Below are 56,333 nucleotides of genomic sequence, written 5' to 3' on the forward strand. Positions count from 1 at the left end.
CAAAGAAGGTAGCCAATACATAAAATGAAAGGTACCAGACTCCTATGGTAGAAGCTGGGCCTAGACATAATTGAAGTTTTTATTCAATACACATAATGCTCACTACAGCCCTACTCTCTCTTCCACCCTATACAGAGCTCTTGGTAGGGATCCCATAGCTGGAGCCATAGGTCTTCTCCCCATCCCAATGGACAAACAAAAGAGATACTTTATGCCATAAAAAAACAAAAGAACTAAAGTATAATCAGAGTAGTTCCTTGGGCCAAGAATAACCTGTATTTTGCTTTTCTATGAGACAGCGTGGTAGTAAAACCTGCTGCTCCTGCAAGAATACCCCTTAGAGATTTTGCATCCTGGGAAATCATCCAGTCCGAGGATGAAAGTAGACCAGTACAGACTCAGGACAGGAAGGGGTGGCTAAGAAAAAAAGGGAAATCAGTGGCATGCAAAACCATCTCATTAGAAAGATCAAACTGAGGAGTTAATTGCTGATTACCTGAAAACAAGAAATCCAAACAAGAAAATAATGTTCATTAAGAAAGACCACGATGTATCTATAAAACTTTTATTAAAATTGGAATTAGAAACTATACCAAAAACTTTAAAAATACATTAAGACATTGTTCTTTTTTCTTACAGAAAAGAGGGTGAAAATAAGACCCATGGCAAAGAGCCATCCCTGATGTTTGTTCCTTTCAAACATTCATGAACATTTAAATAAAATTACAAATATTTAAATAACCCTAAGGTATTACCCACAGGCTAAAACTTGCCAGTAATTCTTTAGCCCTGCTATTTCAATATCAATTCCACAAACATGGAAAATTATGGTAACTGCAGGCTGTAACAGTTTCTAATATTCACATTACCAACTATTTGTTATGTTGTCATAAGAATGTGCTCATGCTATAGGCAAATTCAGAGGTGATTTCACCATTTTCAAATTATCATCAAGAGTGTGAAAGAGGAAGATGACACACATGTGGGGTGGTATGGAAATCCAAAGCCCCACATTTTGGGAGTCTGTGACCACTCCCATCCGCCACTAAAGCTACGAGTTGGTGTTGGCATGAATCTGCTTTGTTTAGTCCCAGCAGGCTCTGGCTCGTGTCACATAAGGCACCAACATCCTTTTCAAGGTAGTAACCATCTAGAATCAACTCAATTGTAACCTGAATTCGTAAGCTTAAGTCACCAAAAGACATCACTGGGTCATAATTATATAGGTTCCCCTAAAAAAATTAAAAAAAAATCAATTTCTGCTATGTAGAAACAGAAACAAAAGGTTTAGGTGCCTTTGCCTTGTGCAATGGATATTTCATGTTTATTAATTGGTTTCAGTTAATATGTAATATGAAGGCATGATAAATGTGTCAAACTGTTCTCTTGTTTCAGATACAATTCTTGGCATTTCAATATAGGTTATTATCTCATATGTCAGACTTGGGTCCAGAGAATACTAGAAGGACATTTAATTTCCTTTCCTCCTACTTCCTTTCACTACTCAATTCAAAGAAAAGTTATGAGTACACAGCTAGGAACCATTTTTACGTAGGCATCCATCTGAGCCCATCTTGTTTTTTTTTCTAAAACAACAAAAAGACTAAGGACAATTACATAATGTATTCCCAAGCCTTTTATGGATATCAGGGCCTGGGGGGACTATCTGGCCTATTTGGGTTCTTTCATTCACCAAAATTCTATTTTACATGCCAAGGGTTAAAGGGAACACCATCAGTCAAGAGATGGCTGGGCCCTAGAATGGAATCTATTAGCATAAAATGGAACAGTGGGACCCAAAGGGCTATCAGCAAAATTCCCTTTGTAACAGACGTAAAAATCATGAATTTGAGGGGAAAAATAAACTAGTTTTGGTGGGATGCAGTGGCTAACAGGAATTACTTATTAGAAGGTAATGAAGTTGCTAAATTTTCCTTGTTTTTGATCCCTGTGTTCTATTGGTCTCTTGAAGCAATCTGAGTGGGAAAGGAAAGTGAAAGAAATGTTTTATGCCAGCTGCCTCTTGTATTTCCATTAATGGGAGTCACTACATTAATGCTCTACATAATTTGGTCAGACTGATGAGAGGCAATAGATTTCCAATGCTGATGAGATCCAGAGCCCTGGAGCCCATTTATGGCTTGACATTCACCCAGCAAGATGCTGACGTGGCAGCAAACATGGCTCCAATGTCCAGCTTACCTCATAGTTATCCCTTCAATCCTTCTTGACGAGATTGGTCTGAGAGATGAGACTGTACTGAAATCACAAGAGCTATAACTGCCAGAGAAAAATTAAATGGGGTCTTCAAGTAGTGACTGAGCCAGTAAACTAAGTGGCCAAGAGGGAAACAAGAGCAGCTCCTAAAGAAGGTTGAAGTCAAGCAATCTCCGGGTACACAGAGGATCTGAAGCATCTGGGCAGAGCCACAGGCAGGCAGGGCAAGGACACACAGCACACCAGAGCAGCACCGTCCTTCACTGTCTGAGAGCAGCTCTCAGGCTGCAGAACCAATTGCCATCTCCACTGCCTACAGCTCAGGTTTCCAACTACCAAATAGGGAGTAAAAAACAGTTTGATTTTACTCACCTCAAATCTAAACACGGTGGAAAAAAAACTGGTCTAGAGATGGAAACTATATTTCATGGGGGTTTATTAAACAGAGAAAGAGGAGAATCTTTCACAATTTCACAGTGCTTTCTCATTGAAATAAAGACATGATCAGGAAAAGTCACCCTTATAGGCAAGCTATCACCTCCCTAAGTAGGGGAGGCACCAAAATCTCCAGAGAATCCTGAGACCACTTGCACAAGCTGAATTATTTTTTAAAATAAACTTATGCTTAAATATGCTAGGTCTGTTTCTATAAATAAGGTAAAAAAAATAGTATATTTCAGAAGTTTTAATAGTTCTTTGTAGAGAGAGAACATTTTACCATGTACATAATTCACAAGGGTATAAAGGTTTCCCAATGTAAAGTTCCTTTTACCCTTCAACTGTAACCCATAGCATCTGCCCAAATACTGCTCATTTTTCACTTTCTACTATATGTCTCTTTCCTGCCAAATGAGGTAGTTGTCACTTTAGGACAGTTTCAGGCTCTGGAAAACACTGGTAGAAATAATCAACTGCTCAACTGGAGGGCAGTCTCAGAGCTGACCCTTTGGAAGTCTGCAATGGAGCTAGGCCTTTCAAAATTACCACACTAAATGGCTGGTCTAAAGGAGTCATTACGGCTTTTTAAAAAATCATCTGCCTTTTTCCATGATCATGGTGAGCCAGTAAGTCTGGTGCTGTGCTCTTGCCATGACCATCTATCTTCCTGGCTAAGGTAATTACAGATTTTTCCAGGGTATGAGGGTGAAGACCACAAAGAAAAAGAACCAAGTAAATGACAGACACTTGAGAATTTGCTTCCTCACAGATGACACTGCTGGTTTATAAGGGGTACTTAGCAATGGCAAAAGAATCTGAAACTAATGCTACTGCAATAACAGGCAGCATACATCTCAGGTCAGAAACGCAATCATAAATAAGTGTAAGTTCATGGAAACTTGACAGCTGAATGAGCACCCAGAGGCATGAAGATAACCTGGAGCCTATTTCCTGGCAATGCAAATTGTGGCTGCTGCATAACTACAAATTGTGTATCAAGAAACTACATAGTTTCAAGGCTTAAAAATTACCCAGATTTGGGGGAGTATGGGTGGTGAGAAAAGGCTGAAAGGAATGGACAGAACATGTAGACAAAGGAAGGGAAAGGAAAAGGAGACAGTTTCTTGATTTCATAGAAACTGAAAGATACACGACCCAATGACAGGAAAAATGGAGAACTTGTAAAAAGCATCCAAATCCCGTAAACAAGATGACTTCTCCTAGCTAGCAGGAATAATGCTAATCTGAACATACATAGTTCACAGGTAAGGGAACTGACCCTTCCTGAAAGGGCAAAGGCAGGGCAAGGAAGAATGGGAAGAGAAGAATACGAATGTTTAAGATGGAATTGAAAGCTGAATATAATGAAAAGCCCAATACACCTCACCTGCAGAAGAGCCTACAGGCATGTTCCTAAAGGCAAATAGGACTTTCTATCATATGTATGAGAACTAAATTAAAGCTTAAAACAGCAGCTCCTGGGGCTTTAATGGATAATCCATATTAATAAATATGTAGGGGCCTCGGGGGTGTGTCACTCTGGAGCACTTGCTGGTTCTAGAACATGAGTTTGTTACGTTTTTTAAAAGACACCCATTTAAAAAATAAAACAATAAAAATCTATTTTCCTCCCAAAACAGTTAAATCAATAATTATTCTAAAGTCACTGAAATAAAAGCTGGAGTGAAGGAGGCTCAGATTTGTGGATTTCTCTCTGGAAGTTGCATCCTATAGTCTAAAAGCATTCCTGCACTTAACAACAAGTCTTACTTTGGAGAGCCAACCAGTGACAGAAATGCCATGATTGAATCAACTTTCAAAAAGGAGCTAGAATGCCATGCTAGCTGTGGCCATCCAATTTCTCTGGGAACAAAAAAGTGGGCTGTTAGCTTAACCAGTGGGAAGTGAACTACCCAGCATTCACTACTTTATCCACTCTCCTTCCTCAGGGATCCCATAGAGACCTCCCATTTCCAAAGGGAGGCCTTTTTAGGCCTCTTATTTCAGTGGGAGAATTTCTACCCTATCTATCTCATTCTGTTTCAAAGGATTGAAAGCAATTGCACAACACATGCAACATGGACCAAGGCATCAAGCCAGTCCACATAAAGATAACTGACCACTACCTAGGTTAGAAAGTTGTTTTGTGTGATAGCAGGACACCGAGAATATGAGTCCTCCTCCTCAGAGGATGCTTCCTCATAGATTTCATCCTGGGCAATAATGCTCCCTAATCCATACTCCTGCTCATGGACAGAAACTTCATTTGGCGTGAGGTGGGAAGAGCCTTCCACAAAGTCAGCAAATCTGGAAAAGAGAAGATAATAGTCTTTAGAAATATGTCTTCTGTCCTGTCTGGTCTTCTTTCAAAATAAGAACAAATTAAAGCCCTCGATATGCTCACAACTCAAATTATATTGAGCCTAGCCAACATCCTTGTCCTTACTCTGGCAGGTAAGTAGACTAAAGCATGAAGTTAAGGAGAAAAGGAAAGCTGGGATCATAGGCCAATACCCCTGCAACTCCATCCTGCTTAATAAGCACTTGCCTATCCTTTCTAATTATGAAAGTGCCAAGGTTCCTTTAGTCATCTGTAATCCTGATAAGAGAAGATTAAGGGGCATTACACAGTTATTCAGGTTTATGGCCCTATAAACTTTATGCCATCATGATTCCAAATTGAAGCTTCACGTACTCATTGGTACATTTGCCTCCAACTAAAAAGTGGGTGGGGGGAACCCTACCAACTCAGAGAGCAATGCAAAACTTTCAGAAGGGAAACTTAATATGGTACTAGAGTCTTCCCATCTTAATGCTACAATCAAAGCTAGAGTAGATAGTTCCCTGAGGAAACAGGTTACTGCTTAATGTGTGATTATATATCCACTTTTCTCTTGACTACTTGAAGATTAACAGGAAAACAAAGGTCACAAGTGCACGATTCTCTAGAAGTATGATCTCTGGTAGAACTCAAGGTCACAATTACCCTGATAGATGCTTGGTATATCTGGCCGAGTTTACCTTTTTGGAGACTGGATTCGAGAAACAGTCTTCCAAGCAGAGCAGTCTGGACTGTTACAAAATTCTCGGAGCTCCTCTAAAGCCTTTCGGGTTTCTACCTCTCCTTGTATCCGATATTCTTCTTCTGTCAGGAGACGAGGGGGGACAGGCTTTTCTGCTGCCTTACACACCTTTCTGTGCTCACCAAAATAACATTATGAATCATTAATCAGTAATCTACATCCATCCTTACTTCTAGCTCCCTTCAGTGGGCCAAGCATACAGCAGACAGCCTGAACATTAAGAGTCATCACTCCTAAAAATTCCATAGACATCTTTAGTTATAATGAACTCCTGATATATTAGACTATGAGTGACAATTCATAGGCGACAGAGCGAGACTCCATCTCAAAAAAAAGTGATATAATTTGCACCACCTTGTGGTAACAGGAACACATGACATTTTACTAGACCTTTTTATTTTATATAAAATGACTAGAATAAAAATATAAAAATGCCTATAGAAAGTAAAAAATTATTTATAGTCAATATTATTCACTAATGTGAACAAACTCACTTTATTTTCCAATAAATGATAAAATACTTACTTATTTTCTAGTAGATGGGAAAATAACAAGAAAATCATGGTATAAGATTGTGGTCCTAGCCGGGCACAGTGGCTCACGCCTATAATCCCAGCACTTTGGGAGGCCAAGACAGGCAGATCACCTGAGGTCAGGAGTTGGAGATCAACCTGACCAACATGGAGAAACCCCGTCTCTACTAAAAACACAAAATTAGCCGGGCATGGTGGTGCATACTTTTAATCCCAGCTATTCAGGAGGCTGAGGCAGGACAATCGCTTGAACCGGGGAGGCAGAGGTTGCAGTGAGCCGAGATCATGCCATTGCACTCCAGCCTGGGCAACAAGAGCAAAACTCCATCTCAAAAAAAAAAAAAAAAAAAAGGCCGGGCAAGGTGGCTCACACCTGTAATCCCAGCACCTTGGGAGGCTAAGGCGGGCAGATCACAAGGTCGAGATTGAGACCATCCTGGCCAACATAGTAAAACGCCATCTCTACTATAAAAATGCGAAAATTAGCTGGGCATGGTGGCATGTGCCTGTAACCCCAGCTACTCAGGAGGCTGAGGCAGGAGAATCGCTTAAACCCGGGAGGCAGAGGTTGCAGTGAGCCGAGATCGCGCCACTGCACTCCAGCCTGGTGACAGCAAGACTCCATCTCAAAAAAAAAAAAAAAAAGACTGTGGTCCAATAACTTGGTTTCCCAAACTGAAAGCATCACCTTGACTATCTATAATAGACAACTTCAGGACCTAGTAACATTCCATATTTATTATGCAAGGTGACAAAACATGCTACGAATTACATCTTAAAATAAGACTAAGACCTCCAGAGCAATCTGAAAGCCACTGAGAAATAGTCTGAAATGGGCTGGGTGAGGTGGCTCATGCCTATAATCCTAGCACTTTGGGAGGCTAAGGTGGGCAAATCACCTGAGATCAGGAGTTTGAGACCACTCTGGCCAACATGGTGAAACCACATCTCTATTAAAAATACAAAAATTAGCGAGGCATGGTGGTGCCCACCCGTCGTCCCAACTACTCGGGAGGCTGAGGCAGAAGAATCACTCGAACCTGGCAGGTGGAGGCTGCAGTGAGCCGAGATCACGCCACTGTGCTCCAGCCTGGGTGACAGAGCAAGACTCTGTCTCAAAAAAAAAAAAAAAAAAAAAAAAATTCTGAACCCAGGAGACCTCAATGAGCATACAGTAAAAAAGTGATACAATTTGTGGCGGGGCACGGTGGCTCACGTCTGTAATCCCAGCACTTTGTAATCCGAGCACTTTGGGAGCTCCTCAGCACTTTAGGAACTCCTGACATTTGAGATCAGGAGTTCGAGACCAGCCTGGTCAACAGGGGGAACCCTACTAAAAATATAAAAATTAGCTGGGTGTGGTGGCGCATGCCTGTAATCCCAGCTACTCAGGAGGCTGAGGCAGGAGAATCGTTTGAACCTGGGAGGTGGAGGTTACAGTGAGCCGAGATCACGCCACTGCACTCCAGCCTGGGCGACAGAGCGAGACTCCATCTCAAAAAAAAAGTGATATAATTTGCACCACCTTGTGGTAACAGGAACACATGACATTTTGCTAGACATTTTATATAAAATGACTAGAATAAAAATATAAAAATTCCTATAGAAAGTAAAAAAAAAATAGACTCGGGAAGGAACAAAAGTGGAAGTACAATACAATGACTTTTCATTAACAAAGAAGCTCCCAAGTCAACACCTCTGTATCCTCTTGCTACAACTGCATCCCACACTGTACCTGTCAATATTAAGTTACATTGCCTTTCAGTCACCTGTAGGTGATGTACAGCCACTGAATAGGGTATTCCAAGTTCTTAGTACAAAGAGCAATGATGATAATGGCAAGGGCAATATGTGGTATCTGGATGCCAGAATACATGAAACACAGGCCCATCAGCTGCAAGGTCCAGGTCAGCAGGTTGATACTTCGTTCATTCTCCAAGGGCCCATACTTGTAACATACTGCAAAACTCATGAATCCAACTGTGAGGATATAACCTATGAGAAGAGTTATCAGAAGACATTCTTTTTCATCTATACTTCGTAAAAATAATTTGTGTGGGAAGCAGTAGTTAATTTACTATATAGCACCAATTGAACCAGGAAATCAGATTTTTACTTAATTTTTCACACTTTTTTCTTAGAATACATTTCTCTAAGTTTCTATCCTTTCTGCTGTCCCAAATTTATTTGGTTCAAACAGAACATTAAAGCTACATGTTGAACAACCCTGAAATAGACTATTTTAAAAAACCAATATATGGAAATCCAGATTAATCACCCCTCAAAGGATAAATCAAAGGTTACTATCTATATGACCAAGGATTTTTACTTTGTAAATAAAATCTACAGAAGTTCATTCAGAAATGAAGGAGAAAAAAATTAACTGCAGAGTCCTTTACTTAAGGTCCCCAAGTATATTTAAAATATGATTCCATTAATAAAGTCAACTTATAGCTTTTCAGAAAGATGTTTATTGTGTAAAGAAAGGTATATTTATAAATACCACTAAATGAACATCTTCTCCTTAACAGCACCATTCTAATTTAAGAGAAAGTGATAATTGTAGAGGGGTTAGAAATAAGTGAAAAACTATGATTTTTAAAAGTTTAAAAAAATGACATGAACTATTAAATCCCATAAGCAGGCAAAATCTTTTCATGATCAAATTAACTGAAACAGCCTATAAACGTACAAAAGGAAAGCAAAACCGACAACACTTACTTAAAAGATACTGCCAGTAACACCTCCAGATCTCTTGTAAATTTTTAAAAACTAGTTGAATGAGGTACAGAGAAAAAGACCAGCCTCCCACCAGGATGACGTAAATGGGACTTTTCTAAGACAGAGAGTAGAAGTGAAAGCAAAGTTACAACAGGTTTTCCATACATAAAAGAAGCAAAATGGAACTATGATTTTTTTTTAAAAAAATTCAACCTACTCAAAATGCACAAAAAACACTTCTCTTAAAAAGGCGTCCTTTATACTTAAAATGGTACAGTCTGCAACGAACACTGGGAAGATGAGATGCTAAATAACTTAAAAGCCTGGCTATATAATTAAAAAACAGGAAGCAGACTTAAATCCCCCTCTGAGCACAGGATTTTATATAAAAAGAAAGAATTTGTAATCAGGCTCCAAGTTTCGTCGTGGAAAGTACCTTTCTGAATCAAGGAGAGTAGGATATTGACTCATCAGCCATTGATACACATTTTCAGTTTTCTAAGATTACCCAGGAAAACAGTCCTTCAGCTATCCAAATTCATTCTAGCTGCACATGAAGATTCTGATACTTACCTTAGGCATAAACTTAGATAGTATAAAAATGATGATTAGTAGAGAGGCCACAATTCCCACACTCATCCCAGTAGAGTAGTAGAAAATTTGACTTCTGCAGAAAAAAAATGTATTTCATGACCATATATATATATTTCATACATAGCACTGTTGAAACTAGGACAACTAACCCAGCCGAAAGATTTTAAAAGGTACGAGATTAGAGCAGTACAAGCATACATCAGAGACATTTCAAATTTGGTTCCAGACCACTGCAATAAACCAAATATTGCAATCGCAATAAGTAAGTCACACAAATTTGTTGGTTTCCCAGTGCATATAAAAATTGTTTACACTATATTATAGTGTATTAAGTGTACAACAGCATTATGTCTTAAAAATATATATTCCTTAATTAAAAATACTTTGCTAAAACCTGCTAAAGATCATCTACGCCTTCAGTGAGTCATTTTTTTTGCTGGTGGAGGGTCTCACTTCCATGTTGATGGCTGTTGACTGATGAAGGCGGTGGTTTCTGAAGGCTGGAGTGGCTGTGGCAATTTCTTAAAATACAATGAAGTTTGCTGCATTGACTCATCCTTTCAATGAAGATTTCTCTAAAGCATGCAATACTGTCTGATAGCATTTTACCACAACTTCTTTCAAAATTGGAGTCAATCCTCCAACAGCATTAACCCTTAACAAGAGGATCACCCCTCCTTTGAAGCTAGGCACTGACTTCTCTCTCGCTATCAAACTCCTCAATGGCATCTTCTTCTAGTATAAGGCTATTTTGCTACATTGAGGAGCTCTTTAATTGTAGCCACTTTCAACAATGACGTTAGCTAGATCTTCTGAATAACTTGCTACAGCTTCTATATCAGTGCTTGGTTCATCTTTTTTTTTTTTTTTTTTTGAGACAAGGTCTCACTCTGTTGCCCAAGCTGGGGTGCAATGGCGTGATCATGGCTCACTGCAGCCTTGATCTACTGGGCCCAGGTGATTCTACCACCTCAGCCTCCCGAGTAGCTGGTACCATGACTGGCTTTTTTGTATTTTTTGTAAAGGCAGGGTTTCACCATGTTGCTCAGGCTGGTCTCAAACTCCCTGGGCTCAAGTGATCTGCCCGCTTCGGCCTCCCAAAGTGCTGGGACTACAGGCCTGAGCCACCACGCCCAGCCTACCTTGCACTTTTATGTAATAAGACAGCTTCTTTCCTTAAATCTCATGAACCAAGAACCTTCACTAGCTGTAAACTTTTCTTCTGAGGCTTCCTCACCTCTCACCCTTCACAGAATTGAAGACAGTGTCTTGCTCTGGATCAGGCTTTAGCTTTAAAAAAGTTGTATCTGGCCGGGCGTGGTGGCTCAAGCCTGTAATCCCAGCACTTTGGGAGGCCAAGACAGGCGGATCACAAGGTCCAGAGATCGAGACCATCCTGGTTAACACGGTGAAAACCTGTCTCTACTAAAAATACAAAAAAATTAGCCGGGTGTGGTGGCGGGCGCCTGTATTCCCAGCTACTGGGGAGGCTGAGGCAGGAGAATGGCATGAACCCAGGAGGCAGAGCTTGCAGTGAGCCGAGATCGCGCCACTGCACTCCAGCCTGGGCAACAGAGCGAGACTCTGTCTCAAGCAAACAAGCAAACAAACAAAAAAAAGTTGTATCTGGCTTAATCTTCTCAACAGCCAACTAAAACTCTCTCCATATCAGCAATAAGGCTTTCACTTTCTTATCACTTGTGTGTTCCCTGGAGTAGCACTTTTAATTTCCTTCAAGAACTTTCCCTTTGCATTCACAACTTGGCTAACTGCTCAGGACAAGAGGTCTAGCTTTCGGTCTATCTTGGCTTTTGCTGTTCTCACTAAGCATAATCAGAGAGATGTATGACTCTTCCTTTCACCTGAAGACTCACAATCTACTCTAGGGTTATTAATTGGCCTAGTTTCAATATTGCTGTTTCTCAGGGAATAGGGAGGCCCAAGAAGAAGGGAGACGGGCATAACCAATTGGTTGAGTTGTTAGAACACCCATGACATTTATCGATGAAGTTCACTGTCTAATATGGTTTGGCTGTGTCCCCACCCAAATCTCATCTTGAATTGTAGCTCTCATCATTCCCATGTGTTGTAGGAGGGAACTGGTAGGAGATAATTGAATCATGGGGGCAGTTTCCCTCATACTGTTCTCATGGTAGTCAATAAGTCTCATGAGATCTGATGGTTTTATAAGGGGTTTCCACTTTCACTTGGCTCTCATTCTCTCTTGCCTGCCGCCATGTAAGATGTGCCTTTTGCATTCTGCCATGATTGTGAGGCCTCCCCAGCCACCAGGAACTGAGTCCATTAAACTTCTTTTTCTTTATAAATTACCCAGTCTCGGGTATCTTTATCAACAGTATGAAAATGAACTAATAGGCTGGGCGCAGTGGCTCACGCCTATAATCCCAGCACTTTGGGAGGCTGAGGCAGGCGGATCATGAGGTCAGGAGATCAAGACCATCCTGGCTAACATGGTGAAACCCGTCTCTACTAAAAATACAAAAAATTAGCTGCACGTGGTGGCAGGTGCCTGTAGTCCCAGCTACTCAGGAGGCCGAGGCAAGAGAATGGCATGAACCCGGGAGGTGGAGCTTGCAGTGAGCCGAGATCGTGCCACTACACTCCAGCCTGGGCGACAAAGCGAGACTCTGTCTCAAAAAAAAAAAAAAGAAAATGAACGAATATACTGTCTTACATGGACATGTGGTGCCCCAAAATAATTGCAACAGCAGCATCAAAGATCACTGATTATGGATCACCATAACAGTTATAATCGTATGAAAAAGTTTGAAATATTATAAGAATTACTAAAATGTGACACAGAGACCCCAAATGAGCACATGCTATTGGGAAAATGGTGTGATAGACTTGCTTGACCCAGGGTTGCCACGAACCTTCAATTTGGAAAGAAATGCACTATCTGTGAACCACAAAAAAGTGAAGTACAATAAAGTGACGTGTGCCTACATTTGCCCAAAACTTGAGGTCAGAGAACTGTAGAGACTGATGCTATGTAGTTACTGCCAGATTATGAAGATTAGGATTAAAGGGCTTCCCTCATATATTTCCCAATAATCAGCCTTTACATAGTGTCCTATTCACATCCCCATCATCTCTCCCAACCTGAAAATTATTATTATTTTTGAGACAGGGCCTCACTCTGTCACCCAGGCTGGAGTGCAGTGGTGTAATCACGGATCACTGCAGCCTCAACCTCCTGGGCTCAAGTGATCCTCCTACCTCAGACTCCCAAGTAGCTGGGACTACTGGCACACACAACTATGCCTGGCTAATTTTTGTATTTTTTTGTAGAGGCAGGGTCTCACTATGTTGCCTAGGCTGGTCTCAAACTCTTGGGCTCAAGTCATCCTCCCCCTTCAGCCTCCCAAAGTGCTAGGATTACAGGTGTGAGCCACCACAACCAGCCCCCTATTCCAGATTTTTTCTACCAGTTATTCCTCCCTGTTTCTCTCAGCATCCCCAAAATAAGGAACAACTTCCAGCAACCCCACTCCAGCCCAACTTCAAACTCCAATTGTTAATCTTTCATTCACTACTCCACAAATACTTTTTACTTGTATACAAACTTAATGTTGATTTTACCTTCATTCAATGTTTATTTAGTTACCTATATATTTTCTTCATATTTGTACATGTCAGTCTCACCTGTCTTAACTAGTAGGTTCCTAAAGGAAGAAATGAATAAACACTTTATTTTATTTTTTTTTTAAACAGGGTCTCCCTCTGTGGCCCAGGCTGGAGTGCAGTGGTGTGATCTTGGCTCACTGCAACCTCCATCTCCAGGCTCAAGCGGTTCTCGTGCCTTAGCCTCTCGAGTAACTGGGATCACAGGCACATACCACCACGCCCAGCTAATTTTTGTATAGACAGGGTTTTGCCATGTTGCCCAGGCTGAGCTGTTGATATTTGTTTCTTTTTTTTTGAGACAGAGTCTCGCTCTGTTGCCCAGGCTGGAGCACAGTGGCACGATCTCGGCTCACTGCAAGCTCCACCTCCTGGGTTCACGCCATTCTCCTGCCTCAGCCTCATGAGTAGCTGGGACTACAGGCGCCCGCCACCATGCCCGGCTAATTTTTTTTGCATTTTCAGTAGAGATGGGGTTTCACCGTGTTAGCCAGGATGGTCTTGATCTCCTGACCTCATGATCCGCCAGCCTTGGCCTTCCAAGGTGCTGGGATTACAGACGTGAGCCACCGCGCCCAGCCGCTATTTGTCTCTTTATGTCTGAACAAGATGAAACTTATCAACCCATAGACCTGTAAAGATGACACCTTAACACATTACTTCTAGCAATAGAAAGGGTGATGATGTTCCATTTCATTGTATTGGCTAACTCCTATCAACCTAATGATGGGCCAACTTAATGTGGGAATTTCATTATTGTCAATATTGTTCAAATAAGAAAAAACAAAAATCATAATACACATTAAATATATTTTTTTAAATATCCAAGCAGGCAATGGCCAAGCCATAAAGGTCCTGGAAATGGGAATAGCAGTACTTAATAGTTATTATAAAACCCAAGCAGGATAGGTATGAGCGGTGTCATTCTGCACACTAGCCTTGGAACCTACCTGCTCAGCAAGTCTCCACAAAAAAATAGCATAAGTCCAAGAAGGAAAACAAGAAAGAGTTTGGGATCAAATCCTGAAATAAATAAAGATTTTTGCTTAATAAGGGAACAAAACTGCTTAAGGCATTATAGAATAAAAGACAACGTTGGCACTATTGGTCAGCTACAGTAAAAATAAATGCAAACAGCCCACCTAAAAAGCATTTAAATTTCACCTAAAGCCTGGGCACCCTTCCAATGTATAATTAGGTCTCTGTCTAACCTGTATTTGCCTGAAGATCTTATTTTTATTTTGGCTACCTATGCTAAGGTTAAAAGAAACTCAAGCTTCGTTTTGGACAAAGCTAGACACAGTACCATCAGCAATTCATGCAATCACCCACAAGGGGTCTCTATCACTCTGGCTTTCAAGCTTTAAGTCACTCACAGTCATGGAACTCAGCAGAACTGTGGGTCGTGCCCAGAACTGTGGGTCAGGGCCTTGTGTTATTCTCTAACTGGATGCTTTTCTTGCCCAACAATACCACCTACTTCCCTTTGCTACAGAGCACTGTGCTGGAAAAGCCTACACGCAAATACATCTCACTCAGGACCAGGGGGCCCTAGCAAAGGCCCCTCAGTGGCATACCAGATACTCCCACAGCTTTCACATTCAAGAGCTCTACGGGAGGCCCACAAACAGAACAGGAGCAGAAGGAATCAGTAATTGTAGAAGGAACGTCAAAAAACAAGCCAACCCTACATAACCAAAGAACCCTAGGACAAATGGAAGGGCACAACCTATTTCATACTAAACCTAGAAACATTTCTACTACTTACAACATCCCAGGACCCTGTGTAGTAACCAAGGGGAAACAAAGTCAGAGAGAATTCAACAGGATCCATCTCCCCTGAAACTTTCTCAGTCATCTTCAGAAAAGAGAAAACTTCTCCCAGTTCCACTGAATAAGTTTTAAACTGCGGTGATCTTCATCTTTATTTATGGTTCCACGAATAATCTTTTTATTTGTGAATGATTAATATTCAATTTTACCTTTCTTCAATTTTTATTAACCATTCACGTCTTTACATGTAGGCATGTACACATCAGACAGTTACCTTTGTCTAGAAGTGTCCAGAAGGTAGAACACGTCTATCTGATTTACTCTGAGAGTATTTGGCATACATGCTCAGGGCCATTAGCAGCACATTGTAATTAGGAATAAAGGTCTTCACAGTTCCAGGTAAGGAGGTACTCAGAATTTCCTGAGGTGGAGTTTCAATTCTAGGCCTGTCTGATAGGGGTGAAGTCTCCATGAACTGTTTGGAGCAGTGGTATACTCAGGGTCATAATCAGAACCCAACTGGAGCTGTCTTAGGCTGACTTCTCAGTCTCACTAACTATACCCTTCAGAACTCTGTCCTTATCACTACAGAATCCATCAGAAAAACAGAGGTGAGACTTACTCCGGATCACAATGACACTGTACTTGGTGTCCTTCTCTATAATCTCAACTTTGAGGCAGGTTTTTGTGCTGTATAGACCCACGTTAACATAGGTGTCATTCAATTTCTCTTTCAAAAAGGAGGAAAAAAAGTTCCAGATACTAAACTGCTCTAGCTCCTTCAGTTTCTGCTCATTCTCCACCTGGGTGACTCGAACCAATTTGGAACTATTTACTCGGATCTGTAACACAAATAAAATCAGGATGAGAAAAAAGGAAGTAGGAATTTTAATTTTTCACAAATACAGTTTTTTTAAAAACCCTCAGAGTAAACAACCAAATCAGTAATGGTGCCAGTTTTCCACAAAGTTTATCAGAAATATAGAAATACGTGGCTAAAACATAATTGGGCAAATAACACTGCACATGTTACAGAGAGACAGCTGTTAGAATACCTTCTTGTTAACACGATCTGAATCTACTATTAGGGCAGAACATAGAGGGAAAAGACTTCCAAACTGAAAGAGTTACCAATACAGCTATTTATTAGAGATCACACAAAGCAAAGGTCTATAATATTAAGAAAATTGCCAGGCATAAACTGCCCCAGAAAACTAAAAATGTTTTCCATAATGACAGGCTGAGTTCAATCCATTGTCACAAGCCACTGATTATGAGTAAATGTTGGTTATAATGTGCCCCAGATGGAGTATCACTTTTTTATCAGATAATTTTTTTTTTTTTTTTTTTGAGATGGGAGTCTCGCTCTGTCGCCCAAGCTGGAGTGCAGTGACATGACCTCAGCTCACTGCAACCACCACCTCCTGGGTTCAAGCGATTCTTCTGCCTCAGCCTCCTGAGTAGCTGGGACTACAGGGTGCGCCCCACCATGCCCAGTTAATTTTTGTATTTTTAGTAGAGACGGGGTTTCACCATATTGGCCAGGCTGGTCTCGAACTCCTGACCTCAAGTGATTCGCCCGCCTCAGCCTCCCAAAATGCTGAGATTACAGGCATGAGCCACTGCGCCCGGCTTATCAGACATTTTTTTTAAAGAATTTTTTTAAAAAATCCACAAGTTGGCTGGGCACGGCCCCCAGCTACTCAGGAGGCAGAGGTTGCAGGGAGCCGAGGTTGTGCCACTGCACTCCAGCCTGGGTGACTGAGCGAGACTCCGTCTCAAAAAAAAAAAAAAAAATCCACAAGTCCACCCTTATGTTTTTGATGTGAACAACAAATGTCCTTATCAGTAACTATGCTTATAACAACTACGACATTTCTGAAAGGACCTATTTTGTTCAATCACTGTTACACTGTTACAGCCAGACATTCCTGTTTGCCAGGCGACTTAACAGTGTTATGAAATAAATGAGACCAAAGTAATTCTTCAGCTCGGGCGTTTATGAAATATCCCATATAGAATCAGAATAGGAACAGTGGGGCAAAAGAGTTTACATCCCGACAGGCACATAACAGTTTCCAGCCCAAAGAAGGCATAAGGCCTTCAAAAAGAAAGAGGAGGGCTGGGTGCGATAGCTCATGCCTATAAACCCAACACCTTGGGAGGCCGAGGTGGGCAGATCACCTGAGGGCAGGAGTTTCAGACCAGCCTTGCCAACATGATGAAACCCCATCTCTACAAAAAATACAAAAAAATTGGCCAGGTGTGGTGGTGTATGCCTGTAATTCCAGCTGCTTGGGAGGCTGAGGCAGAAGAATCGCTTGAACCCGGGAGGCGGAGATTGCAGTGAGCCAAGATGGTGCCACTGCACTCCAGCCTGGGCAACAGAGGGAGACTCTAACTCAAAAAATAAAAAATAAAAATAAAAAAGGAAAGAGGGGTGTGTGGGTGTGCACACACACATACTGCAAAATGAAGGACAAGAAAACAAAGCAGTTTCTTTGGGAAAAGGAGGGAGGAGGAAAGAAGTTTACCTTAGAATACCGTAATCTACTTGAGGGAGTAGAGAGGAATACAAAGTAGGCATAAATGCTTATTGATGAAAACACAACTCAGGATAATCTCAACTCTAACAAGATTGTTAACAACATTTTTTTTAAGTATGTGAAGGGGAGGAAAGTGTCAAAATACTCACTAATCACCAACGGACAGAAATTTACAGAAGCTGCCCCTGCCAGAGGATTCCAAGTTATTACCTGTATCCGTGTCCATATATCATGCCATTTTGGGATAAGCACATTCGTGTAACAGAATTGTTGGCTGGCACGCTTTTCACAAACTTGGGATTCCTGAAGCATGACCACATTTACATCAATTTCAGCTTTATGCAAAGAAAGGAAACAAGAATTAAACATAACAAGCTAATAACTATAACTCATTTCATGAAAAAGATTACACTAACCACTTTCCTAAACTTTGGGTTAAAACATTAGCCAGACTGAGAAATAAGAAAAAAAACTGAGAAGAAAGAAGAACTAAGGCAGAATCTTATTTCTGTTGTTTAATTATTTAAATATTACACAGTCATTCAGTCAGACAAGTAATAATAAAAACTACTATTAAGTATCTTTTTTTTTTTTTTTTTTGAGACAGAGTCTCGCTCTTTCGCCCAGACCGGACTGCAGTGGCGCTATCTCGGCTCACTGCAAGCTCCGCCTCCCAGGTTCACGCCATTCTCCTGCCTCAGCCTCCCGAGTAGCTGGGAGTACAGGCGCCCGCCACCGCGCCTGGCTAATTTTTTTTTTGTATTAAGTATCTATTAAGACAGTATGCTGCCAGGCGTGGTGGCTCATGCCTGTAATCCCAGCACTTTGGGAGGCCAAGGTAGGCAGATGACCTGAGGTCAGAAGTTTGAGATCAGCCTGACCAATATGGAGAAACCCCCCCGTCTCTACTAAAATACAAAAACATTAGCCAGGTATGGTGGCACATGCCTGTAATCCCAGCTACTCGGGAGGGTGAGACAGGAGAACCGCTTGAACTTGGGAGGCGGAGGTTGTGGTGAGCCGAGATCGCGCCATTGCACACCAGCCTGGGCAAAAAGAGCAAAACTCTGTCTCAAAAAAATAAAAAATAAATACATAAATAAAAAAGACAGTATGCTGTCTCATTTAATGCTCCCAACAATGCTATGAGGTAAGCACTCTCATAATCCCTATTTTATAAATGAGGAACTGATGTTTAAGAAAGATTAAGTAATTTGCTCCAAAATCACACAAGTAGTAAATAGCCTATCTGAGATTCACCCCCAGGTCTGACTACGATCTTAAACACTAGATATACTTCCTGTCCTATAAAGGAATAAAGTAAGCTAAAATACTCCATCTGTTGATTTTCTCTGTCCCTTTCCTGAGTAGAACAGAATTGGCAGGTTTTTTATTTTTATTTTTTATTTTTTTTTGAGACAGGGTGTGGCTCTGCTGCTCAGGCTGGAGTACAGTAATGTGATCATAGCTCATTGCAGCCTCAAACTCTTGGGCTCAAACAATCCTCCCACTTCAGCCTCCCAAGTAGCCAGGACTACAGGTACACACCACCACATCCAGCCAGTTTTTTTTTTTAGAGAGACAAGGTCTTACTATGTTGCCCAGGCTGGTCTTGAACTCCTGGCCTAAAGCAGTCCTCCCACATTGGCCTCCCAAAGCACCCACGGTGACCTCCCAAAGCAGTGGGATTACAGATCTGCCACCACGCCCAGCCAGCATTTTTTTTTTTTTTCAGACAGGGTGTCACTCTGTCACCCAGGCTGGAATACAGTGGTGCGATCTTGGCTCATTGCAACCTCTGCCTCCCAGGTTCCAGTGATTCTCCCACGTCAGCCTCCTGAGTAGCAGGCATTACAGGCATGAAGCACCTCAATTGGCTAACTTTTTTTTTTTTTTTTTTGTATTTTTGTAGTAGAGATGGGGTTTCACCATGTTGGCCAGACTGATCTAGAACTCCTGGCCTCAACTGATCCATCCACCTCAGCCTCCCAAAGTGCTGGGATTACAGGCGTAAGCCACCACGCCCAGCCAGCAATATTTTTAATATATAGTACTTTAGGAGGATACTAAAAGATTTCAAGGTTGTTTCCTTCCAGCTGTTTTGTGTCACTTCAAGTTTTAACAGCAGGCAATGATTACATGTAGTCCCTCTGATTTACCAAAACAGAAGATTCTCCTCTCAATTTGTATTTAATATCAGCTAATTCGAGGTTTAAAAGTGACCACTGTCCAGCCGGGCATGGTGGCTCACACCTGAAATCCCAGCACTTGGGGAGGCCAAAGCAGACGGATCACTTGAGGTCAGGAGTTCAAAACCAGCCTGGCCAACATGGTGAAACCCCGTCTCTACTACAAATACAAAAAAATCAGCTGGGCGTGGTGGCGGGCACCTGTAATCTTAGCTTCTCGGGAGGCTAAGGCAGGAGAATCGCTTGAACCTGGGAGGGGAGACTGCAGTGAGCCGAGATCGTGCCTCTGCACTCCAGCCTGGGTGACAGAGCAAGATTACGTCTCAAAAAAATAAATAAGGGGCTGGGCGCGGTGGCTCACGCCTGTAATCCCACCACTTTGGGAGGCCGAGGCAGGTGGATCACGAGGTCAGCAGATTGAAACCATCCTGGCTAACAAGGTGAAACCCCATCTCTACTAAAAGCACACAAAAAATTAGCTGGGTGTGGTGGCGGGCGCCTGTAGTCCCAGCTACTTGGGAGGCTGAGGCAGGAGAATGGCCTGAACCCGGGAAGTGGAGCTTGCAGTGAGCCAAGATCGCGCCACTGCACTCCAGCCTGGGCGACAGAGCAAGACTCCGTCTCAATATCAATCAATCAATCAATCAATCAATAGTTGGGCCCAGGCGTGGTGGCTCACGCCTGTAGTCCCAGGACTTTGGGAAGCCAAGGTGAGGGGATTGCCTGACCCCAGGAGTTTGAGACCAGCCTGGCCAACATGACGAAACCCCATCTCTACAAAAAAAAATATGGCCAGGCACGGTGGCTCACACCTGTAATCCCAGCACTTTGGGAAGCTGAGGCGGGCAGATCACTTGAGGTCAGGAGTTGGAGACCAGCCTGGCCAACATGGCGAAATCCGACTCCACTAAAAATACAAAAAAATTACCCGGGCATGGTGGCACACACCTGTAATCCCAGCTACTCGAGAGGGTGAGGTAGGAGAATCGCTTGAACCTAGGTAGCCGAGATGGCACCACTGCACTCCAGCCTGGGCAACAGAGCAAGACTCCATCTCAAAAAATTAATAAATAAATAAAAATTTATACACAAAGATGTTCACAAACTTACAACAATGAAAAACTAGAAATACCACAAATATCCAACCAACAGTACAAACCACCAATATCCAACCAAATGTTTAATCCACAAACATTAATAATGATTTTTACCAGGCAGATGGCACGTGCCTGTAGTCCCAGCTACTTGGGGAGACCGAGGTGGGAAGTTACAGTGAGCTATGACTGTGCACTGCACTCTAGCCTGGGTGTCACAGCCAAACCACGTCACTAAAAAATAATAAATGAAGGCCAGGCTTGGTGGCTCACGCCTGTAATCCCAGTACTTTGGGAGGCTGAGGTGGGTGGAACACCTGAGGTCAGGAGTTCGAGACCAACCTAGCCAACATGGTGAAACCCCATCTCTACTAAAAATACAAAATTAGCTGAGTGTGGCTGGGCGTGGTGGCTCACGCCTGTAATCCCAGCACTTTGGGAGGCTGATGTGGGCAGCCAGCCTGGCCAGCCTGGTGAAACCCCGTCTGTACAAAAAATACAAAAAGTTAGCCAGGCATGGTGGCATGCGCCTATAATCCCAGCTACTCGGGAGGCAGAGGGAGAAGTCCTTGAACTCTGGAAGCTGAGGTTGCAGTGAGCCTAGATAGTGCCATTGCACTCCAGCCTGGGCAAGGAGGGCAAAACTCTGTCTCAAAAAAAAAAAAATTAGCCGAGTGTGGTGGCACAGGCCTGTAGTCCCAGCTACTTGGGAGGCTGAGATGGGAGAATGGCTTGAAACAGGAACCGAGATTGCACATCTGCACTCCAGCCTGGGCCAGACAGAGCAAGACTACATCTCGGCGGGGGGGAAAAAAAAGAAAAAAAATTAAATGAAGATATGCCCATACATTGGAATGTAATACAAGTAAGACAACATTTATAAAGAATTTTAAGGCCGGGTGTGGAGGCTCATGCCTGTAATCCCAGCACTTTGGGAGGTCGAGGCGGGCGGATCACGAGGTCAGGAGATCAGGACCATCCTGGCTAACACGGTGAAACCCCGTCTCTACTAAAAATACAAAAAATTAGCCGGGCGTGGTGGTGGGCGCCTGTAGTCCCAGCTACTCGGGAGGCTGAGGCAGGAGAATGGCGTGAACCCGGAAGGCGGAGCCTGCAGTGAGCCGAGATCTGGCCACTGCACTCCAGCCTGGGCGAAAGAGGGAGACTCTGTTTAAAAAAAAAAAAAAAATTAGCCAGGCGTGGTGGCAGGCACGTGTAATCCCAGCTACTCAGGAGGCTGAAGCAGGAGAATCATTTAAACCCAGGAGGCGGAGGTTGCAGTGAGCTGAGATTGCACCACTGCACTCCAGCCTGGGCAACAAGAGCAAAACTCCATCTCAAACAAACAAACAAAAAAACAAAAAAAGAATTTTAAATTACTTGAGAAAATTATTGTACTACAAAATCAAACGAGAAAACTATCTCTGGTAACGACTGGCAGCCTCCAGGGAAGAGAACTAGAGTACTAACTGGATACAAATTATCAATTCATAAAAAATTAAAAACATGTGGAAAAAGATCAGAAGAAAGTGTGCTAAAATAGATTGCTTCTGAATGGATTAACAGTGTGGTTTCTGCCTACTTCTTTATACTTAATTGTACCTTGCCAACTCATCTAAAATAAACATGCATTATTTTGGCCGGTCACGGTGGCTCACGCCTGTAATCCCAGCACTTTGGGAGGCCAAGGCGGATGGATCACGAGGTCAGGAGTTCGAGACCACCCTGGCCAACATGGTGAAACCCCATTTCTACTAAAAATACAAAAATTAGCCGGGCACGGTGGCGGGTGCCTGGAATCCCAGCTACTCCGGAGGCTGAAGCAGGAGAACTGCTTGAACCCAGGAGGCGGAGGTTGCAGTGAGCGAGATCGCACCACTGCACTCCAGCCTGGGTGACAGAACAAGACTCCATTTCGTGGGGCGGGGGGGGGCGGTAAGGAGTCAAGATTTTACAAGAGCATAAGATAGTAGAGATCACTGCATTTCTGTCAACTACATCCGTTCTGCCACCCGTGCCCTGCGTCCTGACAGAGCATACGTTCAGATGGTGTTTGCTGACTTGCCGAATGAATGAGATGGTCCCTTTCCCGCGGCTGCTCTGCCTGCCCAGAATGGTCCCCAGGTTTTCTCGCTTTTAACCAAGAAACTCAAGGCCTCTGCAACGAGGCACAGCCTCCAGGACCGCTTCTCAACGAGTCCAGGCCTCCCTTCCTGTCTCCGCCAAAAGGCTTCAGGCTCCTCCCCACTCTGGAAGCTGCCCCAGCCTGCTCCAGGGCCTAGACCCTCAGTCCCAACGCCCACTAGCCTGCCAAGTTTCTTCCACCACACTATGCCGGCGCCCCTTGGTAGAGCCACCGCCCTTCTGCAGAGTAACGGCCCGCGCCCTCGGGACAATCCCTTTTCCAAAAATAACCCCCTCGGCACCTGCCCCCTTGGCAGCTGCTGCCCGGGCGGTACCTGTGCCGTAGACCAAGCAGCCGGAGAGGATCAAGAGTAGCCGCACTGTCCCACCGCCCCCGACACCCGAGCCCCAGGGCCCGGGACCAACTGCCGGCGAGACCGCCACTTTCATTCCTCCCGCCATGGTTGCCTCAAGCCACCTCCTCCTCACGTGCCTTACCCCAGCAACTAACTCCGAACGGGCAGCGACAGCAGCCTATCCTCTACGAAACCCGCCCCTATCAACCAATGGGACGGGCAAGGCTTCGAACACCCCGCCCTCCAAGGGCCCTACGAGTCCCGCCCCTTAGCAACTGAAGAGAGAGGGCGGGAAAAGCAGCTTTCAGCCTATTAGAAAATGGGTTCTCACCCTAGCAGTGGCGACAGGAAGATCCCACCCCGCTAACAACATGCTTCCGTCTTCAGTTTATTTACAACTGGTGTGATTGATGGTAAGCTTAACCAATAGAAAATCTGTATGGGAGAGTCCTCCTTGACCAAACTCCGTATTTCCATAGAAGCTGTCGGGAAGTTCCTTCCGTTTTGTTTCGGTTACTTTTTATCACGACGTTTCTGTTATGAGACGCCTACAATTGAGATCGCTTTATGAGTAGGGGCCTGATAGGACAATTTTTAAAGTCGACTGACAAAAGTGGTTCTCCAAAGTCCTAAAGGATTTAAAATAGAAGTCACAAAAAAGTGTGTTGTCAATATTTTATAAGCATAAACATCAGCTTTTAAAAATGTATTCATAGGATTTTTATTTTTGGAAGTAAAATTAATGTTAGGATTAAGAAAGATTCATTTATTCCTCTTATCATCTTGTGAGACAAATATAATTCTCTCCATTTAAGAAGCCAAAGCCAAGACAGCCACAGGAACCTGCCCAAGATTTCATAGTTCATCTGGTCTGTGATCCCAACCTAAATCCTACTGACTCCAAAGCCGGAGTTATTTATATGGATTAGCTGCTTCCCATTCAATGATTTAACACAGGGCCCAGCAGACATCCAGGTGTTCAGAAACTGTTAGTAGAAATTGAAACTTTTTTTTTTTTAAGAGGATCTGATGGTAATGGGTAGGAAAACTACAGATGATAGAGCCAAATGAATTGAGGAATTCAACGAAGGGGGTATCTCCTGGGGAAGGTTCAAGCTTTCAAAACAAGAATTTTTTTTTTAATGTTTTTACAGACAGGGTCATTCTCTGACACCCAAGCTGGAGTGCGACAGCACCATCACAGCTCAGTGTAACCTTGAATTCCTGGACTTAAACCATCTTCCCACCTCAGCCTCCTAGACAGGTTGGGCTACAGGGATGCACCACCATGCCCGGCTATTTGTTTGTTTCATTGTTGTTGTTGTTGTTGTTGTTATTGAGACAAGGTCTCCTTCTGTAACCCTCCTGGAGTGCAGTGGTGTAACCACAGCTCACTGCAGCCTCGAACTCCCAGGATCAAACGATCCTCCCACTTCAATCTCCCAAGTAGCTGGAACTACAGGCATGAGCCACTATGTCTGGCTTAATTTTTTAAAATTATTTTTGTAGAGACAATATCTTGCTATGTTGCCCAGGCTGACCTCAAATTCCTGGCCTCAAGTGATTATTCCACCTTGGCCTCCCAAATTACTGAAATTACAGGCGTAAGCCACTGCACCTGGTCTAAAACAAGGAATTTTTTTTAAAGTCAAAATGGGCTGGGCACGGTGGCTCAGGTCTGTAATCCTAACACTTTGGGAGGCCGAGGCGGGTGGATCACCTGAGGTCAGGAGTTTGAGATCAGCCTGGCCAACATGGCAAAACCCCGTCTCTACTAAAAATACAAAAATTAGCCAGGCATGGTGGTAGGTGGCTGTAACCCCAGCTACTCGGGAGGCTGAGGCAGGAGAATCCCTTGAACCCAGGAGGCAGAGGTTGCAGTGAGCCAAGATCACCCCATTGCACTCCAGCCTGGGTGACAGAGCAAGACTCTGTCTCAAAAAAGAAAAAAAAAAGTCAAAATGGGCTGGGCGTGGTGGCTCATGCCTGTAATCCCAGCACTTTTGGGAGGTTGAGGTGGGAGGATCACTTGAGGCCAGAAGTTCGAGTCCAGCCTGGCCAACATAGCGAAACCCTATCTGTAATAAAAATACAAAAATTAGCCCAGCATGGTGGCGGGTTCCTGTAATCCCAGCTACTTAGGAGTCTGAGACAGAAGAATTGCTTGAGCCCAGGAGGCAGAGGTTGCAGTGAGCCGAGATCACACCACTTCACTCCAGCCTGGGCGACAGAGCGAGCCTCTCTGTCTCAAAAAAAAAAAAAAAAAAAAAAAGTCAAAATGGGGCTGAGCTATGGGCAAGAAAAGAAATTTCATTCTCAGAAGGAAAAGTCTAGGCCAACAGTGCTGATATGGTCATCCTGTATTTCACACACACACTCCCTCAGCTGACCTAGGGAAGTCAGCATCAATCATGTTGATACTATGTACCCTTGATAACATGAAATGAAAATGGCATTTTAACTCTGTGGTTTTCCTTCCCAAAACCCGTAACACCACTCCAATCATGAGAAAAACATTAGACAAATTCCAATAGAGGCATCCTACAAAATACCTGACCAGTACTCCTCAAAGCTGTCAAAGTCATCAAAACATCATTATGGTTTTTTTTGTTTTTGTTTTTTGAGACAGAGTTTCACTCTTGTTGCCCAGGCTGGAGTGCAATGGCGCAAACTTGGCTCACCACAGCCTCCCCCTCCCAGGTTCAAGCGATTCTCCTGCCTCAGCCTCCCAAGTAGCTGGCATTACAGGCATGTGCCACCCCGCCCAGCTAATTTTGTATTTTTAGTAGAGACGGGGTTTCTCCATGTTGGTCAAGCTGGTCTTGAACTCCCGACCTCAGGTGATTTGCCGGCCTTGGCCTCCCAAAGTGCTGGGATTACAGGCATGAGCCACCATGCCCAGCCCATTAAGTTTTTGAGAACTAAACATAATGTGGTGGTCTGGATGGGATCCTGGAACAGAAAAACACATCAGTTTAAAAAAACGAGGCCAGGCACGGTGGCTCATGCCTGTAATCCCAACACTTTGGGAGGCTGAGGCAGGCGGATCATGAGGTCAGGAGATGGAGACCATCCTGGCTAACACGGTGAAACCCCATCTCTACTAAAAATAAAAAAAATTAGCCGGGCGTGGTGGCAGGCGCCTGTAGTCCCAGCTACTCAGGAGGCTGAGGCAGGAGAGTGGTGTGAACCCGGGAGGCGGAACTTGCAGTGAGCTGAGATTGCTCCACTGCACTCCAGCCTGGGCGACAGAGCAAGACTCCATCTCAAAAACAAACAAAAAAACACGGAGGCCAAGCATGGTGGCTCACGCCTGTAATCTCAGCACTTTGGGAGGCCAAGGTGGGCAAATCACGAGATCAGGAGTTCAAGACCAGCCTGGCCACCATGGTGAAACCCTGTCTCTACTAAAAATACAAAAAATTAGCTGGGCGTAGTGGCGGGCACCTGTAAACCCAGCTACTCGGGAGGCTGAGGCAGGAGAATCACTTGAACCTGGGAGGCAGAGGTTGCAGCAGTGAGCCAAGATCAGTGCCACTGCACTCCAGCCTGGTGACAGAGTAAGACTCAGTCTAAAAAACAACAACAATAACAACAAAAACCAAAGGAAATCTGAATAAACTGTAGACTTTAGTTAATAATAATGTTTCAATACTGTTTCATTAATGGTGCCAAGTGTACCATACTAATGTCAGATAATAATTGGGGAAATTGAATGTAGGGTACATAGGAATTCACCATATTATCTTTTCAATTTTTCTGTACATGTAATGTTTCTAAAAATAAAGTTGGCTAGCCTCAGTGGTTCACACCTGTGATCCCAGCACTTTAGGAGACCAGGGCTGAGAACAGCTTGAGGCCAGGAGTTCAAGACCAGCCTGGGCAACATAGTAGGACTCTGTCTTTACAAAAATACAAAAATTAGCCAAGTGTGTTGGCACGTGCCTGTAGTCCCAGCTGCTCAGGAGGCTGAGATGGGACGATCACTTGAGTCTGGGAGGTTCAGCCTGCAGTGAGCCATGATTATGCCTCTGCACTCCACCCTGGGTGACAGAGTAAGACCTTGTTGCTAAAAAAATGAATAAATTGGGCAGGCGCAGTGGCTCATGCCTGTAATCCCAATGTCTTGGGAGGCCGAGGCAGGTGGATCACTTGAGCCTAGGAGTTTGAGACCAGCCTGGGCAACATAGTGAAACCCCGTCTCTACAAAGAATACGAAAAAAAAAAAAAAATTAGCTGGGTGTGGTGGCATGCACCTGTGGTCCCAGTTACTTGGGAGGTTGACGTGGGAGAATCACCTGAGCCTGGGAAGTCAAGACTGCAATGAGCTGTGAGTGCATCACTGTGCAGCCTGGGTGACAGAGTGAGACCCTGTCTCAAAATAAATAAATAAAATAAAATAAAGTCTACTAATATGTATGTATAGATATGTATATGTATTTTTTTATGTGTAGGTATATATACACATATATAAACACATACTTCATTTTCTTTACCAGGCCCCATTCTCACCATTCAGAGCTTGCTCTTTGGTTTTCACTAAAGCAAATCCAGGGGAACTAATTTCAGAAGATCACTGACCACTGACTATTAAAATATATAAATGAAGTGTATAGTAATGAGACTGGCTGTCCATAAACACATTACAACTTATCATCCAAATGAGTGCTGTCATTTCAAGACAGTCATTCGAGAAGCTTTTAGCCTTGTTTTAATGAGGACACTGCTCAAAACAAGAATCTCCTTCAGAGTCTATAACACACAATGCAATGAATATTCATTATCTGCAGGTGGATTGGATTTATGCAAATAGCCAAAAGAACTCAGGCCAACACTGATGAGTAAATGGGGTGGGAAATCTGGATGGTAAATGTGTTTCAAAATTTTTTGGATTTTTGAAAGATAGTATGGTGCATATACAAAATATAAAGCAACAATCCCAATGCATCGGGACAGCACCCAGTAATCAAACAAATTAATATTTCTGGAATGACATATATGACTTCATACTGTGGTAAGTGAAAGATGGAAAAGTGAGAACTATAAATAACCTTATGTAAGTTTAGGTCAGGTTCTGCCACAAAATAAATTCAGTTCAGATTAGGTTTTATTGTCAAATATGTTATGAAAAAGATTTTGTTTTTGTTTTTGAGACGGAGTTTTGCTTTTATCGCCCAAGCCAGAGTGCAATGGCGTGATCTCGGCTCGCTGCAACTTCTGCTTCCCAGGTTCAAGCGATTCTCGTGCCTCCACCTCCCAAGTAGCTGGGATTACAGGCGCCCGCCACCACGCCCAGTTAATTTTTGTTTTGTTTTGTTTTGTTTTGTTTTGAGACCGAGTCTCACTCTGTCACCCAGGCTGGCGTGCAATGGCGCGATCTCGGCTCGCTGCAACTTCTGCTTCCCAGGTTCAAGCGATTCTCGTGCCTCCACCTCCCAAGTAGCTGGGATTACAGGCATGCGCCACCACGCCCAGGTAATTTTTATATTTTTAGTAGAGACGGGGTTTTGCTATGTTGGCCGGCTCGTCTTGAACTCCTGACCTCAGGTGATCTACCCACCTCAGCCTCCCAAAGTGCTGAGATTAAGGGCATAAGCCACAGTACCCGGTCAAGCTTTTGGTTTTCATAATTTTTTTAAATTTAGGAATTGTGGATAAAGGATTTGCAGGCCACGAATATTTGATGAAGGCGATTCCAGAGTTTTGAGAAGGAACACTCCATTCCACATACTCAGTCACCCAAGCTAGGAGCCTGAGAGTCACCCTAAACCCTCATTCTCTCCTCTCAACCCCTCAGCCAATCAATCAAGTCCTGTCGATCTTATTTTCTATCTTTTGAATCTGTTCTTTCCCCCCGTGCCAGTGCCTTGCCATCTTTCAACTGAGAGGGTCCTTCAGTTTTTTTCAAGCTGATCTTCCTACTGTTTTTGCAGCCATAAATCCTTCCTCCACTCTGCTCCTAAGTGCAGATCTGACCATGCCATGAATCTTTGTTTCCAGAGTCTTTATGGTTCCAGTAACACCACAGGATGAAGTCCAACATCCTTAGTATGATCTAAAACTCAGATGCAAAGACACAAATAACTATAATAATGTTATTCAATGTTTGTCACAAATCTGTAATGAAACAATTTCAGAAATTAAGTGTAAGCATTTAGAAAGTTTTATAGGAATTTGACAGAGAAATTTTATATTTATTGAATCTAACAAAATGGTAGTTTATTTTGTTTTCTGAATAATTCACTTTTAGTGCATTCTATAAAAGTAGTGGACAATAATAGATTGGAAATGTTTTAAAAATTGGTCCTTAACCGTACTTTGAAAAGCACTGGTCCAAAATATTTTTAATGTAATGTATCTGTACACCTGCCTAGGCTCATTTCTAACCACCTCCACCTACCACCCAGCAATAATGAACAACCCTTTATAGTTTCTGAAACATATTACTCTGTTTCATACCTCCACCTCCATGGAAATGCACTTTCTGGCCTCTCTGACTTGACTTCCCTTCCTCCTACAAATTTTTTTTTTTTTTTTTTTTGAGACTCACTTTTTGCTCTGTGGTGCAGGGATGCAGTGGCGCCATCAAGGCTCACTGCAGCCTTCAACTTCTGGGCTCAAATGTTCCTCCCACCTCAGCCTCCTAAAGTGCTATGATTACAGGTGTGAGCCACCGCCCTGGCCACTCCTGGAAATCTCATACTGACTGCATCACCACCTCCTTTGGATGCCTGTCTAAACCAAGGCCCCTCACAACTCCAAGCAGAACAGATCACTCACCCTCTTATACTTCTGTCATTGTTGTACCCCTATTATTGCACTATGTTGTAATTATTTGTTTATAGGTCTATTTCCCCTATTAGTCTGTGAGTTCCTTAAAGGCAGTGGTTAGGATTATCTGTCTTTCAGGAGTGAAACATTTCTTGTAAAATAACTAACTTGAACGACAACATTCCTTAGATGATAAATTCTGGCACGTTACTGAAAGAGAAAAAAGGGATCATTACTTTATATTTTTCTATTACCAGCCAGGACTTCAGCTTACTACCTTTAGCATCTGAGTGTGAATTAATTTACCAGAATGGTGGACATTTTAGAAGACCAAGGAGCCAGACTTGTGAGACTCACTGGAAACTTTACAAGGGAAAGAGATATGGAAAACAAATGTCTCCACTTAACAGTTTTGCCCAGGCTCAGCCCCTTTGGGAGTAAAATCTGTGTCACCTGCCCTTTCAAAGTTGCACAGGCCCGTGAATAGGATCAATTCATTCATTTCAGAGGGTCCACCAGATAACGGGCCTATCCTGGAGAGGTCCTGGGTTTCGGCTGAAACAAGCAACTATAATTGGAAATGTGTACAAAGAGCAATGAGGAGGCCACCGAGGGGTGGGGGGAATTAATTCTGCCTGGAGGAGTGGAAGGGGTCCAGAAAGGAGAGGGTGAGCCAAACCTTGCTGAGTGAGTCGGATCTGGCCCAGGAGACGTTGGGGGAGGAGTGAGCAGAGCAATCTGCTAGATGAAAATCTACACGTGCGCGTAGGGACGACAGTCTCTGCACTCCTCTTCCGCCCACTTTCCTCCCTTTCCTCGCAATCGTTTCCCCTTTTCTTGGAAAACTAGGACTGAGGATACTGTTTCCCTTCACGGAGGAGACCAATACAGATAAAGGGAATATTAATCCTTTTTATCACGAGATCAGTTGCTCTGCTCTGTCTTTGAGAGCACTGGGGATGGGGGGAGCAGGTGAGTCAGGCAAAGAAGTGGTCCTTCTTTGAGTTGAGCCAAGGAGACACAGGGGAGAACAGGGCCCATGCAGGAAACAAATGAAAATTTTTGTATTTGTCCCCACTCCCTTTTTGTCACCACTCCCCCCACCACACACACACACACACCTGTCTCTTTATGTTTTTCTACAGTTTCCCATGGTCTCCGTCTTTGTCTTTGCCTCTTTCCTTTTGCTACAGGCTGGAAATTCCTTGTTCTCAACGGAAGGGAGTAGGAGGGGAGTTGGGGGTGGCAGGAGTGGGCGGGAAGAACAGACATCTCGGCAGCTCTGGCTGCGGGCTGCGGGGGCGCTCTGGGCCTCTGGCGGGCCCTGACAAGTCAATGATTTTTTAAATAGGGGTTCATATACAAACCTAGAGAGAGAGAGGGACACAGATATACAAGTGGATATAAAGAAACATATAAATACATAATCTCGGGTACAGAGACACAAACTGGCAGTAGCGTCTTAAATATGCTTAGCATTCTACAATTTAAAGAGTTTTCCTGTACATTCTCTCATCCGAATCTCACGACAGTCTTGAGAAACAAGGGCACAAAGACACAAACATCCGGTAGTTTCACTCTCACACGGGTTCGCACCCGGACCCCCGCTGGCTCCCCTAGCGGAGTGGGCAGGCCCCTTCTGCGGAATTTCTCTTCCCTCGTCCCTCTCTGGCCGAGCATACTCCCTCCCAGGACCCGGGAGCGGAGAGCTCAAAATCGGCTCCTCCCTCCCCCTCTTTCCCGGACCAGGACCGGGACCCGGGCGCCCCGCGCCCAGTAGGTTGCCGCTCACTTGCTCACGCCCTACTCTGCCTCCTCCTTGGGCGGGCGTCTCCCTCCAGATCCTAAGGCTCAGCGCCGCCCCAAGGGGGCCGGGGTGGGAGGGAGGGGGGCGCCTCGAGCAGAGGCTGCGTGGGCGGAGGATGTGCGTCACGGGGAGCGTGGGCTGGGGGAGGGAGGGGGCACGTGGAAACCCGGGGCCAGCGGCTGGCAGCCCGGGATCCAAAATAACCTGAGGTGGGGAGGGGGGAGGGGTCGCCCACACCCCGTACGGGGTCGGGAGCGTCCCCAGGGGAGCCCGTCTAGCCGCACCCTCCAGCTGCGGGGCGGCGGACTGGGAGACGGGACTCTGCTCGTTCCCACCACCCCCACTGTGTTTGGCGCTTAATAGGTTGGAGAAGAGGACCTGAGCAACTGAAATCCTCCCACCAACAACGCGCTCCTTCTCCCCGGACCCCACAAGGTGGAAAGGTCTCCTCGCTAGGCCAGATTGTAAAACCAGCCCCGGTCCACGCCTCCACGCCCCGCCATGCCCCAGCCCCTCAGAAGTGCGGACAGAGAGGCGGGGCGGGGCTGAGGTTTCGGACTAGGGGAAACCTCACCTGTGGCCAGTCCGCTCGCTTCCCTCTGTCCCCCCCCCTCCACTTTCCCTGGGGCTTAGAGCCTTTGGGCCAGGCCCTTAAAGCCCCCGCCTCCCCCAACAGCCCTCCCAGCCGTGGGCGGGAGTGCAATGCGAACCAGATGGGGCTAGGAGAAACCAAAGGGGGAGACGGTGGTGGGTTGCAGAGGGGGGGCTAAGCTCCTTCAAGGCGCTCCTCCTTCCAGCTCCGCCGCAGGAAGTCACGTCGTAGGCTCCCGACCTCTTACTCATCTTCCACTAGACTCTCGGGCGAGGTCCCTAATAGATGGCCCCAGGACGGGTATCGTCTTTGTCACAGCCTTGCCACACAAAATTCCCAAGCAGGGCCTCATCCTCAGCAAACAGAGGACAAGTGGAGGAATCCCTGCCTGACCTACGCGCTGACAAAAGCCGACGCGTTTAATCAACACGCGCACCTAAGTGGTGGCGTGCAGCATAACCCTCCCATTCCTGTTTCCCAAACTTTCCAGGCTAGCATGGAGGCCTGGGTTTCTGAGAGCGACCCCCTCAGATTATTCCATTGGGGGCTGAGGAGGGGCGCGGGGATATCTAGGAGATCCCTGCAGAGCCCCACGCTCTCAGGCCCGCCTTAAGTGCACACTATATGGGAGTCAGATGCACACACAGGAGAAGCCGCACAGCCCAGCCTTCGCTAACTTTTCCCGGCTCACTCCTAACATTCACACGTCCAGTACCACAAGGCCTGAGTGTGGGCAACGGGCGTCCCCGTAGTTGTTTAGGCGCGTGTGCACGTCCGTGCGCTTCTGTGTCTTTGTGTACTTGTTCGTGGTTGTGAAACTCCTCTCTCAGCTCGGAGGGGTGGGGGAGAAAAGGAATGTCGCCGGCGGGGCGCTCACGTGGGTACGTGGGCGCCAAGAGGGCCGGCTGTGCATCCGGCGTGGGCGGCACAGAGCGACCTCGCCCCGCCCGCTGGGTCCCCAAGCCCGCCCTCCCCAGCCGGGCCTCGGTCACCTCGGTCCCCAATTCGGCGCCCCGGCACTGAATCTCCGCCCCCGCCTCCTGCTCCACACCCCCTCCCCCCAGTCTCCGCCTCTCCCAGTCTCTAAGCCGCGGCGTCTCCGCGGCCGAGAGGCCCCAGCGCCCGCCCCCCGGCCCCCGCCCCCACCCCCGCCCCCGGCTCTGCCCACGCCCTCCGCCCGCCAGCCCGGCAGCCAGCGCAGCTCCGGGCCTCGCTCCCCGTGCGTCCTGCGGGGGCGGAGGCGCGGAGAGGCGGCAAGCGCAGCCGGGGAGGGTGGGGGGGGGCAGAGGCACAGACAGAGGCGCGGAGGCTCGGAGAGAGAAGACGTGGAGGGAGGGACAGAGCCTGGACAGCGGTGGACACGGCATCGTGCGCGGGGAAGAGGGCAGCACGCAGCAGGCGCCGAGCGCCGGGCACCGAGAAGGGCAGCCCGGGTGGTCTCCGGCCGTCCATGCACAGAGCGCCTTCCCCCACAGCCGAGCAGCCGCCGGGCGGAGGGGACAGCGCCCGCCGGACCCTGCAGCCCAGACTCAAGTTAGTGGGCAAAGGGAGGCAGCGGGGAGTGGAGATGGGTGGAGCTGGACTTGGGAATGGGGTCCAGAGGGCGGAGGTCGAGGGGAGGACGTGGGGAAGCAGGACGGGGGTGGGGGGTGGAGACTGATGGAAAAGGGGGTGCGTCTTCGAATTAGGGGGCCTTGGGAGCCGGCAAGCATCTGATAAAGCTGGATATGAAAGAGTAGTACCTAAATCTCCATTCCTGGTTTACTCTGTGGGCTCCATCTGGCCTAAGAGCCCCCTGCAAAGAATGTGGGAGCCTCCAAGCACCAGGGGATGCCCTGGAGCTCGAGCTGGCATCAGTGCGGAAGGTGGGGGGACGCTCAGTTGCCTCAGTCCCTCGTTGGCACGGAGCGCGCGGGCCCCCGGGGTCCTGGAGAAGGCGGTGCCTTTGAGTTAAAGGAGCATCAGCGGGGGAAAGAGGGGGTGACGAAGGAGGCAGGGAGGCCTTAGGCGTTCCTTCCCATATCTGTCCCTTTATTCACAGAGCGGGGAGGGGAGTTTCAGTGTGCAGCCCCTTCATCAAGAGGCCTTGAGTCGCTCCCCCACTCCACTTGAAGATGCGGGTGGAAAATAAGGGAGAGGAGAGTAGGCGGGAGCCCCTGGGCGGTTTTCGCCTACAGACGCTACCACTGTGGGAGTGTGTGTGGGCGGGACGGCCCCGGAGCAGAACAATTGCGCCCCTCCCCCTGCCACGGCCCCTGAGCTGAAGGAAAAGGCTGACCGGGGAAGTGGGGAGTGTCACTGCTAGGAGAGGGGCCACTGAGAAGCACTGGGCAGCCTTGGAAGGGTGGAGAGGTCCTGGGGGGAGAGAGGAAGCGTGCTTTAAGAACGCTTAAAGCGCGGTGGCTCACGTCTGTAATCCCAGCACTTTGGGAGGCCGAGGCAGGTGGATCACAAGGTCAGGAATTCGAGACCAGCCTGACCAACATGGTGAAACCCCGTCTCTACCAAAAATACAAAAATTAGCCGGGCGTGGTGGCGGACATCTGTAATCTCAGTTACTCAGGAGGCTGAGGCAGGAGAATCGCTTGAACCCGGGAGGCGGAGGTTGCAGTGACAGCGCCACTGCACTCCAGCCTGGGTGACAGAGCAAGACTCCGTCTCAAAAAAAAATAATAATAATAAATAAATAAATAAATAAATAAATAAATAAATAAATAAATGCTTAACCCCTGGGAAAAGCTGAGCGGAGAAGAGCAAGGCACCACCTGGCCCACTGAGTGGGAAAGCCAGGGAGGGTGCCACACCCTCCCTCTTAGCCACCTGGGGCTGTGGCCCCTTCACAGGGAATGAAGCTGGCCAGCAGCGTCCACTGTGGGGGAGACAGGGCTCCTACATTCACTTTAGTATGGGTGACTTCACTTCAGTGTTGAGACTGCTGAGTGTTTAGAGTGGAAGGTGAGGATTGTGTTTTGGGGGAGAGGGAGGTCCAGCCATCCCACGTCGGTGCTGGTCAGCCTCAGCGCTCAAGTTCTTCTTGCCCCAGACCAAAAAGATAAAAGCTAAAGATAAGGTGGTAAGACGCTTCGACTCCTACAGACACAGGCCACTGACTTTTGGGGCTTCGGGCCAGTCTAGGACGGCACTGGCTTGTCCATGCCTCTGAGCAGTGCCTGATTCTCAGAGTCTGTACTCAGACCTGGGCACTGGGCAGGATAGCATCCAAATGAGGGAGGGGAAGAAAAGCAGGCAGGAAAGAGGGAACAATTGTTAATGTGGGTTGGTACCCAGTAGGGGGACTTGCACCGACTGCCTCTCTCTTGTGCCCCTCCTTCTCAGGCCCAGTGCCCGAGCCATGGCACTGCCTCGGACGCTGGGGGAGCTGCAGCTGTACCGGGTCCTGCAGCGCGCCAACCTCCTTTCCTACTATGAGACCTTCATCCAGCAGGGAGGGGACGACGTGCAGCAGCTGTGTGAGGCGGGTGAGGAGGAGTTTCTGGAGATCATGGCACTTGTGGGCATGGCCACCAAGCCCCTCCATGTCCGGCGCCTGCAGAAGGCACTGAGAGAGTGGGCCACCAATCCAGGGCTCTTCAGTCAACCAGTGCCTGCTGTTCCCGTCTCCAGCATCCCGCTCTTCAAGATCTCTGAGACTGCGGGTACCCGGAAAGGGAGCATGAGCAATGGGCATGGCAGCCCAGGGGAAAAGGCAGGCAGTGCCCGCAGTTTTAGCCCCAAGAGCCCCCTTGAACTTGGAGAGAAGCTATCACCACTGCCTGGGGGACCTGGGGCAGGGGACCCCCGGATCTGGCCAGGCCGGAGCACTCCAGAGTCGGACGTTGGGGCAGGAGGAGAAGAGGAGGCTGGCTCGCCCCCCTTCTCCCCCCCTGCCGGGGGAGGAGTCCCTGAGGGGACTGGGGCTGGGGGGCTGGCAGCAGGTGGGACTGGGGGTGGTCCAGACCGACTGGAGCCAGAGATGGTACGCATGGTGGTGGAAAGTGTGGAGAGGATCTTCCGGAGCTTCCCGAGGGGGGATGCTGGGGAGGTCACATCCCTGCTAAAGCTGAATAAGAAGCTGGCACGGAGCGTTGGGCACATCTTTGAGATGGATGATAATGACAGCCAGAAGGAAGAGGAGATCCGCAAATACAGCATCATCTATGGCCGTTTCGACTCTAAGCGGCGGGAGGGCAAGCAGCTCAGCCTGCACGAGGTGAGAACCCCCAGGCCTCCTAGGATTGCCCTTGACTCTCAGGTCTCCAGCCGCTTACCTCTGCGAGTTTATACAGTCTCCAACTATCTTTCATTACCTCTTGACCAGGACCCCAGGCCCTGACTCCCTCCCCGACAGGCCCCTACCCCAGCGGCCGCAGTGCTTCCATCCTCAGCTGAGGGGGAAGCAGAGATACAGGCAGCACCGAGCTGTTCAGCTCCTTGTCACTCAGGATCCCACAGGAGTGGAGGAGGCCCCGGGCATTCCTAGGAAGCTGTGGGTGCTGACCTCTGCCTTCCCTCCTCAGAAAGCTCCCATGTAGTGTCAAAACCAAAGCAAGCGTCTGATGGATGGGCCTCATTTGTCCAATGGTGAAGGGGTGTGAGGAGGTCTGGTGAGGCAGCGGGGAAGTTCGAATTCTGACTCTCCTTGCTGCCCTCCCTCCACAGCTCACCATCAACGAGGCTGCTGCCCAGTTCTGCATGAGGGACAACACGCTCTTATTACGGAGAGTGGAGCTCTTCTCTTTGTCCCGCCAAGTAGCCCGAGAGAGCACCTACTTGTCCTCCTTGAAGGGCTCCAGGTGAGACCCCTTCCCCAGGTCCTTCCTGGACTGGAATCCTGCTGTGGAGTTAGATCATGTCCTAACCTTCAGCTCAGGCAGCTCTAGGCCTGCTTCCCGCCCACCTGGATGTCCTGCTTTTGGCCAAGTCAGCTTGTCTCAGGTCTGGTCTCTCCTCCCATCCATGTCGGGTCCCCCCAACCCCCAGCAACAATAGTGCTTGAACTGGAGACTCTCGGCCAGCTTCTTGGCAAAGGTTTTAAATAACACATGCCTCAGGCCGGGTTCTGTGCTCTGCCCGTCGAGTGGCCCTCATCAGCCTCACCCACTTTATTCTTACCCATCTTTTCAGGCTTCACCCTGAAGAACTGGGAGGCCCTCCACTGAAGAAGCTGAAACAAGAGGTATGTTTTCCGGGGTGCATATAGGGACATTGGGCAGCCTTCCCCGATCCCCTCCCTTGCCAGGTCTTCATTTCCCCATTTTGGGCATCCACAGGTTGGAGAACAGAGTCATCCTGAAATCCAGCAGCCTCCCCCAGGCCCTGAGTCCTATGTACCCCCATACCGCCCCAGCCTGGAGGAGGACAGCGCCAGCCTGTCTGGGGAGAGTCTGGATGGACATTTGCAGGGTGAGTGTGCCTCAGAACACTTTTCACTGAGGGTCGGGGAGTAGGGGAGGGGGTTGGGGGAGGAGTGAGCCAGGGGGCAGTGCCTGGAACAGGGTTGGGAGACCTGGCTGGAGGCGGGGCAGAAGGGCCTGTGGGCTGGCTGTGTGGTTGAGGGTGGGGGTTCCATTGGCTGCAGCCCCTTACCTGACCAGTGCCCATGCCCACAGCTGTGGGGTCATGTCCAAGGCTGACGCCGCCCCCTGCTGACCTGCCTCTGGCATTGCCAGCCCATGGGCTATGGAGCCGTCACATCCTGCAGCAGACACTGATGGACGAGGGGCTGCGGCTCGCCCGCCTCGTCTCCCACGACCGCGTGGGCCGCCTCAGCCCCTGTGTGCCTGCGAAGCCACCTCTCGCAGGTGAGGCAGCCAGCAGTGCTGTCCCCAAGCACCCCGGCCACCCAGGCCCCACACAGCAATTCCGGTGTCCTGGGGCCGGGTGGGAGGAAGGGGGATATAGTCGTCAGAGAGGGCAGTAGGATGGCTGGGCTCCAGCCAGCCAGGCCTTGGGGTGCAGAGAGGCAGACCCTGCCGGGCTGCTCCCACCATGGAAAGTCTGGTCCTAGTGTAGATCTGTGAAAGGGGAACTGGGGAACAGGGGACAGAGAAAAGAGGATGAAGGAGCAGGAAGGAGGAGCATCAATAAGGGAAGCTCAGATGGCACTTCCACCAACCCAGGAGTGGGGAGCAGGCTAGGAGTTGTGGGGATGGGGATGGGGATGCCCAGCTTGGAAGCAGAGGAGCCCAAAGCAGTGATGCTTTGTGTGTGGAAGGGGGAAGAGGGAGTGGGCCGGCAGAGGGCCGGGCAGCCGCTGGGCTGAGAGTGACGCAGCAGACAAAGCCACCAACCCTGGCTTGGTATTTTTAAACTGTGCGTGGGTGGGAAGTGGGGGCGGGGACTGGAAGGGGGGCTCTTCTTGAGGGAGGAGCTCGGAGGCTGGCTTCCTGTGCTCCCCCTGATTTGGCTACCAAAAAACTTGGGGGACCATGGTAGAGTGGCCTGGGAGGGGCCTGGGAGGGGGGCAGGGATGAGTGGGGGTGGCAGAGCTTGGGAAGGGGGGAGGGGAGAGGTCAGAGCCAAACCACCCCCGCAGCTCCTGACAGAACCAGAAATTCCAGCGCAACCGAGGAGGCGGGAGAGAAAGAGAGAGAGACAGAGACAGAGCTACGCACAGCTAGGGAGGGGAGGGGGCTCACACACACAGGAATGGAACCCCCCATACACATACAGTGGGCAGGAGGCAGTAATTCAATAAACCTAAACTGAGCCCATCTTCACAGCTTTCTTTGCCCCTGCTTCTGTTCCCAGCCACCTCTGTGTGCAGCCAGTCACCCTGCAGTCTCCTAACTGCCCCCTTTTCCCTGCAGAGTTCGAGGAAGGGCTGCTGGACAGATGTCCTGCCCCAGGACCCCATCCCGCGCTGGTGGAGGGTCGCAGGAGCAGTGTGAAAGTGGAGGCTGAGGCCAGTCGGCAGTGAGGAGTGGACTGGTGTCTTTAGACCCAGGACCTCAGACTTCTGGCTCACACAGACCCCCACGCTCTCCATCCCCAGAATCTAGTCACAACCCTGGATCCTTCCTCTGCCCTTCTCCTGCCTCCCCACCTGCTCCATGGGCATAAGACTGTGGGGCTTCAAGCAATAACAAGCAGAGGCCTGGAGAGAGGACACAAGGAGGGTGCGTGGTGCCCTCACCCCTGCCCAGAGCGAGGGGGCAAGGACTCTGCCTCCAGGGCATCTGGGGTTTTCCCCTCCCTCACACAACACACTCCCATTCTCTTTAGGTTTGCACCAGTGGTGTGAGCAGTTGGACTCAGTTTGGACAAGGGGGAAAGGGGGACTTCCTTGGGAAGGTCCAGCTAAAAGTGGCAACATTTGCCCCCAGAATTGGGGGCCTGGGAACACTGGACCTGCTCCTTCTCCCCTCTCCTTCCCTGTTTTTGTGCTTCTGGTTTGTTTCTTTAATTTAACAAGTGCTGCAGTTTGCCCTCCGATTCCCATCTATCCCCCAAGTCCTTTGCAATTTCTTCCCTCCTGCCCTACATAGGGGCGGTGGGTGTGGGATCCCTTCACTGGCCCCCTCGGGAGGCCTGGGTTGGACTCAGGGTCTCCTCCAGCTGGGGGCTGGACCGCAGCACCTATCTGAGCAGTTAGAGCGTCTTTCTTTTCAGATTGTGTACAGTAGATTATTTATTTTGTTATTTTGGAATAAAATTTATTTTATGGCTTAGGATCTATGACCCCTGCCTCGAGAGGGAGAAAGGGTGGCAAGGGATGGGGGAGTGAAGGGAAGCTGGCAGTGGATAGGGCAACAGAAAAGATGCAGCAGGCAGGGCCCTCTCATACACTGGAGGGCCACATGGCCAGGCCTGGACCCAGACTCTCACCCTGGCTCCCAGGCAGCATTGGAGGTGTGGAGCCATACATAGATGTCACAGCCACTTGGACGCACTTGGGCACAGTCAGACTCCAAATTCAGAGTATTTGGGGGTTAGCATATGTCAGAGAGGCCAGCACACTTGCTGCTGTCTTCTGTGCAATGTCTCACACTCCCAAATTTGTGTTGTCACATAGGCAAAAGCAGATAGACACATGTTCTATGTGGTCATGCAACTAACGTGCCAGCTATACATTAACATATCCTAGGTACATACACGTTCACACAGCTATACACAAAGAAACTCAGCCCTTGTACTTTTGCATAGTCTCATACACGTATCAGAAGCCTCCACCTGGCTAACAGGAATTTGGGGCTTTGGGAGATTTTTTAATCAGGGCAAAACTTGTATTAGTAACCACATGTCCAGACCCCTCCTGTGCTCCCACCCAGGGTCCCTTGAGCTGCTTCCCATTCCCCCAGGGCTGAGACCCAATATCCTCTATCCCTGGCCTCTAGTGTAAATGTGTCTGTCTGTTCCTGCCTATCCGTCCTAGGCCCTGGGTCAGAATGGGCAGAGAAACCTTCCATGCCCTAACCTGTGCTCTTACCCAGCCCCCCTCCTGCTCAGCCCCATCACCCTCAGAGAGCTCTGTTTGTGTGTGTGCGTGCGTGTGCGCGCTGCAGGTGCAGGCATGTTGGGGCGTGTCTCAGAGCCTGAACTTCCCTTCCAGTCAGTGCTGGAAGGAGGTGGGCAGGGGAATGATAGGAAGGAAGGAGTGGATTGGCTCCACCCACTGTGCATTCTCCTGGTAGTCTTTTCCTCCTGACCCAGGAGTAGGTGGGGATAGGAGGGCACCCTCCCCATCTGCTGCTTGGCAGGGCATGAGCAAGTGTCCAGAGCAGGTCTGTGGGGGTAGTAGAAGAGCTGTCTCTCTGGGTTTTCCCTCCAGCTGGGATCACCAACTGGGGTTGGCCCTTAGGTCCATGTGGGACATTGAGATCCCAGATTGCCCATAGTGGGAGGGCTGCAGGAGGGGCTGGGCCCCCAAGGATCCTCCCCCTGACTCCCCTTGCCCCTCCAGGAGAAGCTTAGTGAGGTCCTGTTCAGTGGGAGGCAGCAGAGGAGGGAATATGTCTTCACCAATCCTGCAAGGAGATGGGAGAAGCAGTGGAGTAGGCATGGCGCCCACTCCCCTAGATGCCACCCAGCCTCCACTCCCAAGCTGCCACTCACCAAGTGCCCTGAGGAAACGCTGTCACTGGCTGGCTCAGGCAGCTGTCTTCCACCATGGTCACATCTGAGCAGAGCAGGGGGTCAGGGCTGGACACAGCATGCTCCTGAGGCTGGCACGGCAGCAGGCCCCTGCCAGGAACCAGCAACGGAAATAAGGAGAGCGGGGCAAGGCCAGGAAAGAAGAGGTGCATGGGGTCAGGAGGGGCTTTGTCACTCACTGGGGGTGAGGCTGGTCAAAGGGCAGGCTCATCTGGCCCAGGCTGGGGGGCATCTGCAGGTGAGGCCTGGAAGTAGGGAGAGCACAGTTAGAGGAAAGCAGGGTAGGCAAAGGCAGAGTGGTGCAAAGTCAGGACCACTGAGAGGAAACAAGCTCCAGCTCCTTATCCTGACTTAGTCGTGGCCTTGGGCAAACTATTTCTATGCTCTGAGCTCAGTCTTCTCATCTGTAAAATGTGCATGTTAGGGGGGTGGATTAGCCAATTTCTAATGTTTCTTTGGACTCGAACTTTGGTAGTTCTTAAGTCCCCAAGTCCTCACTCCTGCCTCACCTTCTGGGAAGGGAGATGTTGTGTCTTGACTAAGAGTTAATAAGCACCTGAGTGTCACACTTCGGGAAGAAAAATGTCTAGGCCATTTCAAGGCCAAAACAGATGAGTAAACAAAAATCAACACAGCAGAGAAGTGACAGTGGCTCTCAGGAGCAGGATAGAAAATAACAACAGTCATGCACCACATAACGACATTTCTGTCAACTACAGACGACAGTGGTCCCATAAGTTTATAATCAAGGCCAGGCAGAGTGACTCACGCCTGTAATCCTAACGCTTTGGGAGGCCGAGGTGGGAGGATCACTTGAGCCCAGAAGTTTGAGACCAGCTTGGGTAGTAAGTGAGACCTTGTCTGCAGAAAAATCTTAAAAAAGAATTAGCCGAGTGTCGTGGTGCACTACAGCGGGAGGATTGCTCAAGCCCAAGAGGCGGAGGTTGCAGGGAGCTAAGATCGCACCACTGCACTCCAGTGAGTGAGACCCTGTCTCAAAAAAAAAAAAATTATAATCAAGCTGAAAATTCATATCACACAAATATTTACCATTATGTTACTATTTCCTTATACTATTCAGAACAGTATCATGCTGCTCGGGTTTAAAGCTAGGATCAATAGGCCACACAATATAGCCTCAGTGTATAGTAGGCTATACCATCTAGGTTTGTGTAATTATACTCTATGATATTTGCATAATTATGAAACTGCCTAAGGACAGAAAATGCTCCTTCATTAAGTGATCCACGACTGGACTTACACAGCTTTTGCTATAAGCCATGCAGTATGCTCAGCTTTATAAGTGTTATGAACTCATTTAATCTCCACAATAATGCAGTGAGGTAGGTTATTATTATTAGCATTATTATCCCCCATCGTGCAGATAAGGCACCAAAGGCTAAGTAATTTGCCCCAAACCAGTAAGTGGTGGAGCTAGAATTCAAACCTAGGCAGTCCGGATCTTAACTACTACTCCCTCATTAGAGTGGACAGAAGAGAAGAAGAAAGGCTGTTAGCATTTGCTGCTGCTTTCTCACAGAAGATCCTCTTCTAACAATTCAAATGCCCACCCCCTTAGAGTGGGATGGTATCCCCATGAGGTTTTTCACTTACTCCTGGAAGGCTGACAACACGTTGACTGATTCTTCTGGGGAGAGGCCTTGATACGGGGGGATGGAGTGAGAGTGTGGTGGGTACACCTGGGGCCTGGGGAAAGAAAACAGACCCCCTGATGCCAGCCCTTCTCCTGGACACCACCACACTCTGCTTTTGAACAGGTGTTCCTTTCACGGAAAGGAAAATTCCCTGTTCAGCCCCCAATGCCAGCTCTCCCAGCTGCCCATGCTAAGATTAGCCCATCTGCACAGACCACTCCCATTCCTGTCTTTCCAGCTCCTTACACCATATCTGGGCCAAGCTGCATGCTCATGGAGGAATCAGGGGCCATTCCAAGGTCATAAGAAGGCACCATGGTAGGCATCTGGAGCTCTGGGGTAGGAAGTGGTTGGTCCCTGGAGGAGGGAAGGAGGTACATGTGACTGACCAAGGGTTGATGCCACCCCTCCTTCCTGCAGGTAAGCACTAGGCCCCTGACCTACCCACTGTCCACACCACCACACTCACCTTTCCACGGTCATCTTGATGGTAGCTGGGACATAACCCCTGCCATCCTTACCCATCTGTTCAGCTGTTGTGAGAAGGAAAAGAGAGCCATGGAGTGCTCTGGGGCTAGGGAGGCAGGGAGGTGGAAAAGGTGGGCATGGATGATGGGGAAGTAAGAGAAGCGCAGCTATGTAATAGGGAGTAACATCAGGATGACACACGCGGGCAGGGAGAGGAGGGCAGCGGGGAGCAGGGAGGAAGTGGGTGACAGGAAGGAATCAGAGTTGCCAGTTCCAGCTCACGCTTGTAGTGGCTCCGGAAAGCCTCATCCTTGGGCTTCTTGGGATAGAGGTTTTTGAGCTGAGCAAGATCCCGGATTCGGTCCCCCAGTGAGCGAATGGACAGGTCTTTGGCAGAGAATGGCTGGATGTTCTCTATCTGTGGAGAGCCTATGGTAGGAATGAGACCCTGAGATCCCTCTGTCCGGACTTTCTTCCCCTTCCCCAACCCCCACCATAAGACCTGTTCTCACTCTACCAAGGCAAGGGAGAGAGGACCTAGGGTGGGGCTCCTGAGGGAGAGAGACCCACTAGTCTCCATTTCCACAGAGCTCACAGTGAGAAGGTGAACATTTAGACCACAGAAGGAAGAAGAGAAGCTGGAAGAACTTCCTGAAGATCAGGATCGGCATAAGGAAGGTCAGGACATTTCATTCCCAGAAGAAACCCCAGAGGGCACAGGCACAGAGGCAGAGGACTGGCTGGGGTGGCCTCACCGTCCTGGCCCCGGATGACATGGGCAATGGTGATGCCCCCAATCTCTGAGTCGCTGAAGCGGAGGAGAAAGGTTCCGTCGGGCTCATTGAGAAGAAGGCTAGTAACGTACTGTTTGCTGATGAAGCCAATGATCAGCCTGGCCGGGATGAAGGAGAGGATGGGGCATGGGCAGTGAGTATGGAGGTGACTGGAGTATGGCTGCTCAGACTACCCAGGGCGGGGACTCACCGGTCAGACCAGTAGCTCCGGAGACAGCGTTTGGTGAGGTCCAGGACACCATCAAACCACTGCCAAAAGGTGAAGCCACGGCCCAGCAGGATCTCCTGGGGGGAGAGGGGGAATGGTGTGAGCCGAGGGAGGGCCAGAGCTGGAGCCTGTTTAGGGCAGGCACTGAGCTGTGAGTGCCCTCACAACAGAATCACAGGGCTGAGGGTCAGACCGAACCTGAGACTCCATCAATGACAACGACCAATCCTAATGCTTACACATGCCAGCCACTATTTCAAGCCTTTTGATATATTTATTTGCTCTTTACCAGGCTATGGAGGTAGGGACTATAATAATTCCATCTTACAGATGAAGAAATGGAAGTCCAAAAACGTCGAATGACTTGCCCAGGTCTACATAGCTGGTAAGAGGCAGAGCTAGGATTTAAACCCAGGCATTCTGGCGCTGGAGCCCCTCTTAACTACTATGCTACACCCTCTCCCTAAGGAGGTGTGGCAGAGGTGAAGCCCAAAGGAAGGTAACCTGCTGGGTGTAACTGTCTTGCTCCCTTTTGCTAACACACCCTCTGGTCACATGAGCATTTCTTTCTTCTCTTTAAAGATTCTGTCTCACACTAAAAAAAAAAAAAAAAAAAAAAAGAAAAAAAACCAAAACATAAAATAACATAATATAACATAAAATAAAAGAGCAAGAGTCAGAAATATGTGGTTCTCTCCTAGCCATGGCACTCACCTGCTTTGGGACCTTGAACAAACTACATAACTCTCTAAGCATCAGACTCTTTGTCTGTAAAATGGGGATAATAATAGTATCTACCTCAAAGGGATGTTGGGAGGATTAAGTGAGATGACATACATAAGGTGTTAAGCACAGCGCCTGGCATATAAGCTGTCAACACGTGGTAGCTGGTATTACTGCACATGTCCCTGTGGGATTTTGTTCAGTTTTTGCAATAGGAATTCTTTTTCTTTCTTTCTTTTTTTTTTTTTTAGACACAATCTCATTCTGTTGGCAGGCTGGAGTGCAATGGCACAATCTTGGCTCACTGCAACCTCCGCCTCCCAGGTTCAAGTGATTCTCCTGCCTCAGCCTCCCGAGTAGCTGGGACTACAGGCACACACCACCGTGCCCAGGTAATTTTTGTATTTTTAGTAGAGACAGGGTTTCACCATGTTGGCCAGGATGGTCTCGATCTCTTGACCTTGTGATCTGCCTGCATCAGCCTCCCAAAGTGCTGGGATCACAGGTGTGAGCCACCACACCCAGCCTTGTTTTTTGATACAGAGTCTTGCCCAGGCTGGAGTGCAATGGTGTGATCTTCCCTGCAGCCTCCACCTCCTGGGTTCACCTCCTGCCTCAGCCTCCCGAGTAGCTGGGATTACAGACGCAAACAACTACTCCCGGCTAATTTTTTATGTTTTTAGTAGAGACGGGGTTTTGCCACGTTGGCCAGGATGGTCTCGAACTCCTGACCTCAGGTGATCCACCCGTCCCGGCTTCCCAAAGTGCTGGGATTACAGGCATGAACCACCATGCCTGGCTCCCTTTTTTTTTTTTTTTTTTTTTGAGACAGAGTCTTGCTCTGTCACCCAGGCTTGAGCGCAGTGGTATGATCTCAGCTCACTGCAACCTCCACCTCCTGGGTTCAAGCGATTCTCCTGCGTCAGCCTCCCATGTAGCTGGGATTACAGGCATGTGCCACCGCAACTGGCTAATTTTTGTATTTTTAGTAGAGATGGAGTTTCACCATGTTGGCCAGGCTGGTCTTGAACTCCTGACCTCAGGTGATCCGCCCACCCCAGCATGTCAAAGACTGGGATTACAGGCATGAGCCGCTGTGCCCGGCCAGGAACTATTTTTCCAACAGATCAAAGTCACTTTGAATCAGAGCTCTGTTTACACACAACCTGGGTGAGTCATGCAAGTCACTGGTAAAGAGGAAGGACAGATGGCCCCCAGACCAAAACCTCAGGGATGTCAGAGAATGCATCTCCAGAGCCAACCCCCAGGCCTGGGGTTTTTCCTCCCTGGTCCATGACAGGCCTTCCTAAAGGACCTGAGGGGGCACTGTGGAGAATCCAGTGGAAGGTCCCTGCGTGGAGGCTGAGCAGGCCCTGAGTGCCCGAGGGATGAAGAGCTTGGGGGTGGGAGGTCCAAAGGGCAGGAGAATGACCTTGTTGAACTGCGACCAGGACACAGAACGGTGCTGGAAGGCCTCCATGCTGAGGCTGTTGTCATTGAAGATCTTCTGGGCCAGGAAGAGGAAGTGCTCTGGGAGCAGCCCCCGGTTGGTCCCCACCTCAGCCATGAACTTCAGGTTCAGAGTTTCACACATCTTTTCCCAGGGCACCCGCTCAGCCACCACAAAGGGCACGCGGTCCTGGGGCGAAGGGGGAAGAAGAGAGCACTGCAGGCTACCGCCTTGTTCTTCCTTGGGCCAGCCTTCATCCCTCCCACCTGCCTGTGGCCTACCCCTCCACAGCACCTGATATCGCTCACGAACATGCTGCTTTTTCTAGGTTACAGTGCTGTGGCCTGATAGTTGTTAAGACTGGGGTGAAAAGAGGTCAGAAGTATGAAAGCAGGCCCATGAGAAGGTGTTAAGGTCACACCCATTTAAACATGCCTGCCACCCCATCAACAGGCCTGCACCACTGCTCATGTTAGAACCCACCCTGCCCCTGTTCCCTCCAACTCCAGGACTTTGCTCACCATCTCAGAGAAGGCATTGTCCCACAGGATGGTGGCTTTGGCATTGTTGTCTTGGTTGCCATGGACGATGACCACCAGGGGCAGAGACAGGGCCTGAAGAGGGTGAGGACAGGGGTTTCTTTTCTTTCTTTCCCTTTTTTTTTTTTTTTTTTTTTTTTTTTAAGATAGTATCTCACTCTGTTGCCCAGGCTGGAGTGCAGTAGTGCAATCTCAGCTCACTGCAGCCTCAGCCTTCAGGGCTCAAGTGATCCTTCCACCTCAGCCTTCTGAATAGCTGGAACTACAGATGTGTACCACCTAATCCAGCTAATTTTTATTTATTTATTTATTTATTTTTGAGACAGAGTCTCACTCTGTCACTCAGGCTGGAGTGCAGTGGCACGATCTTGGCTCACTGCAAGCCCTGCCTCCCAGGTTCACACCATTCTCCTGCCTCAGCCTCCTGAGTAGCTGGGACTCAGGCGCCCGCCACCACACCTGGCTAATTTTTTGTATTTTTAGTAGATACGAGGTTTCACCATGTTAGCCGGGATGGTCTCGATCTCCTGACCTCATGATCCGCCCTCCTTGGCCTCCCAAAGTGCTGGGATTATAGGCGTGAGCCACCGTGCCCGGCCAATTTTTTATTTTTTGTAGAGATTGGATCTCCCTATCTAGCCCAGGCTGGTCTTAAACTTGCAGGCTCAAGCGATCCTCCTGCCTTGGCCTCCCAAAGTGCTGAGTTGTTTTTTCTGTTTGTTTGTTTTTGAGACAGAGTCTTGCTCTGTCACCCAGGCTGAAGTGCAGTGGCGCAATCTTGGCTCACTGCAACCTCCGCCTCCTGGGTTCAAGCGATTCTCCTGCCTCAGCCTCCCGAGCAGCTGGGACTACAGGCCTGCACCACCACGCCCAGCTAATTTTTGTATTTTTAGTGGAGACGGGGTTTCACCATATTGGCCAGGCTGGTCTTGAACTCCTGATCTCGTGATCTACCCACCTTGGCCTCCCAAAGTGCTGGGATTACAGGCGTGAGCCACCACGCCCAGCCGGACAGGGGTTTCTTAGTGAAGCAAGAAGTTTCCTCAGGGGGCTGGCTCTGAGCACTCAGAGAAGTTATTGGACTCACACATCATAATCAAAAAGCTCATGCCATGTTATTAAATGCTTTCTGAAGCTCAATCAGGGCCTCACTGTAGAGAAGTGGTTATGAGTCATTGCTATGGAGCCAGACCTCCAGGTTTCAAATACCAGCTCCAACACTTAGCTGTGTGACTGGGACAAACTACTTAAACTCTCTGTCTCAATGTCCTTATCTATAAAATGAGGCTGATAATACTGCCTACCTCATAATGTTATTGTGAAAACCAAATGTGTGTGTGCTGGCATGCATGTGCATATGTATCATTTAATAGAGTGCCCTGGTCTATAGGAAGTGCTTCCGAAGTGTTTGCTGCTATCCACTACCATTCCCTGCACTGTGCACTCCATGCTCTTGCTCATCCCCACTCACCCGGGCCCCAGTGTGCATGAATCCCAGACACATGGGGTATGGGGCAGTCACAAGAGGTGAGGGTCTAGGGCCCCTGTGTGTGGCATTGGAGGAGGACTCGGGGTCCCAGATTGGGGCAGGGCTGGGCCACGGTTCACCTGGAGCTGGATGGGGAGTTTGCCGGGGCCAAGTGTGAAGCTGGCAGAGAAGAGCACAGCACACTTCTCCTCTGTGACAGACTCAGTGCCCTTCCGCTCACACCGCTTGATCTTCTTGAGAAGCTGTGGGTGGGGTGAGGGAGAGCAAGGGCAAGGTCATGAGGACAGAGACCGCTCTTCCTGGGCTTCCCAACATCCTCTCCAAGGAGAGTCCCATAGTCTCCTAGTGGTGCCCCCCTCACTGTACCCCAAAGCCCCTCACCAGGTTCTTGAACAGGGCAGAGCAGCAGTTACCAGGAATGCTGTTCTCCAAGGGCACAGTGTTGTTGATGATTTCTCCAGTGCTTTCTCTGCCAAGGGAGGTCAGAGTGTGAACGAGCTCATCTCACTGTGGCCAGGTGTGGCGAGTGCATGGGTGAGTGTAGACTACCCACTGTCACCAGCCCTAAATCTCCACGTCTCTGTTTGGGTTCTTAAGGGAGGAGTCCCCATCTTGGCCAAATCATGATGCCCCCACCCCATTCCAGCCCTAAATGGGTCCCTCCCTTTCCTCTGCCTTGACCATTCAGGGTCCCCACATCCCATGGCCCTCCCTCCCCATCCCTTGCTCTTTTCAGTGCCAGCCCTCCAGGCTGCCTCCATCACCCTAACAGCCCTTCTCCAACCCCAGGTCCAATCCAAGCTTACGCTCCAGCCCCAGGACGCTGAGGCACACTCAGCTCCCTCGCCTGCTTCTCTGTCACCATGTCAGCCCTGACCAGCGGAGGCTTGGCTGGGGCCCCCAGGAACCTCAAGCCCAACAGGAATCGAACTCCAGCCTGGAACTTGGTCTGAGTCTTCAGTACCTGGGGGGGCTGCTTCTCCACCAGGAAGCAACTGGGAGTGAGGAGGACACAAGGGGAGTTGGGGGCTAGGTCCCTGCTGGTGCCCTCTCCACAGCTCTAGCCCCCTTCTTTTCTTCCCGAGGTCTGTTCTAGGCCAGACTGGGAGCTCCCGGGGAATACCTGGTGACGAGGGTTCGCAGGACTTCATCCAGCCGGCCAATCAGCAATGCCCGGGTCTTGGGCTCAAGCTCCCCACCAGCCGCCCCTACCTCCTGCTGTAGCTGGGAATAAATGTCCACCAGGCTCTCACACCTGGGGCCAGGACAGTGGTCAGGGAGCACAGGATTAAGGCTGCTTGCTCCGGCCCAGACCCCCTTCCCCTATACCCAGGGAGAAAGGCTATCATGTGTGGAGAAGTGGGGTGGGTAGTGGGTGTGGCTGCAAGGCACCTGGGCTGAAGGGGGTTCTGTGATCTGTTGGCCTAGGGTCTGGGTGGGAGGTTCATTCTCAGTGCCTACACCCCCTGTGGAAACCCAGCTGCCTCTCCCCCAACAGCTCTTGCACCCAGGACAGCTGCCAGCACTTACAGTGCTTTGTGGCAAATTGGAAAGTGTTCCCACCCAATAAACCAAATGGAAAAGCCTTTCTATTCCTCTAGGCGTGGGGCTTGAGGAGAGAAGCCTGGGTTAGATGAGTCCCCGCTTGTGCCCCTCCACTGGGCCCACTTGTACAGGATGCAACCTGAACGACAGTGTGCACAGCCCCGCTGGAACTGGCTTTCATGCATCTTGGTCCACTCCAAGGCCCTCCCGCCTGGCTTCTTCTCTCTCTCACCTGTAGGGCCTCCAGCAGGGTCAGCTGCCCACCCCCAGCTTGCCACCCCCCCTTCCCCATCAGCCCTAGCCCAACCTTTCCTGGAGTGGGGCCAGGCTCTCCTCAAAGGGTGCGCCATTCCCTGCTAGCTGCTGCTGCCGTTTCCAAATCTGGATCCTCTTCAGCACTAGGGCTTTGGCTGCCTCTAGCTCTCCAGTGGTCTCCTGCAGTAGCATGGCCAGGGCCTATGGGCAGAGAGGGGCCTGAGCCAGGGCCTCACGCTGCCTCCACACCCAGCTCCTGGGATACGGCTCTTTTTCTTACTCCTCTGGCATTCCCTTACCCTACTTCAGCCTGTGTCTTTCTGAGGTCTAGCTTCCATCCCTCCAGCTGCACTTTGACCAAGGTCTCCACCTCTCAGCCCATTACTCACCTCACTTGGCCCAGTCCCATTAGCAGGAGTTTCTATCAAGCTGTGCAGAGACACTGAGGGTTGGGGGCAGAAATCAAGGGTGCAGACAGATTAGAGGTTCAGTTAAGGTTGAGATCCAAGAGGGAACCACTCCTACACACTCCCCAGAACTGCCCTGGCCCCCACCTTGGCCAGCCTCAGCCCCCTTCTGCAGGGCTTCTCGGAGAAGGTGGATCTCCCCTACTCGGTGCTGCAGCCTCCGCAGGGCTGTCTTAAACTTGAGTTCTTCCTGCTTCCAGTGGAAAGGCATTGGCAAGTGGCGGAACTACACAGGAAGGGCAGATGCCAAGAGGTGAAACACTCTGCTCATCCCTCTATACCTGGCCTCCACTCTCTGCTCTGCAGATAGCGTTTTCTTGCTCCCCTCTCTCTTTTGGCAGTTCTTCCTGACCTTTTGGAATATCGTGGAGATAAGACCTTGCTCCTAGCAGAATCAGCTCCTTATCCCTTGCTCTGTTCTCCCCAGCCTCTTAGCCTCAGTCCCTCATAGAAAGATTCCCTGAGCTTGACTTGGGGTTCACTCTGACCCTAGGAACCTCCTTTGGTCATTCCTGGGCCTAGAACACTGAGCCTTTACTGAGGTTCATATTCTTTCTAGTTTGTCATGGCTCAGGCCAAAGTCTCAGGGAATTGAGTTGGGGTGGGAGGTGGAATATCACAATACCTGTTCCATAACAACTTTTTTCTCTCCTTGAAGTATTTGTCTGAAAGTGGCCACCAGCTTCAGGGGGTCCCTCTGATATATGCTCTACAGAAATGAGGGTGGTAAACAGTGAGCTTGGCTCTTACCCATGTCCTTCAATCCCTCCAATCCCCAGGCCCCCATTCACGCATATACTATAAGGAAGCACAACTGTAGACTCCAGAAGTTTTTGTGCATTTGCATGCTTTTAAAATCTAATTTGCCTGCTAGCTAGCAGTTAACCACAGGAACACCAATTTGCTTCCAGCATCCAACCAATTTTCTTCCAGGGCCCAATGCTCAACCCAGTTCAACCTCAGCCCCACCCAGCCTTGTCCCCTCCCCTCCTGCCCCACCTCAAGGGTGCTGATGTGTTGCAAGATGGTGCTCCCCTCCCCCTGCTCTCCCGCCGAGGCCTGAAGGCGCTGGACAGTGTCTGAAAGTAGGGCACTAGCCAAGTTGCAGCAGAAGGCGTCGGAGCCAACCAGGAACTCCCTGCAGGAAGATCAGAATGAGGCTACCTCAGGCCAGGGCTTCCTCAGCTCTCCTGACCCTTTACCCCACAGCCAAAAGCTCAGCAGTTCCTTTCTCGCTCCTTATTCTCCATCTAGGCCCTCTGTAGCTTTCACCCGTGCTCCTTGTTCCCCAGTCTTCTAGCTGTTATGAGAAGTGCCTTTGTCCCAGCCCAAACCCCCCTCCTCTTCGGCTCAGCCTCCTAAGAGATGGGGTCTCCATCTGTCAACATTCATAGCCTGGTCTTGATGGGGCACAAACTCCCTGCTAAATCTAGGTCACTACACATGGAATAACAGGTCTAAAGTTCTGAATCCATGGGTGAGGGGAGAAAAATCTAAGGAGAAGGAAGATGAGTCAGGGAAGACTTGGGGAACCAGCAGGGAGCAGCCAGGACTCACCAGGGCTGGCTCTCCAGCCAGTCACCCAGAAGATGCCGCAGGTGTTGGGGAAAGTCGACATAGAGCCGCTGCACTTTTTCTGGGGGCATCTTGGAGACCAGACCCCACAGAGACATGATCTGGGACTTGGAGGTTGCCTGGGGGAGAAAAATAAGGCCACTGTGAGGGGTGCCCAAGAAACTTGGCCTATCTCCTGGGGCAGCCAGGGACATCCCATAGATAGCCCTCCTAGGGACCGTCCCCACCACCACTCACGGCCAGACCACCTTAAACCAGGGGCATCCTGAGTCAATGCCTGAGATGGGGGTAACTCCTTCAGTGATAGACACAGGGGTGGGAAGAGCTGAGCTGTAGCCAGAGGGATGGGGAGGCAAAGGGAGACAGGGCAGTAGAGAGAGAGCTGTCTTAGAGATGGCAGAGGATTTGGTTGCAGCTCTAGACCTGGCTCTGGTTCTGTGGGCAAAGAGCCTTCCCTTTGTGGGCTTCAATCTTCTCATCTATAAAATATGAGTGTTAGATGAGTGGAAAACTTTCCAAACTTTTTAAAGCGGTAGGCAATGTCAGCTTTTAATCTGTGGAATCTCAATTACATAAAAGGTACGAAACCGAAGATGCCCTGTTGAAAGCAAGCATGGAAAGCCTGAAACTTGACTGCTTCTACTTCCCTCTCCCCACCTCCTGATGCCAAAGGCATCCCTAGAAAAACCTCTCAAAATTCTAGGACTCCATGAGATAATTTGAAAACCACAAGGCTTGGCCGGGCGCAGTGGCTCATGCCTGTAATCTCAGCACTTTGGGAGAACGAGGCGGGCAAATCACGAGGTCAGGAGATCAAGACCATCCTGGCTAACACAGTGAAACCCCATCTCTACTAAAAATACAAAAACAAAATTAGCAGGGCGTGGTGGCGAGCACCTGTAGTCCCAGCTACTGGGGAGGCTGAGGTGACAGAATGGCGTGAACCTGGGGGGCGGAGCTTGCAGTGAGCCGAGATCGAGCCACTGCACTCCAGCCTGGGCAACAGAGAGAGACTCTGTCTCAAAATAAATAAATAAATAAATAAATGAAATAAAATAAAAATGAAAACCACAAGGCTAGATGATGAAGAGGATGGGAGAGTAATAACAGCTACTATTTGTTAAGCACTTACTATGTATGAGGCATTACACTCAGCGTATTATCTCCTTCAGGCCTCACGACACTTTTTAAAATATATAATATCCCATTTTACAGATGAAGAAACTGAGGCTTAAGGAGTTTCTCTACCCTGCCCAAGGCCACTCAGTAAGTGAGTTTGGAAAGCAGGCTTTGATTCTGAGTGGGGATTAAGCATCGCACTGTGTTGTTACGATCCCTTCCAGGGGCAAATCTGAACATCCTAAGAAGTGGGGGAAGGTGGGAGGAGACTTGAAGGAGGAGAGATGGAAAAGGAAAGTAGAGAGAACTAAGGAAGAGGATGGGAGAGACTGGAAAAAAGGCGGGTTTAGTAAGCCAGGAGGAAAGAGCCTAGAAGAGAGAGGAAGCTGGAGGGCTAGAAGGCAAAGAGGAGAGACGAAAAGAGGTAGAAAGGAGAGGAGGGGACAGGGAAGTAGAAGAGGGGGTTGCATCCCCATTTCCAGGTTCAGGGGGGACTGGGTAACCAGTGGTTTCCCAGGGGCCTCTCAGTTCACGTTTCTCATAATATCCCTCTGCCAGAGATGAGGGAGAGGATGGGATGACAACTCCCCAGGTCTCCCCAAACCCAGTAACCCCAAGTCCTCCTGTTGCACGTTCAGCCTCTCACCTCTCCCAGGACTCTCAAAGGGATGGAAAATGGAGAGGTTCCTTCTCTGGACGTTCCTGCTCCAAGACCTTCATGCCCCTCTTTCCTCCAGTTCCCACTTACCCCAGCTCCTTTCCCCTCAAGGCAGAATCCTTACCCCTCCTGCTCAGGTTCCTCCAATAGGCCTTTCTCTAGCCCAAGAGAGAAAGGCCCTCTGGAGTGGGTGGGCACTGCTTTCCTCTGCATCCCCTTGCAGAGTGACTAGCCTCCTGGCATGGCCCTGGCTAGAAATATCCAACCCCTCTTCTTCCCCAGACATCAGGAGGACACATTTCTCCCCACCCCAACCCATAAGAAGGCTGGGTCGATTGGCTTGACCAGGACAGGGGCACCTTTTGTCTTCAGCCCCATGAAGGGGAAGGGAGGGAGGAGCCACGGAGTGAGGGGCGGAGCCAGTGTTCCCTCCCAAACCCAGAAGGGAAGCTCAAGGTCTGGGATCCTCGTCCTCCCGCTTGGTGGCCTAAACTCGCTTATCTCAACCCCTACCTCCCCGAGTCCTCTGACTGTGGGACCACAGGATCGAAAGTTAAAACAGCTTCTCTGAGTTGCCCAATGTGTGGATGTGGCGGTGGGGGCGGGCGGGGAGGTGGAGCCAGTTCAGCACGAGGAGGGTTAACTCGGCGCCGCCGCTGGGAAATCTCAGCGTCTACAGCAGCCAAGCGTGGAGCAGTTTTGAGGGGGAAATTCCCCCTCCTCTGGGCCACCATGAGGTCTACATCTGGGGCTCGCTCATCCCCCAGCCACACCCTTGAACAGGAACCTTAGCGGAGGGCAGGATAGGGGTTTAACAAGGATCCACTGCCCTCTGGCATCAACCTTCCAGGGAGGGGCGGCCACTTCCCCCGACCCAGGGCAGAGGGACACTCCTTCACCTCCTTTCCCTGACTTTCCATGGCCCTGGGGGTGCAGGGGTGAGGCTGTGAAAACGTGACCCATGGGGGAGGGGAGTAGTGAGGCCTGGACCCTCCCAGATTCCTCCAGAAGTTCGAGACTGCCAAAACCCAGTGCCACCAGCCACCAACACTAGCTGAAACCATCTCTTGGAGACCATCCACCCAGCCAGGGGAGGATCCCGAAAGCTCCCCCCACGAATCCACCCCCATGCACTCATAGAGGCCCCCGCACCCACCTCGGAGGCAACCCCTCACCTTGGCAACCCCTCTGTTGTCTTCTCCCTTTCTCAGCGGGCACTTCCAGGCCCCATAGGTCTGTAGCTCTGTCCAGCGAGTTCAAGGCTGGCCCTGCTAGCACCTCCCCCCTTCCACCACCACCACCAAAAATAAAAATAAGATAAAACACACACATACATACACACACACACACACACACACACACACACTCTCTCCTCTCCCGTCCTCCCTCTTCAGTGTAAGCAGTGGCTGCCCCAGCCCGCTGTTTCCGGCTTCTCCTTCTACCCAGGTCCCTCCCTGGAGCTCTGACGACACAGAGAAGAGAAAGTGGGCTGGAGGAGGAAGAGGAAGAAAGTGGGGTGAATATGTGTGCCTCCTGTGCCGAGTGGGGGAACACGTGGGGGATCAGGACTGGGGTCCAGGCCTTGGAGCCAGGCTTGGGGGCAGGCTGACCCCCACTTACTCCGGCCCCCTCAAAAGCATCAGCTTTTCTCCAGAAAGTCACCCAATATCAAACAGAGATATGCCACCCCTAACTGCCTGGCTCCCAAACTCAAACTCTGCCAAGGGCTGGGGTTTGGGCCCACAAGGGACTGGGCTCCCCAGGGCCTCAGGAAAAGTAAATCCCTCTGGACTCTGCACTCCCTCCAGTGGA

General features: G+C 48.8%; 3 protein-coding genes and 1 long non-coding RNA gene across 6 annotated transcripts; 1 reads left to right on the plus strand and 3 right to left on the minus strand.

Annotated features, from left to right (window-relative positions):
• Window positions 1-551: 551 nt before the first annotated feature.
• Window positions 552-23,428, minus strand: NEMP1 (nuclear envelope integral membrane protein 1). 2 transcript variants are annotated; one of them, XM_054526626.2, is made up of 10 exons: window positions 23,293-23,422; window positions 18,499-18,596; window positions 17,761-17,885; window positions 15,627-15,846; window positions 14,182-14,254; window positions 9,566-9,659; window positions 8,993-9,107; window positions 8,041-8,266; window positions 5,677-5,850; window positions 552-4,962 (listed from the first exon to the last, which is right to left on the minus strand). In XM_054526626.2, the coding sequence occupies exons 3-10, from the start codon at window positions 17,860-17,862 to the stop codon at window positions 4,782-4,784; spliced, it is 1,185 nt and encodes a 394-aa protein (XP_054382601.1). In that variant the 5' UTR covers window positions 17,863-17,885; window positions 18,499-18,596; window positions 23,293-23,422; the 3' UTR covers window positions 552-4,781.
• Window positions 23,429-26,140: 2,712 nt separating this feature from the next.
• LOC134759506 (uncharacterized) lies at window positions 26,141-33,414 on the minus strand. The gene is made up of 3 exons (XR_010135777.1): window positions 32,466-33,414; window positions 31,206-31,451; window positions 26,141-29,397 (listed from the first exon to the last, which is right to left on the minus strand). It is a non-coding gene; the product is annotated as an uncharacterized LOC134759506 (long non-coding RNA).
• A 236-nt stretch (window positions 33,415-33,650) lies between these two features.
• NAB2 (NGFI-A binding protein 2) lies at window positions 33,651-40,156 on the plus strand. Of its 2 annotated transcripts, XM_002823414.4 has the most exons (7): window positions 33,657-34,016; window positions 35,820-36,693; window positions 37,143-37,276; window positions 37,608-37,659; window positions 37,754-37,886; window positions 38,093-38,284; window positions 39,293-40,156. In XM_002823414.4, exons 1-7 carry the CDS (start codon window positions 33,934-33,936, stop codon window positions 39,400-39,402), a joined length of 1,578 nt encoding a protein of 525 aa, XP_002823460.1. In that variant the 5' UTR covers window positions 33,657-33,933; the 3' UTR covers window positions 39,403-40,156. The 2 variants fall into 2 exon arrangements, with proteins under 2 accessions (XP_009246217.1, XP_002823460.1); XM_009247942.4 differs by lacking the exon at window positions 38,093-38,284 and having other exon boundaries at window positions 33,651-34,016.
• STAT6 (signal transducer and activator of transcription 6) lies at window positions 40,125-55,940 on the minus strand (the record flags this gene model as incomplete). The annotated part of the gene is given in 22 exon segments (NM_001133237.1): window positions 40,125-41,449; window positions 41,538-41,666; window positions 41,756-41,821; window positions 43,191-43,283; window positions 43,478-43,588; window positions 43,701-43,764; window positions 43,982-44,128; window positions 44,455-44,591; window positions 44,684-44,778; window positions 46,857-47,063; window positions 47,396-47,488; window positions 49,022-49,144; window positions 49,284-49,371; window positions 49,709-49,897; window positions 50,026-50,157; window positions 50,755-50,903; window positions 51,092-51,144; window positions 51,257-51,395; window positions 51,795-51,878; window positions 52,169-52,307; window positions 52,727-52,863; window positions 55,697-55,940. Coding segments are annotated over 21 exon segments (2,544 nt in total). The 3' UTR covers window positions 40,125-41,259.
• Between the last annotated feature and the right edge of the window lie 393 nt (window positions 55,941-56,333).

This window comes from Pongo abelii, chromosome 10, assembly GCF_028885655.2.
Source record: "Pongo abelii isolate AG06213 chromosome 10, NHGRI_mPonAbe1-v2.0_pri, whole genome shotgun sequence".
Taxonomy (NCBI): domain Eukaryota; kingdom Metazoa; phylum Chordata; class Mammalia; order Primates; family Hominidae; genus Pongo; species Pongo abelii.

Bases quoted from the DNA above. Each gene is read 5' to 3' on its own strand.
- NEMP1 (XM_054526626.2), bottom strand. From the start codon at position 17,862: ATGCTTCAGGAATCCCAAGTTTGTGAAAAGCGTGCCAGCCAACAATTC. The intron at 15,847-17,760 runs GTAATAACTTGG...TTTGTGTTACAG, and splicing joins ATATATGGACACGGATACAG to ATCCGAGTAAATAGTTCCAA. The intron at 5,851-8,040 runs GTGACTGAAAGG...TGGTGAGCACAG, and splicing joins TGGCTGTACATCACCTACAG to AAAGGTGTGTAAGGCAGCAG.
- NAB2 (XM_002823414.4), top strand. From the start codon at position 33,934: ATGCACAGAGCGCCTTCCCCCACAGCCGAGCAGCCGCCGGGCGGAGGG. The intron at 37,660-37,753 runs GTATGTTTTCCG...GGGCATCCACAG, and splicing joins TGAAGAAGCTGAAACAAGAG to GTTGGAGAACAGAGTCATCC. The intron at 37,887-38,092 runs GTGAGTGTGCCT...CCATGCCCACAG, and splicing joins TCTGGATGGACATTTGCAGG to CTGTGGGGTCATGTCCAAGG.